The sequence below is a fragment of the Diplotaxodon limnothrissa genome, linkage group LG7, assembly GCF_057381915.1.
Source record: "Diplotaxodon limnothrissa isolate DT_005_m linkage group LG7, D_limnothrissa_male_GT1.1, whole genome shotgun sequence".
NCBI classification, from domain to species: Eukaryota; Metazoa; Chordata; class Actinopteri; order Cichliformes; family Cichlidae; genus Diplotaxodon; species Diplotaxodon limnothrissa.
In genome coordinates, this window is record NC_140602.1 from 27,280,774 (window position 1) to 27,341,721 (window position 60,948).

General features: G+C 39.7%; 2 protein-coding genes across 3 annotated transcripts in view; both read left to right on the plus strand.

Moving 5' to 3' along the window:
- The window catches only part of ctcf (CCCTC-binding factor (zinc finger protein)), a 24,525-nt gene extending 23,248 nt beyond the window's left edge, over positions 1–1,277 (plus strand). For both annotated transcript variants that reach the window (XM_085359512.1, XM_085359513.1), the window contains exon 16: positions 1–1,277. This exon is cut by the window's left edge and continues 1,532 nt beyond it. The gene's annotated coding sequence lies outside the window, so the exon portion shown is untranslated.
- Positions 1,278–3,512: 2,235 nt separating this feature from the next.
- On the plus strand, positions 3,513–60,474 carry carmil2 (capping protein regulator and myosin 1 linker 2). The gene is made up of 41 exons (XM_085357807.1): positions 3,513–3,540; positions 8,769–8,872; positions 10,011–10,061; positions 10,593–10,652; positions 10,810–10,931; positions 11,453–11,550; positions 11,791–11,861; positions 12,011–12,084; positions 12,164–12,239; positions 13,099–13,187; positions 13,732–13,826; positions 14,334–14,420; positions 14,972–15,081; positions 15,732–15,809; positions 16,315–16,391; positions 17,215–17,319; positions 18,108–18,177; positions 18,294–18,375; positions 19,105–19,201; positions 20,540–20,594; positions 20,709–20,881; positions 21,140–21,208; positions 21,956–22,049; positions 22,620–22,706; positions 22,976–23,104; positions 23,343–23,459; positions 24,735–24,910; positions 25,434–25,521; positions 27,584–27,673; positions 27,775–27,841; positions 31,807–32,342; positions 46,027–46,130; positions 52,766–53,633; positions 54,158–54,262; positions 55,500–55,536; positions 56,149–56,217; positions 57,548–57,798; positions 58,845–58,977; positions 59,113–59,202; positions 59,699–59,800; positions 59,909–60,474. Exons 1-41 carry the CDS (start codon positions 3,513–3,515, stop codon positions 60,472–60,474), a joined length of 5,580 nt encoding a protein of 1,859 aa, XP_085213933.1.
- Positions 60,475–60,948: the final 474 nt, after the last annotated feature.

Here is a 60,948-nt window from a genome sequence, read left to right on the forward strand (position 1 = left end):
AATGTTTTTATTATCTGAACATGTGTTGGGAAAGAGACAGCAAGGCTTGCATGTATTTTTCTAAACCTGAGTGTCCTGAGCGAAGGGCCCTCACCATCATGCTTTCATTCTACAGATTAGCATATATACCCAAATCAACTGAATTGATTTCTGCCACCCCCGACTGTCTCTTGGTTAGCTTGTGTCTGCTGTGATGCATTACAGTTTAATTTTTGATCTTTCTGTAGTTGTCACTGTTTCTCTGCAGTTGGTTGAGTTCAATGCGTAGTGGGGCCAGTTTGACTTCTAGTGGACTGTAAGTTGTTGCTTGAAGACGGGTTTGTATCTAAAAACAGAAGTGACTTGGAACTCGTTTGTAGGGACAGAATGACCCTTGTGCAAATGCACTGTTCAACATACTGGATCTTATCTGGCCAAGTTGGTCCCCTGCCTTCGTCATCTCTGAGAGAAAGCTGCATTTAAGCCTCTGCGTTCAGTTCTTCATACATTTCAGTTTCTTCGTGTCTGCACACTCACACATTAGCCTTATTTTTGCAGTACATCAGTGGCTTTCAGCTATATGAACACTGAAAAGTAACTGCTAATGTAAGCTGTTTTCTGCCATTGCTGCACCATCCTCCACCATCAAGTTTTCCAGCTGGTAGTGCAGTGTGCATATCATATTTTAGGTTTTAGCTAAACTGCTTTACACTAAGACTGAACCAACTTGAGGTAATGGAAAAGCCCCATTGATAGAGCTGTTTGGCAAATTGCTACTTTTGTATTTCCATGTTGTCGTTCTCACTTCCACTCAGTTTCCAGGATTCCTCAAGATCCAAGTGTCAACAGATAATATGATTTGATTTCTCTGAAGACAGTTGAATTATGGATTATTACAGCCATAAGGTGACTTTAGCTCTTCTGTAATGTAAATGCCCAGTTGTGTAAAAAAAATGAATCAGATTTGCACTGTACAGTTGTGGTCAGGCATCTTCCTGTGTAACAAGACAATGTTCAGTTACCTGATCTGTCATATTCATGTCCTGATGGAATGATTTGAGGTTATATGACTGTTCTGAAATCAGTGCGGGGTTTTGTTTTGTTTTTTTTCTTGTTGTTATTTGTTTGTTTTGGGGTTGTTTTGTTTTTTAAATTCCATATTGTTTGTTTTTGCAGAAAAATTGAGAAAATAGTTTTAAGATTAAGTGCCCCCATTTTAAGACCAAGAAAACAAATGTTTGTGATGTCATTTTTGAAAATGAGAAATTGTACAGATGATGAAAATTAAAATCATCTTAATGGGCTTATGACTGCTGCATAATTCTGTTCTTTAACTTAAACGTGTAGTTATTCAAAAAGGTGGGATTATAAAATACATTTGTGATCAGTTTACAAACACCAATGGGCATGATTGCCATAGTAATTTGGGGCTTTTATTGATTTCTTTGAACTTTTTGGTTTGCTTTTTGTTTTTTTACACGGTAGAATGATTACATATCATACATCGATAATGACTTCAGAAAATGAGAATTAGGTGCACAAGTGAATAATTATTTAGTATTTTATCTGTACATGGTCAAAATCTGCACATCATCTTCTTTCGGCTGCTTCCTTTAGCGGTCACCACAGCAGCTCTTGTGCCTCCATCTCACACTATCCCTAACATCTTTGCTCTGTCACACCAGCCCTGTGCGTGTCCTCCTTCACTACACCCATGAACCTTATCTGTGCTCTTGCTTTTTTTCCTTCCTACTCTACAGCCAGTGTCTTCACTGCTCATGTCAAAATTGTCTCAGCCTTGAAGCTCTTACTTTGTCTCCAAAGCACTCAACGTTAGCTTTCCATCCGATATACTTGTATATCCTGTCCATTGTGGTCACACACTCAGCACCTCAAGTCCAGCCTGTCGTTTGTTTTTTTTGTTTTCCAAACTATAGATCACAATGTCACCTGTGAACATCTTGGCAGACAGAAACTGCCAAATGTCATCTGTCAACCTGTCCATCATCACTCCATGAAGGAGCTCAAAGTAGATCCCTGATGTAACCTCAACCCATCTGTCCCTTCTACCTCAACACTGCCTTTCTGTCCTCACACTGTACCTGTTCTGCGCCACCCTCACATACTTCTCTGCCACACCTGACTTCCTCACAAAGCTTTCTCTAGATCCAGAAATACACAGTGCGTCTCTTTCCGGCCACCTTTTTATTTATCCATCAACACTGTCGTCCTCTCGCTTTTATTTATTCATCAGCTTCTCAAAGTACTTCCATCTTCTCAACACCTGGCCACCTGGCTTACACAGCTTGCAGTCATTCAGTTGACCTCCTCTATATGCCAAAGTATTCCAGAGTCAAGCATGACAACATCTGTCTGACTGCTATTAATTATTTAATATTGTCAGCCTGTCCCAGCTACTATAAGGCACGAGGCAGGGTACACCCTGCACACGTCACCAGTTAAAAGGGACCTGTCCAGGGTGACACATAGAGACAGACAACAATTCATACCTATGAAGGTAACTAACCCCACTAACTGCATGTCTTTGGACTGTGGGAGGAAGCCGGAGTACCCAGAGAGAACCTACACAAGCATGGGGAGAACATGTAAACTCCACACAGAAAGACCCTGGCCAGGTGCTGGAATTGACCTTCTTGCTGTGAGGCAAACGTGCTAATCCTCCTGGAGCACTTTCTACAACAGGATGGGAGAAAAATTCAGTTTAATTCTATTTATTTATACAGCGCCAAATCAAAGTAACAGTTGCCTTAAGGCGATGTACAAAACTGTAAACGGATCAAAGCAGTTCTGCCTTAACTAAATGTAGATAAAACAGTTTGAATGTGCACTTTGGTTCCCCCTGGTGGTTAGAGATAACTACTAATGAAAAATATTTATAATTGATTCCATCATAATAAAAGTAAAAGTCATTAAACCCTTATTATGCTTTCATAAATACTATTTCTTTTATTTATCCTCTGACGTTCAACATTTTGATTAGTTCCTAAACTTCTAAACACGATGCACAACTTTGTAAAACTGCAGGTTTCCTGCAGTGTGGGGGTTAGCTTCAGTTCCTTCCTGCTTAGTCTTCTCTGTGTTCACAGTGTTATTGACTCACAACATGGAACAGGATGTGAGTATCTACGTTCACAAGCAGAGGGTGCATGCAAGCAGAGCAAGAAAGGTGACGTGTGTGCATGCATGCAGGGTGGAAAGAGAAAGAGGGTTATATGCAGATGTGCTCTGAAAAAGAAATCTTATGGTGGTTTCATGTGTGTACCTTCACACCTTTAGTATCTCCACGCTACATTTTCTTGTTTTACTATCTCCTCTGCTCCCTGCTCCTGACTCAGTGCAGTTGGATTTGTACACACTGTTTTATTAGATTAAAATCTGTCTTCTTTTTGTAAATTTGGCGGTATGGACATGCATCTTTCCTTTCGTTATTTCTCTAAGGAGCAGTACAAGATCACAGATTAACTTTTTGTGCATCTTCATATTAATTTCATCGTTTTATTGAAGTCCACAGAATGGAGGCTGTTTCCCAGAACCTGCAAGGTAAGCTGAGCCATTTTCAGCAGCAAAGTTAATGCGCTTTGATATTTCTGATTCTTTGAACATAGGATGATAGCATTGAAACACCTTAAAGGTTTTTACATGTATTTCAACTCAGTCTGTTTAAGCTGACCTAGTTAAAGCAAATGCAATCTAATTCAGGGGCTCCAAATGTTGCCATACTGGGTAAAAACGGGTGCTTAGCAACAAAATGTGAGACTTTCTGTCACAGAGATCATCTTACATGTATTTATTTTTGTCTAAAACTTCAAACATACAGTTTTAATGATGTAAGATTATTTATAAAGATGTAAATAATCTGTGCTTCAGTGATACTAGCCATACAACTTTTTACTGGACTAAATCCTGACTTCATAAAAAACATCTGGTCTGCACAGTTAAGTTAGGCTTTTCTTTTTCATTGAAACAAACTGTTTATGCCTAAAGGTCAGCTTCTCCTACTTAGTTACCGTCTGTGTTTCCACTTTAACAGTCAGTGACACCAACTGACAAAAAGAAGGAAACGTGACTCAGTGTGTGGTTTGTTAGCAGTGTTATGAACTGAATAAAGACAGTCCGATACCAGGACTCTGAAATTATTACTCTGTTAGTGCTCCGATTAATTTCTAAAGAAGGGTGGGTGCACAGCTGACCTTCATCATGCAGCATTCTGCAGAAATTCAGTGTAATCTGAGCACATGATCGGTATTGTATGTAACATGTCCCTGAATTCAGCACAGCAGTCAGTTGCACTCTGACTGTCAGTATTTCCATGCCATAGACCTTGCCGGTGCCAAAAAAGCCTCTGAATAACAGTGAATCTGGCACTTGTTTGGTGAGGTGACTCCGAGAAATTTCTGTGCCATCTTAAAACTCTAAACTACCTGAACTTCATTAGAAATGATCACCTAGTCATGTATAATCAGGGTTAAGGTTGGAACTACTAGGGCTCACTTCTGTAAAACATCAAACCCTGATTATACAGCTATTGCATAATAACAGTTTGAATGTTCTCTCACAGATGTTTTACTGTCTTTGTGGGGGACGTACCTAATTTCTGTCCTTCAGCAACTTCTGAGCCTCAGGTTCATTTCATATCTGCTGCCCTTTAGATAGATTATTAAAAACTAATATCACATGCTATTTATTTGTAGATACCGTTCAGGTATGTTTTTTGCCCCAACCAAATAAGCTAATGTTATTTATAAATGAATGGACAACATTAATTTGATCAGTTCATTTAAGTTTTTTTGTACAGGTCATTCCCAATAAGACAGACGTTCTAATCCTCAGAAAGCGTGGCTTACATGATCAGTAACACTGTAGGCGTCCTGTCCTCTGCTAATTTTATCAAATACAAATAATTTCATCTTTGACCAGTCCCAGTGTTTTTGCACCCACATAAAGGAGTTTTCTTTGTGCTGATTTTCCCCCACAAAGCTTTTTTTATTCTCACGTTCATCCAGACCATCCTTTATCAGCTTTTGTTATTCATCATTGTCTTCGCTCTGTATCTGATTACTTGTGGGAAATTCAGGCTACTATTTGGCCACTTAACACCTGATCAATGTGTCCATCTCCTTTCAGTAGCTTACCGTTGCCCACATCACCTATTTTCAAACTTGTCAGCCTCACCTACAGAGCAGTGTACTGTTGGTCTCTGAGGTCTCCTGTGGATCAAGAATCAAGAGTTTTTGTGTCATACACACCATGTGTGAGTTTTATAATATAAATCTGTAATTTTGTATATGAAAAGAATGAGTGAGTGGACTCTTGTAAAAGTCTTTTCCTTCTTATACGGGTACATACACAAACCAGATGTTATTGTAACTGCTGATTTTAACTCTGATTTATAGGGGAATTTGTAAAAGTAAGGTATCTAAAGCGACAAAACCCCCTCAAATATATCTACTATATTGAGTTTAACTGAAAGTCATTCACATTGAAAGTCGTTACAAATACATTTCCTTTCTGTACTAAAGTTACAGGGCAAGTTTCCATTATTTCAGTTTGCCTCAAACCGCAGAAAAGAGGTTGCTGGGCAGTTTCAGATCTTGCACTACTTTTGTTTCTTTGAAAACTCAATTTCACAAGTTTACACACACAAGTTTTCACAAGTCTTAGCATTTCACAAATCACTATATTATCACTATGTAATTCCCTACACTAAACTCAGAACTCCTGCCTGTTCGTTCTTAAAATGGGCTGGAAATAAGAACCACGTGGGTAAATAAACAGAGTTTACAAAGGATGGATGTCTTCATGCCTCACAAAGTAGGTGGTGTTTATAGGTGGTGTTTAAAGCCTGGTAATACGACTGTTTAACACGATGACAACAATGTGCTGTAGCTCAGGTGGTAGAGCAGGTCAGCTACTAACCGGAAGGTTGGCAGTTCGATCCCAGGCTCCTTGTCAAATATCTTTGGGCAAGATACTAACCCCAGGTTGCTCTCTGATGCATCCATCAGCGTGTGACTGAGCACTTAACACCCATTCACGCAGTTTAGTGCTTGTGTGGTTAGGTGAACGAATTAGTTGTATAAAGCGCTTTGAGTGCTCAGAGTAGAAAAGCGCTATATAAGAACCAGTCCATTTACCATTCTTAAACCTTCCATTGCACGTGTTGTCACTTACCCTTCAGTCCAACACTGAGGATGCTTTGGAATTTGGCCCTTTGTCGGCCAGTTGTGCCAGTTGTAACTCCTACAAAATTTCTAGGTGCAGTGAAGATGCTGGTGGTGTACAGTGTGGAGGATCTGTGGATCTCAGTTCAGGTTTTTGCAGAAATGGTCCTGTTTGCCTAGTGTCATCCACACTATATTGCCAAAAGTATTCACTCACCCACCCAAATCACTGAATTCAGGTCTTCCCATCACTTTCGTGGCCACAGGTGTATAAAATCGAGCACCTAGGCATGCACCGCTCGCTCTCAGGAGCTCCGTGAATTCCAGCGTGGGACCGTGATAGGATGTTACCTGTGCAACAAGTCCAGTGATTAAATTTCCTTGCTACTGAATCAGAGGTGGCAAAAGTACAGACATTATGTACTTAAGTCGAAGTACAGATACGAGTGTTAAAAAAATACTCCAGTAAAAGTTGAAGTACTGATTCAACTTCTTTACTCAAGTAAAAGTGAAAAACGTACAGGCTCTTACATGTACACAAAGTAAGAAAGTAAAAAGTAGCTCTTTGGAAGATGTTTCTACACTGAGTAGTCCTTCCCTTTAAATCGAACCTCTCTTCTTCCTCTCCTGTCCTGATTTTCTTATCTTTCTCCATCTCTGAGTGAAGTTGGCTCTCTTTCTTTTCTCTGCCTGTCAAATATAGCAGCTGGACCTTTAGCTAGCAACACACTGTGCAAATAACTGCACACAAACAGTTTGTGTGTTTGCTGATGTTTGTTGAACTGATAAAATGTGCATTTGAAATTACCTGCACCTTTAAAATAAGACTCCTTTATGCTCCTCGCTCCTCTTTTGTAGCACTAACTAGATGCTGAAGTACTGCTACCACAATTTAAATATCAACAAAAACAAAAATACCCATCGTACTTTAACCGCTGACTTTTTGCCTCTTCCATCTCTTTCTATGTGACATGTCCTGGTGAATAATACATGAACAGGACTGGTTTTCTTGTGTTGCTGTTTAGGCTCAAATTGGTTTGATGTTTGGACGCTCACAGTGAAGTGAAATAATAACTCACCTTAAATATGTTAAAATTAATAATATATATATATTTTTAAATTAAGTAATAAACCTGCTTTGAAAATGTAAGAAGAAAGTACATATACTTGTTCAAAATGTAGTGAGTGAAAGTAAAAAGTAGTCAGAAAGAAAACTACTCAAGTACAGATACCGGAAAATTCTACTTAAGTACAGTAACAAAGTATTTGTACGTTGTTACGTCCGACCTCTGTACTAAATATTCCACAGTCAGCTGTTAGTGGTATTATAACAAAGTGGAAGCAACTGGAACGACAGCAACTTAGTCATGTAGTGGTCGGCCACGTAAGATCACAGAGCAGTCCCTTAGTTTCAGTGTTGGGAACTCTTAATGCTTCAGCATACCAAGACACTTTGGACAATTTCAGGCTTCCAAATTTGTGGGAACAGTTTGGGGATGATCCGTTCCTCTTCCAACATGACTGCACACCAGTGCACAATGCAAGGTCCATAAAGACATGGATGAGAGTTTGGTGTGGAGGAAACCTACTGGTCTGTCCTCACAAATGTGCTCCTTAAAGAATGGTTATAAATAAACACTCCTAAACTATGGAAAGCCTTCCCAGAAGAGTGGAAGCTGTTATAGCTGCAAAAGGTGGGCCGACATCATATTAAACCCTATGGATTAAAGAATGGGATGCGACTCAAGTTTATAGTTAGGTCCATATATATTTGGACACAATATATATTACCTGGTTATTGAAATGTAATTAAATAATGGTTATACAATGGATGTCATGTGTAGTCTCTCAGCTTTCATTTGAGGGTATCTGCATTAAAATTGGATGAAGGGTTTAGGAGGGACCAAGGTAATTGGACAATTGATTCAAAGGCTATTTCGTGGGCAGGTGTGGGCAATTCCATCATTATGTCATTATTAATTAAGCATATAAAAGCCTGGAGTTGATCTGAGGTGTGGTACTTGCATATGGAAGATTTTACTGTGAACAGACAACATGCAGTCACAGGAGCTCTCCATGCATGTGAAACAAGTCACCCTTAAGCTGTGAAAACAGAAAAGAAAACATCTGACAAAGAACAGCTCATGATCCAAAGCAAACCACATCATAAACACAGCGGAGGCAATGTGATGGTTTGGGGTGTATGGCTGCCAGTCCCACTAGGACACTAGTGTTTATTGATGATGTGACACAGGACAGAAGCAGCCGAATGAATTCTGAGGTGTTCTGAGACAAGCTGTCTGCTCAAATCCAGCTACATGGAGTCGAACTGATGGGCATCGTTTCATAATACAAATTGACAATGACCTAAAATATGCAGCCAAAGCAACCCAGGAATTTTTTAAAGCAAAGAAGTGGAATATCCTTGAATGTCACCAGGTATCCAGTCACCTGATCTTAACCCAACTGAGCATTTCACTTGTTGAAGGCTAAACCTTGGACCGAAAGGTCCAGAAACAAACAGTAACTGAAGCCTCTGCTGAAGATGTCCTTAAAAGTATGATAGCAATAGTGATGGTCTGTTTTTGTGTGTAATCCTGTGAGCAGATCAGATATCAGAGCTGCTGAAGCCTCACAGAGTCTGTCTGGTGACGCCTGTTATTTTGAACAACTCCAGTCTGACAACTGGAAGGTCAACCAACAGGTTTATGGTGAGTATCATTGGTAAAAGCCAATACCTTTGGTCTAATGGCTATTTCACTATGACTACTCTAACTAAATCTGAATCAGCTGGTGCTCTTACAGGATCAGCCTCATTCCTACTTGTCTGCTAACAGTTTGTTTGCACACAGAAAACACGTTTATGTGGGCACCAGGGCCGCTCTGGCATCGGCATGTACACAAATCTGCCAGGAGGGGGCACTAAAAGATCTGTTTTTACAGTGCGTGTGATTTAGGGTTAGACAAATATTTTTTATCAAGAGTCAGGATCACTTAAAGTTTACTTTCTTGTGGATTAAAGTAAAAATAAATAAATAAATAATGTTGTTAAACTACTTTTATATTTTGTTCATTTATTTAAGGTGGATCAATGTATTCAAATAAATTTTATTGTCCATTATTGATTGAATAAAAAAATGGTAAAAAAAATAATAATTACATATTATAAATTGATTATGTGTTTGTTAAAGTGCATTTTGACTTTTTTACTGTAACTTGTTTACTATATTTTGACTTGTTTACTATAACCCGCTGTTTAAAAAGCTAACAATGTATGTATAAACATGTATGAAGGTTCTTAAAGCAGGTCACTGAACAACTTCAAGTTTAATGTTAATTTTTACGAAGTAAAGAAATTTACACTACTCTGTCAAAGGTAGAAAGGAATAAAATACAGATTTTTAAGAACATATATTTATGGCATGATTAATTAATGATTAATGATTGACGCAAAATCAGAGTAAATAAACTGTTGTAAAAGTAATTTGGGCAACATTAATTTGTACCTATTGCACAAGAAGCTAAACTTTAGGTCATCCTGACATGTGACCAAATTTCATATGGTAACTTGTTTCCTGTGTAAGCAGAGTGGTAATAATGAGGATGACGCTCTACGAGCACTAACTGTCCATCTGAGAATTGCATTCGGCTGCTGCAACACTGACATATGGGACGGTTGCAGGAGCAGCATGCCACTTGTGGACCTCAGTGCTACTGTAGTTTGGAGGTCAATGTAAAGGACCAAAATTGCATAAAATGACACTGTTCCTCTGAAGCTGCAGGCATTGGTCTGTCAGTTTGATATCTAATAGCTTTTCTCTTTGTTTTTATGATGTCTGTTTCTCTTAGGTACTGAGTCTATGGAGAGGCTACGTGGTTATAAACAAGCAACCTATCAGGGTAAATTACAACGTCTCTTTTAAACCAAACCAGCTTAACTTAAACATTGTGTGATGAGGTTTGAAATAAGAGGGGTTATTTTTTTCCTTACTGGTTCTTACTTGATAAATGACCATTGTGAGTTATGAGCCTTATGGATTATCCTTTCTGACTAGGACACTGTTTCTGGAGAGAGATAGAGCTGAACGTGCCAAACATTTTCTTTTTATATGTATGTGCATAAATGCCCCGATGCATCGGTGTGCACAGATTCATTCTCACTGTGCATAGAATAAAGCAGTGTAGGACTGGGCGGATATGGCTTGCAGTGTAAAAGCACTGCATCAGTATCAGGCCATTTAACACTGCAGTGAAAGGATGGATTCGGCCGCACCACAGTTACCAAAAAACAATCACATTTTTAAATGGAATTTGTTTTCACTTTGTCTTTATGTGTGTGTGTGTGTGTGTGTGTGTGTGTGTGTGTGTGTGTGTGTGTGTGTGTGTGTGTGTGTGTGTGTATTCACACTCATGCCTTTCTCTCATGCACAGGTGGAGAGCACCTTTAGCTACCTGGAGATTTGCGCCATTAATATTCATAGTCACATGAAGGTACACCATTTATCAGTGTCAATATATAACCTGTTTTTACATTAAATTTTTATATGCACTTATGCATATATAAAACACACATTAAGACAATATTTGATTCTATAAAAAAGACTAGTTTTTATATGCGGAGAGTAACACACGTATGGATGTGTTGCAGATTGTGTTGGAGACAGACAGACAGACTCTGTATTTCAGTGTGTTACACACTGAAGATCTTGAAGCCATGATCAGTCACATGACCGCCTCATTGAAGAGGATCTTTCCTGATTCTTCACCAGGGTGGGTCCGTCTTGCAGTGGGCTCGTACCAGTCTCAAAGCCAATGGCTTCTCAAATCACAGAAAACATTATATGTTTATTATATACAGTGTGTGTTTTTAAAGATACTCCCCAAGTTTACATACAGTTTGATGAATATAGGAAACAATCATAGACTATATATAAAAGACGTAGCCACTACAATGTCATCAGCTGGTTTCCAAAGGCCTGTTGTTGCACAGTCAAAGTGAGCTTGTTCACCTTTGGGACCTTAGCTTTTTGAAATCAGATCTCACACATGGTAGATCTGTCCAACTTTACTAGGCTTTCAGGACAATAAACATGACTAGAAATTCTAAAAGCAACACAATTATATATATTTAGTAAGACCTTAAGGCCAAAATACTTTGAGGTGTTTAATGAGGGAATAGATCAAGTGAGTCAAGACCTGAATTTCCGAGCTCCCAGTCAATAGACTCTTGGTCTGTCTGCAGAGTATTGCAGTTTCATGGGGTACATTTCATATTTTCCTTTAATCCTCAGAAAGCTGTTGAAGACAATTCCACCCGATCTCAAGGACCGACTCCTCACACTGATTGGTGCGATAGAGGAGCAGATGAACAGTCAGCCTGGCTACTGTGGTGTGTTTCATTTCCCAGTTTCAGATAATGTAGTTGGGATATCACTTACTGTACTAACATGTAAACATTTATAAATGTGTTGTACATACTGTGATAAAGCTAAAGACCATTTCAGTTGATCATAAACACCGTATGATTCAAACATTAGCAACACTAACTACATGATCACCGACAGTTTTGCATTTCAGAAAAACAAATGAATTTAAAACTAGAACTAATGTATCTGAGTATCGTTCCCAGGAGGATTCTCTGATACCTATGCTGCTTTGTGTGATTTCAATGAGATGCCGTTTAGAGAAGAGATTCAGTGGGTATGTTAATGTGGCATCAACATAAAATCTAGTAATGCCATCTGCACCAAACTTTAGATGACTCACATTTGAAATAAATTCTAAAATTTTAAATCAATTTTAGCACTTTTTATACAAATATTATAATTAATGTCAAACTGTTTATGCAGGATGTTGACAACATCTACTACATCCACAACTGGAGACAATTCAACCTGCAGGACTTCAGCCACTTAGACAGCAGGTGAGATACAGCATTATGATGGCTAATCCAGTCATACTTTACCGCTGTTACATACCTTCTTTGTCTCCTTTCCTCACAGGGACCTGGCATTGGCAGTAGCGGCTTTGTCCTTTAACCAGTGGTTTACAAAGATTTACTGCAAAGATCTCAAACTGGTACACTATGATTTTTATTTATTTATGTTTGAGTGTTTGAAAGAGTTACCTAAAGGTTTGCACACTTGAATCCAGCTTTTTCTCAAAATGACGACTATTATTCTCATGAATAAACTAAGTGGTCATTTAATAATAGGAACAAAATATATGTTAGATCCAACACAACTGTCACAGAGCAAGACTGCGGTGCTGGAGATGTTATCAGACTGTGGAATCTATATGGAAATAATTATTTGCTTTATTGTTTTGACTGTTATTTGCTTGTGACCCCAACAGTTAATAAGCTGATCAGATGATAATCTTCTTCTCCTTAGCTCTCATTTCAGGTGACATTCTTAAGTGTAAATTCATTTATTATGAATAATATTTAAAAACTATTAGAAAAGCATATAAAAAAACATAAAAGATTGATTTCTCTTGAGGGTTTTGGATCACAATCATTCATAAGTTGTTATGTTCGGGTGTGTGGCGTGGATCTAAATGGAGACACTCGAAGACACGAGTGGGTTTAAACAAGAAGCGAGCTGATTTATTGAGGCTGGTAAAGAGTACAGAGCTGGGGTCTGTAACTTGAGGAAACTTGTCGTGATTTGGTGCAACATGAATGAAATTGAATTGAACTGAAATTTTGCTCTTTTCCATTCTTGATATCACTCCAGACCAAATTATTTCTAAGACCAAATACACAATGACAAAATAACTTGGGTTAAAAAAAAAATCCCCACCAGGACTTTATAAAAACCTCTCCCAGCTCCTGGATTCACGGCAGGCTTATTGTGCATGTGTTTATGGGCCACTGCTAATGCAAAAAAGAAAGTTGGAAACACCACTCTGCACGTTTCTTGTTTTGTTCTTTCAGTCAGTGGATATCCAGCAGCAGCTGACATACCTGCTGTCGAGGTCTCCCAGTCTGGAGGAGCTCTCGCTGGAGGCCAGTGGACTGAAGCTGTGAGTTTCTGTGTCCACATACAGACGGGTCAAAAATCAATGAAAAAACAGAAAGTGTCTCAGAAAGATGTGGGGTCATTATGGAGCCCAGGTGCTCTATTGATGAATGCATTATTATCATGCAGAAGAAACCACTAACAGCAGGAGAGAACACTGAGAGGACCATTAGTTTCAAACCAGCAGAATGCTCCCCACAGCTCAACAGAGCTCCTCACTGCACGTTTGAGCTTTTAACCATGACTTTAACAAAATCTGGGACTCTTGTCTCAGGACCCCTCCTTCTTGTGACAACATAGACCTTTGTTACTCTGGCTGAGTGTTTGCACTCGTCACAGGCCAAGCAGATGCCTCCTTTATGTTACTGCGGTGACTCAAGATCCAAACATCTTAATTGTATAAAACATTTGCACAATATCATGTATTTCAGGAAAATATATGTACTCAGGAAGAAATATTTTCACTTGTTAAACTAGGCAGACTTTAAATTACTTTGATTTACAGTGTAGCTTACAGGTATTGAGACTGACAATAATCTTCTTTACAGGGACTTTGCAGTCAAAATGGCTGCTGCCCTCAAAGAGCATGCCTCGTCTAACCTGCAATCTATCAACCTCTCTGGCAATCCAATTGAAGACAAAGGTGAGCTTTTTAGATTTGACACCTGATTCATGTATGTGGTTGTGACTAAGATGTGAATAGGGGGAAAGTGTCTACTGCTGCAAATCATAATAACTGGTTTGTAGTTGTATGCCTTCACCAAACAGCTGCAGTTTAGATTCATATCTGTGCAGACTCAGACAGTAATATGTATATAGTGAAAACTTTTATTAAAGGTATGAAGTGATTGGCAAACAAATTTGATTCTAGTAGAACATAAAAGCCTTCCTGAGAAAAGGCAAGCGTCACCAGCACAGACACATCATAAAATGCAGGTAGTAATCATAGATACCGAATAAAATGACTAAAAATAAGAATATTTTTGTTCTAAAAAGTGTCAAGTCAGTGAATGAGAATATACAAATCGCAGCAGAGTTGAATTATTATTAATGTCATTGCCTCTACCTGTGCTTTTCTGCAAAATATGTCCCTTTGAAAGACACTATTTTAACTCACAGTTGTGTTAATGTTTTGTGTTTTCACTGCAAGGTGTAATAGCGCTAAGTCAGAATTTGGAGAATCTGGAGAAAGGACTCAAGCGCCTCTCCCTGTCCAGGGTGTCGATGACTGCCAGAGGTACAAACACTATAAACTGTAGAAATAATGTGCTGTTTTCATTAGTTTAATAAGATAAGGAGCAGAATGAAGACAGAATCGAGTAAATATGAAGAGGAGGTGAACACTCAGGACTTTTACAGTCTGAAAGCATATATTGAATGCCAGAAAGAAACCATTCAGTAGAACATTTTAGTTGCTGAATGTGCTGCTTAAAAGTCACTCGACCAAAAGGTAATGTTGTTCCTGATGACCTTGCACTTCAAAATAAAAGCACTTCCTGTCAACACTTTGCATTGTACCACTAAATAATTATAATTAGTGTGTTAAAACACACCTCTTAGATACAAATTCGAACAAATGCTGAGTATAGTATGATCATATTTTTGTACAATACATCCAGGTATATCAGTTTTGCAGATTCCTCTTTTGCTCGTCTTTGAATGAATATGAAATGAATAAAAGTTGGATTCCTTCGGATATTTTGCCTGCCGCCATAAATGTGTTTCACACCATCTTTGCTGTCACATTCAAAATAATCATTATTTGTGGTTTGATTGTTTTTTTTCCAGGTCTCGGCTGTCTGAGTCAGGTGTTGTCCTCCAGTCAAAGGTTCTCAACATCTCTGACCCACCTCGATCTGTCTGGTAACACCAGTAGCCTGGTTACTGAGGAAGCCACGGTAACACTCTGCTTTATGTGTTTTCACATGATATGGATTGAAGACAAATGATGCAACGAATACTCTTACAGTACTTGCAGTACACGTACCTTTAACATCCAGAAGTGGTGCCGACTATTATCCTGACCTTGCTTGCAACCAGCTTCACTGGTTTGTTGAAACATTTCAGCTTGTGGTCTTCACAAGGGTAATCATCACCGAAGGCCACAAGGTCCAATACGTTGCTCATGCAACAAAGTATTTCTATGTACAACAAAGGTTGCTGGACTTGTAACGTGTTGTCCAAGCACCGTGAAAGTAAGTGAAGGTTTGCCAGAAACAGCAACTCTGTTTCAAGACATACGCTGATGGTTTTCCATCCTGGATAAGAATGTAGACATGTACAGAGCCTAAACGTTTTCTCCAGTAGAGTCCAAATAATGGATTCTGATTTCAGTCAAGCAAGTCTTATGTTTATCAAAATATCCTAGAAATATTCTGGAAATTATTTTCTTTATTATCTTATTATTATCTTCTTCTTCCTAAGTTAATGCTGGCCTGTTAGGATGGTGATTGTGTCTCTCCTTGTCATCATTTCAGCTGCCTAGTCTCTGAAAGAAACCATGTCTACATAACTCAGACTTTATGATGCATCTGTGTGTCTCTTGCAGTTTCTCTTCAAGTTCTTGTCCAGTACAAACTCTCTGTCTTATCTGGACCTCAGTGATACCAGCTGCCCTCTGGACACAGTCAGTGACATACTGTTTTTATAACTGTGGACTTCTTTCCATCATCTCATTGATTTCTCATTGATTGATATTTGGAAGAATCAGAGGCCATGGTTGGATCTCAACAAAATGGATAAAACAATAAAACAAACCAAAATCAGGGACCTCATAGCTTGTGCCCAAGACCAATCTGTACTACATTACATCTATGTTAATATTTATGTTTTATCCACTCATATATCCAGTTTGATAGCTTCCCCAGGTCACCAGTCTGATGCAGGGCCAACACATAGAGACAATTATTATTATTATTATTATTATTATTATTATTATTATTATTATTATTATTATTATTATTATTATTATTATTATTATTATTATTATCATTATTATTATTATTATTATTATTATTATTGTCATTGTTCTTGTATGCACAGTATCAAAACAGTGGTTTGAAACAATTGCTTGTATTTTACTTACTTTCTGTAGATAACTTTCGCTCACTTTAACCTTTCTTTTCATGCAGTTATTTGTGTCGCTGTCTGCTGGATGTTGTTACAAACTGGTGCACCTTAACCTGGCCAGGAATCCTTTCAGCCACAGGTCAGCTCCACTGTCCATATCTGTAAACTCATTGGACTTCAGTTTCTTAGTTGGTTTGAAATGCAGCAGCTTTTGAAAACCAGAAGAGGGCATTCCAAGCCTATGGAGTCATACTGCGACAATTTATAGGATCAACCAGTCCACAAGTTTACTAAACAACATTAATGAACAAATTAAATATGAATATTCACCACAGTACTGCAGTACCTCAGGTTACAGTCTGAGAACATAGTAGCATGAAATGTTCAGAAGGAGCTTTGACAGCATGTGCACAAACTGGCTTATACCATAAACAAGTGGCTTTTACAACATATCACCTGATGTTGTTGAGAGTTGTTAAAGTTGTTAAATGTGAAACGCCTTTCACCATAGAAAAAAAGAGCAGTTCCAGAATTAGTAGATAATTTAGGTGTCAACATAAATAAATAAATCAGTAAAAAAAAGATGTCCCATAATTTCTTTCATCCAACGTGTGTTTTTATAACAATATGCTCGGTGCTGTGTTTGACACAATCTTGTTACAAATTCTTAGGAACTTGAAAAATGATATTTAATATTTTCCATATACACAATATATTAAGCCATTAAAAAGATGTCATGTTAAACTGTCATCAGCTGATAAATTCATAGATTAATTCACTGATAGATTCAGAGATCGAGAGGTATCTACTAAGTTATCTATTAATTGAAAGGTTGAATATGTGAACCTGATCCAGACACCCTGCTGTCTTCATGAATGTTTATGTGACTACGACAAGAAATCTCTTTTCTTTCTCTCTCTCTCCCTCTGTGTGTGTGTGTGCACGTGTGTGCACGTGTATAGAAAGGTGCAGGAGGTCACGAGGAGCATTCAAGAGTTCTTTAGTCAGAGCTGTGAGCTGAAATATGTTGGGCTGTCTGCAACCAAACTACCTCCACAAGCTCTCAGGTGTGTCCACACACTGTCACATATGACACGAAAGCTCACTGTTGGCCGTGGGAACTGTGAAGTGGCTGAAAAAGTCTGGCTAAAAATGTAGTTAATTAATGAATGAAGCCCTGAAATGGGAATTAAAATGCATGTTTTTGTACTTTTATATTCTAAATCAGTCACACGCAGTTAGTTGAGACGTTTTTTTGCACAGCCATATTTCGCCACCGCTACACCGTAGGCACTTTTCACACTGCATCTCAGAGTAATGCTAATGACCACAAAATTTCTTTGTGGGTTTTATTTTCATCGGTGTATTTTATCAGTGCTTTGCCATTGACCTTTCATTTTTGTGAATCATTACGTAACTCAATAAAAACCTGTTTGTTAGCTGTGCTTAATGACGTCAGACAGCAGGGGAAAAAACGTGACGGTTGATGTTAGTCAGCGCTGGCAACCTTAGTTGTATTTAATATGACAGCATTTTTGACTTGGTTAGAATAAAGATGAATAAAAATATAGTTTTTCCACCTCTCTTATCACAATTACTATTGTACGTACTAACCGTGAAGCATCCCATGTATCAGTAAGAGATGTTTTGAAGCGCTTTAGGTTCATATGTGTGAAAGTTTTTGTCAAACTATATCTTGTTAGGAAATACTAGGTTAAAAAAGCAACCATTGCTTACCTTCAGAGTACTACTGTCCACACTGCCAGCACATATTGTACTTTCTAAAACACAATTACAAATACTGACGAACTAGTAGTCTGTGGTTAATGAATCTATTGATATGTTTTGCAACCAGGTTATTACTGCAGGGTCTGGCAACCAACAAACGACTGTTTGGGCTGGAGTTAGACCTAAGCAGCTGCGAGGTACACACTCACATACCCTCATGCAGAAAGAATAGCTTTTTTCATTTATGATGAATGGTAGCATCCACAGTAGGAACATGTTTTAGACCAATAAATATGTGTTTGTTTATGTGTAGCTACGTTCAGCAGGAGCCCAGGTGATACAGGAACACATCTCTGAAGCCACAGCCATCAGAAGTCTGGATATCTCTGACAACAGTATGCAAAACAACTTTCTTACACACAAATCCAATTATGCCATATAAAACCTGCAAAACTCATTTCAGTACATTGAAGTTCAGGCTCACAGTCCCCGCTCTAACTCATCCCAAAGGAGTTCTAACTCAGTCAAGTTCTTCCACACCAAACTGTCTCATCCATGTCTTTATGAACTTTGCTTTGTGCACTGCTGTGCAGTCGTAGTGCAACAGGAAGGGGCCATCCCCAAACTGTTCCCACAAAGTTGGGAGGATGAAATCCAAAATGTCTTGGTATGCTGAAGCATTAAGAATTCCTTTGACTCCAGAGAACACGTCCACTGCTGAGTCCACTAGCAGCACTTTGACAGGCTTGGATGCAGCTGCACGGCCATGGAAACCAACTCCATGAAGCTCTTGATGCACTTTATCAGCTAATCTGAATGCCACATAAAGTCTGTTGTGACTGACTCAACCCAAAGTTGGTGACTTCTGTGTGTGACAGTGTATCTCTGAGTTCTTTGCCTTATTTTGTCAAGTGCTTATTTTCAAAGTCAAATTATTTTTCCTCTCCAGAGTGAGAAGATTGATAGCACCCTCATAACTATAACCCTAATATGATCAACAACAATTTGACAGTTAGCTTTTTTTCACTAGATGAATAATAAGAGAATTATTAAAATACAGTAAACCCATTTACACCAGGAAGAATGAATGCTTCCACCACTTTTCCCTTGCTCTCTGACTGTAGGTTTTGAGAATGACATGGTGACCCTGGTTCTGTCAGTCGGTCGATGTCAGTCTCTTCGACATCTTGCTCTGGGGAGAAACTTTGCCATGAAATCCAGGTATGATGAAAAAGATTAAGAGGTCGCCTTACTCTACCACCACATTGTCTACTGACATCAGTTTATCACACTGACCCTTCACAATGTTTAAAATGCTTCCATATAGCAAATACAACTGATTATCTCATTTGAATGTTCATTAAAAGTAAGTGGTTATACATAATAGTAGAGTCCGCTGTGTGCAGCGGGTCATCAGAATAGAAACATAAAAATGGTGGCCATCACTTTTATAGAATAAGATTGTCAAAGACGCCAACTGAAATGCAGATGTTCACAGTTATATGTAGGGGTGCACATCAGTGGTCCACATTCACTGTCAAAATAAAAGACGCGCACAAGATAGGACGTTGCAACGCGCGTTTGCGTCCATATAAAAGGCACTGTTTTTGTCCACTAGAGTGGGATTTTCACGGCACATTCTGCACCACATCTCTGTGCGTTCATCATCTGTTTGAAGCCAGCTCACCTCCTGCAACTACTTTTCCGAGAATACGCGCTTCTTTTGTGGTTCGGACTCCTTCTGACATTTCTTTGGAGGTGGAGGAACATCACAGTAATTGCTTAAAGGAGCTTCTTCGACATCTTTAAGAGTTCTAAACAAATGTCTGTCCTCCTCCAGAAAATCTTATGTACGCAAACACGCGTTGCAACTTCTTATCTGGTGCGCGTCTTTTATTTTGACAGCGAATGCGCACCTGCGGACCATTTATGTGCACCTCTGGTTATATGTTTTTAAACTGAGTAACTGAATTCAATTAAACAACCTTTGCATGATATAAAATTTGTATTGCACACAAAGTATAGTAATAGTAATGTAAAAAAAAAAACAGAAACTGCAACATCAGTAACTGTAAAGCTGCACTTTCAGAATCTGTAACATCATCGCTCAGTATTAATGCAGCAAACTGATGCATGATTTGGACAATATGGTAACATCATTTCTGTGGTAGAACATAGACATAGGTCAGAATATTTCCAGGTCAAACACACATTTGACCTATTTATCATAATCCAAGCATTTATCGGCATTTATGTTCCTGCCTCTAGCTATATTGGTCCTAGATTCATAAGCTGAGTTTCTCTTTTCCATAGACACCAGGTGTTGTTACAAGGTACACAAAGAACTATCACTTTCTGCCACCCGTTTGGCTCAACAACGTGCCACTGCTAATTAAATCTTTCAGATCACAATATTTATTTCAAAGTCGGTGCTATTTGTAAACTAGTCAGCCTGTAGTTTAAAGAATGTAAATCAGTAAATGTATTTTCTCCTCGTTCTTAAGTTTTTTCTCTTCTTTCTCCCTTCATTTCATGTCTGCCTACTTTGCTATCGACCAGAGCGCTCACTGACGTTCTTCAACGTATAGCTCAGCTAATCCAGGATGAAGAGTGTGTGAGTGAAACCTTCAGTGTACTTTAATGTAATTCAGTATCCCTGCACTGGATGTCCAGCCTGTCAGATGTGTTACCCTGCCTGTGACCCTGAAATTGAAATCTGTGTTTGCAGCCCTTGCAGTCTTTATCAGTGTCTGACTCCAAGCTGAAGACTGGGATGCACATTCTGCTGAGTGCTTTGGGTGGTCATGCAGCTCTGGTTGAACTTGACATTAGTGGAAACTTTATCGGAGATACAGGAGCTAAAATGCTGTCCAAAGCCCTGATGAGTAATACCAGCCTGAGGTGCACATGTAAACACACACACACACACACACACACACACACACACACACACACACACACACACACACACACACACACACACTCTCTCTCTCTCTCTCTCTCTCTCTCTTTTAAGAATGTTTGTAATTAATAAATGTTCTAATCCAAAGAGCTAATTAGTGAATTAAAGATCATCCTTTCAGAGGCAGAGAAAGTATGAAATATCAGTGGAAGGCAGAGCTGTATTTCCTCAAACTGACTGATCTCTCTTTTTTTAAGGACTTTAACATGGGACAGAAACAGTGTGACTGCTAGAGGTTTCCAGGATGTAGCAGATGCCTTGGAGAGGTCATGGACACACACACACACACACACACACACACACACACACACACACACACACACTTGTTAAATGACAGCGTCCAGGTAAATGTCAAAAAACGCTTTGCTGGCTTTTACCAGAAAAAATGTTTTTTAAAATATACAATTCCTTTGAAACACCGGCTGCTTTTTCACTCGTGTTTAGTCCAGTCCTTATAGCTGACAAATTTCAAAGGAATGTTTTGTGTGTTCACTTGTTTATTTGATTCCTAAGCTGCTTAAGACTGATCTATGGATCTTTCAAACATAAAAATGGCACCTAACCCAAGGAATGAACCAGTGACATGTCTACATATAATAGACAACTTATCAAAGAACCATTTAAATCATATATTTATGCAACAGAACAAAAAGCAGCCGATATCCGCAAAAGAGCTTTGTAATGTCTTTCAAGATGCTTTGAGAACTATTCCTGAGGACTATTTAGAAAAATTATATGAGAGAATGTAGGCTGTGTTGAAGAATAAAGGTGGTCATATCATAGAAAGGCAAGTCCCAATAAATTGCTGCACCTAGTTCCCATTTTCCTATTAAATATTTTTAAAAGAAAGACAGACTCAATATGGGTGACGGTGCAGTAGTCAGCTCTGGTACTTCATAGCAAGAAGGACCTGGGTTTGAATCCAGTCTGATGCTCTGTGTGGAGTTTGCATGTTCTCCCTGTGCACCGTTAAACAGATCCATAATTTGATGTTAGGTTTCTTTGTTATGCAGGAACTTCACTCTGCAGCACATGTCTCTTCCCCTTGCCGATATCACACCGAGTTACCGTAGCAACCCTGACAGAACAAAAGAGGCCCTGCACAAGGTCAGTGTGTTTAGCAGGTTGTTATTTAAGATTGTATGCGTTTTATGCGTTTAGGGCAAGGGTCAATTAATTTTTACATCACAGTTGAAGTTCATGTTTTCTCTTGTTTTCTATTGCTGTGTTTTTTTGGACATCAGAGAACTGAGACAGCAAATGCAGCCAGCATACACATCTAACAGATTCATTGTAGTCTATGTAGCGATACAGTCCAAATTTATATTATACACTGAACAAAAATATAAACGCAACACTTTTGTTTTTGCTCCCATTCCCCATGGGATGGACGTAGAGACCTAAAATTCATTCCAGATACACAATATAACCATCCCTCCCAAACAGTGGTCACAAATCAGTCCAAATGTGTGGTAGTGGGCACATCTGCTATATTGAGATAATCCATCCCACCTCACAGGTGTGCCACATCAGGATGCTGATCTGACATCATGAGTAGTGCACAGGTGTACCTCAGACTGCCCGTGTATATAGTAATATATATTAATTGTTGTTTGGAAAGGCTTCTTCTTTTTCCGGACGTCAGCTGCGTGTCTTTGTTTGTGTGTGTGTGTTCAGATTCAGCAGCATTTAGACAGAAACAACCAGAGACAGTCTGACAGCATAGAACTTCGACAAGTCTTTAGAACTCAACAGTCTGAAAAGGTAAGCCAGTAAAAATACAAGATATTAATTTATGTAACTGCAACATCATTTATTCAACTAGTAAATTTATATAACTAGTAATAGTTGCTGCTCAACCACAAATGATTTTCCTTACAAATGTGGCTCATTTTAAGGGGAATTAAACAGGCTTCACAGCTTAATTACCAAGAAACATTGTTACAACAAAGAAATAATTGACCAAATGAAAATTACCTTACTCTTTGTACCAGGTCATATAAATCTTATGTGTATGTTGTCCACCGTTTTAGCTCGTCCATGGAATGTGTCGCCAGTTAGAGAGCAGCCTTCAACGTTTAAGCCACTGTAGCATTCAAGAGGACCAAGCTGATGTCCTCAAAGCGCACGAGGTGCTGCAACATGCCAGGGACTCTTTAAAGGTACATGCTTCAAATTTAATTTTGGATATTTAAGCATATTTATGTATGTTTTGATTGTTTTCCCCTTACCTTTGCAAATACAGGGGGACAGAAGATACAAAAAACCTCTTTTAAATGAAGTGAATGCTTTTTGAATGAAGTCAAGCATTAGCCTATAACAATATCCTCACTGAAGTGACCAGGGATTGTAAATGATGCTGTATGCCACCTAATATTTCTTTTGGTATTATTTGTGTAGCTGCTGCCGTCGCTATATGAGGTAGGCAGGAAGTGCGCCTCCGATGGAGACTTTGTGAACAGCATTCTTACTGACACGGCTACTGCACTGACCAATGAGTTCACTAGGAGCATACAGGTAAACGTTTAGAAAGCACTCACTGTGTGCACACGCGTACACACACACGTTCAAGAAATATGAGAATCCATGTCCAACTTCAACTTCAGCAACAACAACGAGCACACACAGGTAGCCCAAATCAAACATGAATAAATTCTTGAAAAAAGGCTTGGCTTGCAAATAACTTGGGGGTGTCTTCATCTACAGAACACAGTGTAGTTCAAAGTATCTGAGAATCCCCAGAAAGCTTAGTTAATATAGACTGAGGCAAAATAGAGTAGAGCCATAGTCTGAGCAATCAAAAAATGAATTTATTTTGGAATGGACGCTGTTTTTTCAGCTAGCTACATAATTTGTCTGCTAAAGTTTAAAAAAAAAAGCAAAAATAATAGCTGTTTTAACCCTTGTTGTCTATATTATTTCCAATTAAGTTAAGGGTGTTAATGACGTTTGAAAATTCTGTCTTTAATTTAAAAAAAAACCTCATACATGTATTTATGTGCATATATATTTTAAAAAGAAAATAAAAAAAAATAGACAAAAAAGTGTGCAAAAAGTGATCAGAAATGAAAATTATGTAACATAATACCATGTTCGAACTATTACTGTAAGTTCTTAAGGCTATTTGGGAGTTTAGTCTGAAGCCAAACGGTAGCATTTGAAGCAATTTCTCATCACACCTCACATTTCTCTCAGATGATGGTGGTTAATTGACTTTGCAAGATTTGCAATGACCCCACTTGTCACAACATGCAACCTTGTTAGTGTGAACGTCATCAACAACAGGAGCACTCTTGGGTGACGGTGGTGAAGATGTGATGCGCAGTGATGGGCGCCCCCCTTTGTGAATTCAAAGGATCAGGCTAACGTCTGTCTGGAAGCTCTTTTGTTTCAGTGGCTTTTGGACACCAAGTAGTTTACAGTCAGGGTGTTAAATGCATTGACAACACCAAGCGTTACAGTTTTGAGTTTAATTCCGGATGTGACATGTATGTGACAACGATATTTGACAAATGTCATCTATATCAAACTGTTTTAGAAACGTTGCCAGACTAGGTTATATGTGACATGTTATTTAACGATTAGAATTGTTGAATGAGTTTAAATTTACCTTTGGTAAGAGAGAGCTGGGGTTTTAAAATTAGTTAGCTGCCTAGGTGTGCTGCCATTTTGGAAATGATGTCATGGGTGCTTGCCAGGTCAAGCTTGGTCTTGAGGGAAGATTGTTTAATGCTGTTTCATCTTCAGATGCCCAGTCTTGTCCTTACTGAAGTCCTAGTCTCTGTGTTCCAGGAGCTGTCTCAAGGCCTGATGAGACACGCTGATGCTTTGTACCCACGGGTGGTCCAGCGGTCTAGTGTGTGTGAGTGTCTTTCAGAGTGTGTCTCCAAAAGAAGCACACAGACACACATATTCATAAGAAGCACTCTGGTGGAGAGCACAGGGCACATCATCAACAACAGACTGCAGTAAGGACATTTCCACAGAGCAGTGGTTAACATTTAGTAAATGTTTTTAATGAGATCCCTTGTGAGTTAGTACCTATCAGTACCTATGACATATCAGTAAAGTCAATGCACATCATATCAGGATCAGAGATATTGTAGGAGGGCCCTATTTGATGAGTTAAATAAAGATTATTTAGTGTGATGGTTCCATGCTCAGTGTATACATTCTAAACATTATAGACTGAAATGTACACGTCTTTGTCTTTTTTCAAAGTTAAATAAATAAATGCCTGATAGGTATGAACCCTTAGTTTTAGAACTTGTATTAACAATAGGAAACTAATCTACAATACACTGTGAAAGCATCTTTGTTTTAGTATCTCTGTTTAGACAGAACAAATAACATAAACTGTAAAAGACACAGTCTGGTTAGGTAGAGTTGCAGACATTTGTGACTGTAAATCTCTGGCACAGTCATTGCCTCTTTTATACCATGTCCTCATAAATGAAGTTGTTCCTTATTTCCTCTGTTGTGTTATTAAAGTGAACTGAAGAAAACACTGACTGTCACTCTGGCTGAAAGCATTGTGCAGCAGGTGCTACAGGATCTGAAAGTGGCACAGGACAAAATAGTAAGTGCATGTGTGTGTGTGTGTGTGTGTGTGTGTGTGTGTGTGTGTGTGTGTGTGTGTGTGTGTGTGTGTGTGTGTGTGAATACTACACACTCACAATCAGCCAAACCATTGAAACCAGGTATAATAATGAAGGTCATCTTGTTACAGTACATGTTCTGCTGGGAAACCTAGAGTACCTTTACTCATAAAGATGTTGCTTTAACACAGTGGTTCCCAAACTTTTTTTGCTAGGCCCCCCTTTGTTTTACAAGAAAATCTTTGCCGGGGATACCTACCTTGGCACCACCGTCGTGCAGGTGAAGCCAAAGGCAAGATATGCGTCATCATATTTTCTAGTCTTTGGCTTGGAAGGAAGTTGGTTTGGAAGCATATTTGGCGATGCTTCATCTCCTGCTATGCGTTTGTGTTGGAGCCCCATCAAAAACCTGTCCATCATGCTAGCAGTGTCCAAGCATTCTTTTTTTTATATCCATACTGCGCCCCCTCTGAGCTCTATAAGCCTCGACATCCACGGACCCCACTCTGTGATTTTACTTGTCCTACTACTTCATTTGCTCTGAGAGTTTAGAAGTCTGTTCTGGAAGTATGGTGACACTTCACACAATGCATCTAATTCAGTGCTTAATCCTAATAGCAGTCTATATCACATAAGAAATAGCAATATAATTAATTTTATCTTCAGGTTACCTTTATCTAAACTGGTTCAAAACATACTTAGAAAACAGGAAATACTTTGTATCAATAGGTAACTTCACATCTGAGCAGACAAGTATCACATGTGGAGTTCCCCAAGGTTCCATCTTGGGACCCTTTCTGTTTAACATTTACATGCTCCCACTGGCACAGATTATAAACAACAACAAAATAAACTACCACAGCTATGCAGATGACACACAAATATATATCACAATGTCACCAGGAGACCGAGGCCCTGTACAGGCTCTTGGTAAATGCATTGAGGAAATTAATGACTGGTTGTGCCACAATTTTCTCCAGCTAAACAAAAACAAAACTGAGGTAATAGTCTTTGGCGCCAAAGAAAAACGATTACAGGTCACCAGAGAACTTCAATCTATACACCTAAAAACCACAAACCAGGCGAGAAATTTGGGTGTAGTGATGGATGCAGACCTAAACTTAGAAAAACACATTAAGACAATAACAAAGTCAGCTTTCTATCACCTCAAGAATATTTCAAGGATAAAAGATCTGATGTCTCAACAGGACCTGGAAAAACTAGTCCATGCATTCATTTTTAGTAGGCTTGATTACTGTAACAGCATCTTTACAGGTCTACCTAAAAAATCAGTCAGACAACTACAGCTCATTCAGAACTCTGCTGCTCGAGTCCTCACTGAGACCAAAAAAGTGGACCACATCAGTCCAGCTCTGAGGTCCTTACACTGGCTGCCTGTCCGTCAGAGGATAGACTTTAAAGTTCTGATGCTGGCCTATAAAGCTCTGAATGGTTTAGGACCAAAATACATCAATGACCTCCTGACCCAGTATGAATCCAGATCCCTCAGGTCATCTGGATCTGGTCTTTTATCAGTTCCCAGAGTCAGAACCAGACACGGAGAAGCTGCATTCAGCTTTTATGCTCCTTATATCTGGAACAAACTCCCAGAAAGCCTCAGATCAGCTGAAACACTCAGTTTATTTAAATCCAGGTTGAAGACTCACCTGTTCTCAGCTGCATTTGAATAAAGCACCAAATCCACACTTTTAAGCTTAAATTTCAAAACTTACATTTAACTACTGATTTTATCTACTGTTCTGATTTTATCTGTTTTGATTTTATATAGTGTTTTGTTTGTTTGTTAATTAGTTTGTTTGTTTGCTTGTTTTAATCAATTTTAAATCATGCTTTTTATTTGTTTTTGTTTCTAATGTCTCTGTAAAGCACTTTGAATCACCTTGTTGTTGAATTGTGCTATACAAATAAACTTGCCTTGCCTTCAATAGAATGAGAAAACCTTCTTAAGCATTGTACTGCACTGTATGCAAATATCTTTGGTATACGCAATCATGGGGATAATTGTTTTCTTGTATTATTCAGGATTGTCTTATAAAAGAAAATACATGCAATACCCAGAGACTCAACATCCCAGAACTCAAAGTGGTTGAGAGTGACTTCCCAACTGATGACGTTAGTAACACACACCTATCTATCCATCCACTCTTTATTTTAATCTAATTGTTTAATTTTCTGATTTTTCCTAATATTTTATTCTATTCTCTCCATCACAGTACAGTCCAGCAATTTGGAGAAATAGTTTTTACTCTAAGAGCCTGAGACCCGCCTGTTCAATTAAAAGTAAGTGAAAATTATTGTGTAATCCAGTCTCTGAATCTGGATTCTGCTCACTTCAACTCATTCAGTGTACATGTGGAGGTAACTGCAAGAACCATCAAAAGAATCCAAATCTAATTTAGAGTAATTTGTACTTAACTTCTATATTTGTCCAGTCACTCACTGCTGTTTCCAAACAGGTAGAGCAAAAACAGTTATTCTAACCACAATCAAAATAAAATACATTTTTTACAGTGTAAAAAATCATATTAAATATAGATAAAAAAATAATTAGTGTCTTTACATGATCTGGTTTTGCTCAAATCATAGTCTACTTTCTGTAATCTCATGCAGTCTTCTTATATTCTGTTTCAGTATAATCAGAATGTCTACTATCAATTATTATCATATATAGAGAGCACTGTGCAAAAGTCTTGACTACCCACTCATTTTATAACATTTCATTAGAAAAAAGGGATATAGGTGCAGTGATTTATTGAAGCCTACATGGAAATACAATTTATGGGGGGGGGGAGACAACAAGCTTGAAAGTCAGTTACTGGTATGATAGTTACCAGTATGAATTACTGGTATCACCTATATTCTTCAACCCAGCCTGAACTCTGCAGCAGCTTTCTTGTAATTTCTTAAGTAGTCTTCAGGAATAGTTCTCTAAGCACCTTGAAGGACATTACAAAGCTCTTCACTGGATGGAGGCTTCCTTTTGTTCCATTCTCTATCAAGATGAACGCACATTGCTTCAATAACGCTGAGGGCGGGGCTCTGGGGAGGCCCATCTATGACTGATGCTGTTCCACTGTGGCCTTTTTCTATCTAAGTATGGGTTTATTGCAGTGACAGTCTGTTTGGAATCATTGTTTTGCAGAAGTCGCATCCCAATCTGATGCTTTACAGATAGTATTATCTACTTTTCAAGATTCCCAACACCAGAGTTTGAGGCTCAAACGTAGCCCTAAACCCTGACCTCCTCCAAACATGCTGATGACCATTTGAGATAAAACTTTCCATTTGGATTCATCACTCCATAAGACCTGTTGCCACTGATTTTCATTGCAGTTCTTCCTTCCTCTGAAAATGGTTAGGTACAAAGACTGGACTGAAATTGAGTGAAAAAAAACACACAGCCAATGTCCAAACTTTCAGAAAGCCTGGACGACCTGTGTTCAAACCACAAGCAAAATATAAAACCATTAGCATAGTACTATATATACAGTGCCTGTGGATAAGCTCCCCAATGTGTGTGGCTTTGCTTTCGGGTCCTCCCAGTTTTCTTTATTTATATTCAAACCCCCTGCAGCTTCCTGCTGAAAAACTACTCAAAGGGAGAAAATCCTTAAGGCCTAGGGCACTTCCTGAACTGCAAACAACAGAGGGTCTAAACAGCGATCCCAGTTGCATCCGTTCTTGTGAATGGACTTACAAATCAGAGACTTTATTCAGCGCTCCACCAACCTGCCAGTCTGAGGGTGGTAGACGCTGTTCCGAACAGATTTAATGGGCAGTACTTCAGACTGACCATTAATGGTAACGGGCACTTTCGGAATGACTGGCTGGTTCAGGATGCCCCGTGGTTTGCCCAGAGTCAGTGTCAGACCACCTTGCATCACCACTAAGCCCAGCACAGACATCGCAATTCTTTACTGGTTATGAATGCACCCCTGCACGCTTCCCCATTAATCTGTTTCCAAAATTAAGAGGTGCATCCACAGCCTGCAGTCTATATGTTTTGCCCCTGTATTAATTAATTTCCACAGGGACTATAGGATATTTATGAGTGTCCCCAATTAAACACCTAATCTCCACACACTCCGATTACTGCAATGCCCCCGGGTGAACCAGGGTTTGGTGGGCCAGAGTACACCATAGCTGGGCGTGCACTGACACACTGTAAGTCTCTCCTGGACTAAGGAAGGGCCTGGTAACGTGGAACACTTTTTGCACCACCATCAGTGGGCACTCTCAGTGTCCCGGCCACCGACACCTCCAGCACCCCCTCCATGGAGGTGCATCTAATTTATGTGAGGACTCCTTCCAAGCACTTTGCAACCTGTTCTCTATTGTGTGCCTTTTCACTTGTTTCTTATTTATTCCTGCTGTTTTACTATTTATATCTAATTCCTGCACAACTGGTCTGGAGCATCCACACTTTCATTGTACATGTACAATGACAATAAAGGGCTATTCTATTCTATTCTATTCTATTCTATTCTATTCTATTCTATTCTATGCTATTCTAATGGTATCACAGCCATATTCTGTATAAAGGTAATCTGGTGACAAACTGCCCAGTATTACATCTGAGCTCATGTACATGTATCATCCTGTATTCTTCATATATGCTGTGCCATGCTGAACTATTCTGTGGCAGACATGCAGCACTGTTTGGTTAATTGGAGCATAGCCTGTTTACTTTCACACCAGTGACTCTTACCACAGGAGAGATCAGATGGAGAGAAGATGGAGGAGAGGACGATTTGCATTCTTGAATTTATTTATCTATGCAGCAGGGACAACACATATTAAAATTGCTGCGTTTAAATAAAACACGACTGATACCATAGAATATTAATAACCACTAATTTGCAGACCTTGTCCCTGGTTAGATTTTTAAGACACAACCTAACAATACAAATACAGAAACCAGTAGAGTAACTAACACAAAAATTATAGAACAACATCAACCAATACAGATGCAAACTTCAAAGAACAACAGTTAAGAAGGACAGTAGACTCATTTCAGTGGTCACAGATTTCCCTTTGTTTAAGTCATAATTTTGCCTTTGGATTAAAAACTATAAAATCAGTCAATGTTTTCATTTCTGGTGGTAGAATGCTTCAAATCTGTGGACCTTTATCTGTAAAAGAGGCCCAACCAAATATTTTCTTTACATTTAGGTGTTTTATAATTACCATTATCAGTTACTCTTGTTGGAAACTAAATGATGAGGGAAGAAAGTAGAAAACAGTGGGGTGAGTTAGGATATTTCAGCTCACAATGACACAATCCATTGTCCTGTAGCTTGATAGTTTTGAAAGTAATAAAATCTGACACACACAAAGATAAGAGAACATCCAGACGTCCACTGTCTGTGTGATTTTGTGAATAAATTATTTGTTTTTGTTCTTAGCAAAAGCTATGAACTCCATATATATAATAGGGTTAAAGCTGTATTAAGGTGTGGGATTCTGATTTTACTGTAATATACAGAAATGAACGCGGAATTCTTAGATTTTTCTCTGGAGTTCATAACTCTTGCGGGTTAGTGACCTACCAGCCAATCAGATAACAGTATTCCTTGTTGCTGTATTAATTTTTCCCCCACCTTACTGTATGTCAGTATGTTAGAAGCATTCGCCTGTCAATATAGTCCATCATAGGATAATCATCAACCGTATTTCCTACCTGTTGGCTGGTGTCAGAATCATCCCGTGGAGGAGCGGTGACCATCTTCAACCAAAATGCTTGTTTTTAATTTTTAAGAAACACGTCCTGTCAATCATTAGTCTCCGCCCGCCCCTCCCCCTTGATACACGCACACAACACAAAATCAGGGTAAAAAGTCTAAAAGTGAAAAAAAAAAAAGAACTGCAAATGAAAAAAGGGTTGAAACTGAAACTGAAAAAATTAATTTGAAGCAGGTGAAAAATTAAAAAAATTTAAAAAAAAATGCATGAAAGCAACCCATTCAATTCAATTAATTCATTTTTTTAAACTTTTTTTTTTTCATTTTTTTAAGTAGCAAAAGTTAGAATTTCAGTTTCAAATCACTTTTTCGACTGAATAAAACTTTTGAGTGTTTTTTTGTTTGTTTTTCTCAATGCTGCCCAGATATTCCCATGCACACACAGTACATTCCAGCAAATGCTTGTTTATCCCGTGGTCTGGAGACTCAGTCTTTTTAGCCTTTTCTCTTTCATCATCTCATTTTGAATGTCGTTTTTCATCACTTGCTTTATTTCATTCTCAGGTCTCCTGGATGCGGACTGGGAGCAGCAGATCAGGGACAGAGGAGCAGAGAGAGAGTGGGGAGGAGCTGCTGGAGAGAAAGACGGAGGAGGAAGGTGTGGCCTGCCTTGGTTACCAACAGCAACATCCCTGTCACTCACAGCCTCAAGCCCCACCCTTTCCCCTTCTACTTCCCCGTCCCCCTCCCCCCCAGGACAGAGGGGGAGTAGGCGGAGGGAGGGGGAGGTGGTAGCAGCGGATGCTGCAGAAGCAGTATCAGGAGCGAGAGGAGCATCGTTCATTCCTCTTCCCAGTCTCCCCCTCTTTTACTCCTCCGCTCAAGCTCCAACGGAGGAGGCAGCTGGCTGCGGAGGCTTACACAGGCGAGAGGCTCCCTTCCCTGGCTGCTGCCCTAGCCCGGGCCCCTTCCCCAGATCTGGATACACTGTTTCTCCCATGGAGCCTCTACCCACCCAGGGACAGACTCTAAGGCACTACACTGCCTCCCGACCAAGGCCACGACGCACACATACGCAACCCCCTTCCTCCAGGCCTCAGGTAAGAACACACATGCCAAAGACAGCGCAGACAAGCACGCACGCACACACATACTGTGAGGATGCATACAGAGCCATACATATAGAAGAATTTCAATGCAGAACGGACCCTTTTTTATTTACACATAGGCTGCGTACAGTGCATGGGCTTTATGAGGGCCTGGAATGTATGGTCATAAATTACAGCCACAGTAGAAAATAACCGTAACAGGATGCAGGAGCAGAAAGGTGAGAATTAGCAGGAAAGAAGGAGGATAGGGAGAAGGAGGGGGAATCTGTCTATCTGTGTAGCTAGCTATCTGTCTGTCTGTCTATCTGTCTGTCTGTCTAGCGCTTATGCTTGTAATTTCTGTTTCTTGTAGTAATAATGGTAGCCATCTTTATCTTTGCATTCTCTCCCCCCACGTAGTTGTGCACAGTGTGTGTGGGAGAACAGGCCCATAGGTTTTGGGAGTGGTGTTCCCTGGGTTGTTCCCAATGCTCTCTCTCTCTCTCTCTCTCTCTCTCTCACTCTCTCTGTCACTCGGTGTGTGTGTGTGTGTGTGTGTGTGTGTGTGTGTGTGTGTGTGTGTCTGTCTTGGGAATGCTTTCACTAAGTCAATTATTCATGTTTTCACATTAGTGGGGGTCTTTCTCTGTTACTAAGTGCAAAGAAAAGGGGGATTCTCTTCATCTGATGTGACCTTATTTGTATGAATTGTGTCTTCTTTTGTTCCTTTTTTTTTTTTTAACTTTATACGAAGCTGCACATGGGCTGTTTTGTAGATATCATTGGAAAATGGTGGGTTTTTTTGTTTTGTTTTTTTTACAATATTATTGGTTTTGTAAAGCTATTTTCACTCATGCATTGCAGCTCTGAACAATGTTAGAGATTATTCCAAGGAAAAAAAAATGCAACTGGTCCAACACGTGTGGATTGGAAATCTCCAGCAATTTAGTGTGCCAGGTCCCAGAGTACAAGTCAGTGTGATAGCTAGTTAAAAGGCTGATTAATTGACAGCTTATTTCAGCAGATGCTGGCAGAACTACTAGTCATTACTGGTATCAGCTTACCAGCTTTAGTAATTCTAAAACTACTTAAGTGGCTTGAACACGATGCGATATTTTCTAATTGAAAAGCAAGAATAAAGAATTTCTGTAGTTATCGTCCATTATGTGGTTACTGGGCACTGTTTTCAATCATGTGGATGCCATGTTTGCCAGTTATTTTGGTAGCTTGGACTCTTGATGTCAATGGAAAATTGTATTTAGTAGTCAGTATAATCTTTTAGTGATATAAGTTTGCATATGGTAGAATACTGCATGTAGTTATTTGTATTAGGAAATATTCAACCATGTATACTTAGAGGCATATAATTAATTGTGTGTGATCTCTAACAGGCTGCAGGCTTGGGGTGCATCCCAGGAATGCACCCCCACGTCTGGGAGCATGAGAGCTCATACCTTGTTTTATTGTTTTACGGCAGGATTAACGTAGCTATGTCTGTTTTAGTTTAAGTGCTTCTTTACATATAGATGAACTGCTGGACTTCCTCACCATGTTATCTAGGGTGGGGGAGACTACCCCCTTTCCTGACCAAGGATGTACCTTTTGTGCTCTCATGACCCTTTGATCAGCAGGACACACACACACACACACACACACACACACACACACACACACACACACACACACACACACACACACACACCTACTGAAGTATAAATAAAGATTGGGGCAGTTTCTTAGTGCGAGTCTCAGTCTGGAGGCTGCCCTTGCTAGCAAGAAGTTCTGTGTGTTTCTCTTCTCTGAGTCTTTACTGAAGAAGTGTTTTAGAATATTTTCCCTAACACTTGATGAGTCAGTAATTTATAGTAGTTAGTCATTTGCAGGAAAATGATATAGCAAACATCACAAATTCACTGGATCTGTTTTTAATCACTCGAATGTCTTCTAGTTTTTCAAAATGGGATTGCTCTTGTATTATCTTAAGAATAAACAACAGAACTGCATTTTATGCATTTTCAATAATTAATCTGTTATTTATTTAGTACCAATTCACATCACAGAAAATTTAACATAGTACGGTCAAGACAACAGCATTAAACAGAGAAATCCAATGATGCTCTGTGAGGAAGCAGGTGGCAACTCGAGAGAGGGCAGCTACAGAGAGGATGAAGCACAAACTACAGTGTACACATGCATGAGGAGTGGATGATAAAAGAGTAGGGGAGAGATGCGCAGTGCATCTTGGGAGAGCTTTAGGTCTAACTGAGGGGTTACTGGAGGTATCCCTGTTTTTATATCAAAAATTTCCAAACCGAGGTTGTCTGTCTCCCAAACCAAACGGAGGCTTTGGGAAACAAACAGTGGAAAGGAAGGAAAGGAAAGGAAAGGAAAGGAAGGAGGAAATCTGAAGGCCCTATCTCCTTTTCTACTTTTGCAAAGCTAGAAACAACAAGCAAGGCTGCACTCTGAGAGCAAAGTGCTCTATTGGGATAATGTGGTACTATGAGCTCTTTAATGTATGATGGAGCTTGGTCATTAAGAGCTTAGTATGTGAGGAGAAGGATTTTGAATTCTTATTTTTACAGGAAGCTAATGTAGACTGTGACGTGTTCTGTTAGTACTCTCACTGCAGCATTTTGGATGGTCTCTGTTCAGAGACATATAGCGCATCCTAGTTATAAAAATGAAATAATTTAGCCTAAAAACACAAAGTATTTTTAGCATCATTCTGTGACAGAATACTTCTTATTTTGACAATATTGCTGTTGACAGATGGTAGTCCCGGAGGCCGTCCTTTCTGTCCGAGTAAGTGAAAACCCCCCAGAAACTGTATACTTCCCCAGAGCAGTGCTGGATGCCCAGGTGATGCCATATAAAATAAAATATATTCTTATTGTGGCCCCATTTGAGCCATTTTTTTTGTTTTTGTCTTAATTCACACATCAAAAATTAAAGGTCACCAAAATGTTGTGATCAGATAGCTCAAAATGATGTTAAAGCTGAAAGTTTTTAAACTTTTCCCTCCAACCAGGCTGAACCGATTTAATCTGGCACTGTGAAAACAAAACTACAGTAATGCTACAAAGTAAGCCTTGATTTTTCATTTCAATCCAGTCACAATGAGAACAGTTAGGGCAGCAAGTGTGTCAAAAACATTATGTCCAGATCTGAGAGTTTTTTGTTTTGTTGTTGTTCACTGTCCATATAACTCTCCCCATTTCTTTTGTTTATTAGTCAGGTTTTTAAAGTAATTTTTTAATAGTAACATAATTAATCACTAATTTGCCTTCACTCTCCAAAGTAACTTTTACTGACATTGTACTTAAACTGTTTTGTCAGTTGTTTGTTTTGTGTTAGTAGAAGATCTGGTTTTTCCCAGATATTTTACACCTGGATAATGAATCCTGTTGTCTGTATGTTTAGTAATTTATTTCTATTTTTTAAATTTGCACACATTAACACAATAATAAAAAATAAATCAGTTAGCTAGTATTTATTTTGAAAATGTAGCACATGCTATTTAATTAATTCATTCAGATGAATTTCAACTGATTCCAGTGAATTGCCTGAAATTTACAGTCTGAGATTAAATAGAAAAAGACTTTTTGGATAACAAAAAGAGTCTTCTTCCAGCTATATGAAGTGAAAAGCTCTCCTGCTATGTAGTGTACCATATGCCAGTTTGCTAAGAGGTGGCAAAAATGTAGGCTAGTATAAATAACATCTGAAAAGTTAGCAAAAATAAAAAACATAAAAATCTATCTTTCTATCTATATATATGCGTGTATGTGTGTGTGTGTGAAGCTGCATACCTGACGATGTTTAAGATTACCTGAAACATCCTGGTCCAGCCAAGCCTAAAGGTTATAGTTATATCCTATAACTATAACGTTTGGTAAAGGTTATAGTTATATCCTATAACTATAACCTTTACCAAACGTTTTAAGCCTAATCTTTAAAGTAGAGAGCGTGTCTGTGTCTTGATTCCCAACCAGGAGCTGGTTCAACAGAATAGGTTCTGATAGCTCTGCCTCCCATTCTTGTTCTGGAAAGTGTAGGAACCACAAGCCTGTATTCTCAGAGTGAAGTGTTAGGAGAAGACTTTTAACTTCCTTCTCCTCACATACCTGCAATATGTTTGTGGACCATAACAACTATAACAGGTGGACCTAACGTTTGAAAAGCAAAGACAAACAGTGGAAGTGCCCAAAACCTGTGGGAAAATGGTAATTGACTCCCTTATGTTGTAACCACAGTGAACACTTTCTTGATAAGCTTGATGCTCCATTCATTATGACCCAAAACTAGCAGTTAAGTGCATTTTGTAAGTTATTCTATTCTAAGTCAGTCAAAATATTTTGTCTTTCAAAATGGGCTCTTTACAATCTCTATCTCTTTGGAATTGATTTTACCCAGTGACTGTCAGCAAGCTTGAGAAGCCATTTGTTAATCAATTAGGGAACAAGCATTTTTCCCTAGTGACCACAGGTTGCCAGGGAGTCACCAACCAGTCTCTAGGCCTGTGGAACTGAGGCCTAAGGTTTTGTATTTGAGGCGCCTCTCTGCTGCTAACATCATTATCAACATCAGTATATTATGGTATTTTATAGAAAAGAGTAAATATTGCCCAGTACACACTGTTTACTGTAATATCAGTATAATTTTAATGGGAAACGATGTGCTGCTATTCGGTTTGACTGTTTTCTTACAGGAATTTGTTTTCTGTATTCTGTCAGACAGCTTTTCTAGCTCATCTTGAGCCTGTGGGGATAGGCTTAGCTATTTACAGATACAGGACATGCATTTGATATTATATTGTCTTTCTTGCCTTTGACAAATTTTATATTTGTGGCAGCACGTATAGTAAAGTATTTTTATTTTAGGATTATGATTTTGATACACCATCTGCCTCAGAATAATGGACTGATGCTGTTAGTAAAAGAAAAGGTATTTTTGTTGCATAACAAAATCTCTTTGTGCAGCTAGAAGCATCTGTCTTACACAGGTTCTCAATATCATCATGCTCAAGTGATTCAGCATAAAACACTTATTAAACCATGAAGAAGTGACACAGTTCCAAAGTCTATTCAGGAGCCAAAATGAGGTCCTGTGTACTATAACCATTATTGACAGCATTATTGCTGCTTACACCCTAGATCCCCATCATCCATGATGGTCCTAAGGTCAGTCCTTGAAGGCAAATATCTGGGGGTTAAAACCAGGTCCTACCAGTTTTTACTACCAATGTCCTACTAGTTTGTTTGTCTTGGAGACAAATTGCATCAATGCAAGTACTGTCTCCATAACAATGGGAGTTATTAAGTTATTTTTATGAAGATAATTGTTAAGTAAGTATGATAACAGATGGCTAGGACACAAGGCATAGAAGGATCTGGCACATGGAAGACCTCCCACTGTACTGTATATTGGTAGCAGAGAGGTAGAAGCATGTCAGTTGATCCAGAAATGTCACAACACGGCTGTAGGCCGATAGCAAAACTGGACTCAAATGCAGAGAACCACAGCAGAGATGGCAAGAATAGTTTACAGTGTTTATTGAAAAAGCAGAGACTAGTACGTGGCAAAGTGAGACATGGATTAGACAGGAGCGTGGCGTGGGTGGCGTAGTAGCGTGGCCGTGGGTCAATAAGGGAAAACTGGGAATTTACAGGATCAACTGAAGCAAAGCAGGCACATCTGAGAAAAGAGGGGAAGGGGGTTAGGATGATGGTGGAGTGAAGGATGCTTGGAGAAGGTGAGTATTAGTGGTATAGCTTACTTGTAGCCAGGGTGGAGTTTGGCTTTGAGGAAAAGGCGGCGAGAATCCAGGTGAGTAATGGTAAAGGCTGACCTGAGTTCCACTGCATTTGAGATGGTGAGAGATGGCTGGAGGGCAGGCATGTGAGGTTCAGAGAACGTTCCAGAATGGAGAGGTTTTCCAAGAAGAACTGGAGCTGAAGGAAACTGGCATGGAAGGTCCAGGTGAACTGTGGCACAGGAAAACAAGGTAAACAAAAAACAAGAGACAAGAGCATGGAACTTGGAGCAGATTACCAAAGTTGACGAAGTGGCAGTGAAGGAGAGTCTGTGTCTAAATCTAAATCCTCAACCTGAGTACCAGCTCCAGGTGTGTGGGACTACAGGAGAGATGATGGCTCCGTCCAGGGGTGGAGACCAAGGAAACTCAGAAGCCTCATGGAATTTTCCAGCCATTCCCCCAGATCATGACAAGGAAGGTGGCAAAGTGATTTAGGACAAGAGTGGTACCTTTGGAAAATCTGTATTATCATATTATTATTGTCAGGTGCATATTATCCACTGAAATGCACCTATCAAATAAAGCAAGGAGGGAATTTGGAGGTAAAAACGAGCCCACTCAAGAGGTTTGGAATAAACTGTGTATAAAAAAGAGAGAGAGAGAGCTTTTGTGGCAGACTGGCAGTGTACCATTATAGTACCGCGCTAGCAGGGAGTACAATGAGACAGGTGGCTTAAAAGAAGTGGCAACAAATGAAAGAAAGGATCATTATTTTTCTCTGGCTGATAAGAAAAAATGGATAGAGATAAATGATACTTTTGCCCAGGAAAACCTTCCTTTGTAATGGCTTTGGAACGCTTATATATTATTCCAGGCATAATTGTAGGCTCGCAATTTCGATTTAGTTTGCAGTTTGGGCATCGTTTGGTGAATACAGCTACCACGTTGACAGCTCAGTCTTTTTTCTACTTGATCTTAAGCATTTTTGAAATTCAGTCCATAAAAGATTTTCCTTTTAATAATGTGTCCATTGTTGAGTGCGGGTGAGAGTTGCTGTGTGAATGTATGTGAGAATAGGTTAATGGGATGTAGTTGGAAACGCACTTTGAGTGTTCAGTAAGATTAGAAGCATGAAATATAAGTACAAGTCTGTTTATTTATGCACAGACTTCTCCATAATCTACATTTCCACACATAATTATCACTAAGAGATTCCAAGGAACAGTTTTGCTCTAGAGAGTATGGCACGAAAATAGCTTTGCTGTTGTTTACGATGAATGTTGTTATTATGTAGGTGCAGTGTTGGGAAGCATAGGGGCTGTAAGGGCACTCACTTTAAAAGTGCCCTTACTTTAAAGGGCACTTTTAAAGTAAGGGCCCTTATAAACGACCTTGAATGCTGTGTTATCAAGGACATAGTTCTTGTCTGATATTGCTCTTAGTTAACACACAGGTGCTCTTTTTTTTGCTCCTGACTGATAGCTCCATATTCAGTATCCTTAGTCCAGTATAGCCACGATCCCTCTTCTACACAAGTCCAAACCATCTCAGCTGTGCCTTTGTCTCCAAAATGCTCAGCCTGAGCTGTCTTTCTGATGTACTCATTTGTAATCCTGTCTCCTGGTCACTCCCAATGAATACTTAAGCGTCTTCACCTCTGCCACCTCCAGATATGCCTGCTGTGTTTTTGTTAGTGCCACTGTCTTCAAGCAATATATCATAGCATGTGAACATTACCTTTCACTCTTGCTGCTATCTTTCTCTCACAAATCGCCCCTGACACTTGTCTCCGCTCATGCTACCCTGCCTGCACTCTCTTCTTCACTTCTCCTGTCCCCTGTCCATTGCTTGTCCACTTGTTTAAACTCATTCACCTTCACTACCTTCATCACTCCTACTACTTGCATCTTCACGTGGAAAGCTGACCTCCGGTGATAGGATTACAGCTAAAAACTAGCCCAAGGTGTTGCAAAAGTGAAAAAAAAACAATCACTTCTTAGGTCAGATGATCCTAGCTGTTCCTAGTTAACTGTTCCTCATTGCAATAGGAAAGTGGACATTATCTGTTTGAGCCTAACAGCTGTGTAGAGGAAGGGAAGTTAGCAAACTCAGCTTTAAAAACAACAACAGTTTTTATTTCCACTCTTTCTTTATTCTCCCTGTAAATAGGGTCAAGGTCACACCAAATGCCAAAATCAGTAAAAAACCACACATTTTTATAGATGGTCTTCAAACTTCACAACAATACACTTTGGGGGACACGAGGACCCAGGTTGGTTAATCATTTGACTTTCATCTTCATTGTTAATGCCCAAAGTCAAAGTTGTCCTTGAAAAACCATATTGAGTAATATATCATATGAAAGGGCATGGCGAGAGCTGTATTACACACTTTTTATTTTTTCAATGCGACTCCCTATGACATCACAATAATGCCATAAAGTCTGACAAAAATCACACATTCAACTTCACCTACAATTAGGGAGTACACGGCAACGAACAAAGCGAGATCCAGACTGTATATACACAGAAGTTTATTTAAGGATAATGGACACACCGGGGGAACACAGCTGAACAGAATTATAATTAGAAAAACTGAACATCACACACATGAGACAAGAGACTATCAAAAGAAAACAAGAAGTAACACACACTGAGACTCAGTTTAAGACATGAACTTGAGACTGAGACATGGAGACGTGACAGACTGGGCAGAACAGAGGGATGAACACAGGGACAGGACTACAGAGGTATTAATTAGACCAGACAGGGAACATAGACAGAGACAGAACACAGAGAGACATGACAGATATGGGGATATGACTGGAGACAGAAAGGATAATACAACATGAGGGCACTCACATAATAACATCAAGAAATCTAAATTAGAAATAGAAATAATGAAAACTCAGCGGCGCTGGGAAAAACAGAGCTCAAGATTAACTAATACAGAAAACTAATGAAAATCCCTTATTTTCAAAACAAAGAATGTTTATGTTTAACCTGAATAGCGAAAGACGGCGGTGGGTTTGAAAATGATTTGCCGGGAGTCCGGTGTTCTCACGGGCTCTAGTGTGCCTTGAACCCTAGCTAGCTATCGAGCTGGTGGGTAACAGACGTCTCCGAAAATGTCGGAGCGCTTTTAAAAATATGTGGTGTCTTGATAAGCTGAGCAGATATTTGAAGTTTACACAGCTACATTCTTGCCTGAAAATATGTTAAACGTTTATTTTGTGACCCATAAAGAATAATAAGAGTAATATTAAAGCTAACTAGCTGCTGCCATTGTTGGAAACGGAGCTGGGCCGTGCTATGAATTCTGGGATAGGTTGGGCCACGAAGTATACACCCGACCCATCCTTCAAATCTGGGGAAATGAAGGGCGCATTTGTCGGAATCTTCGAATTTGGACAGTCTTCGTCGTGTCGCTGTAACGTAATTGGCCTACAAATGCGATCACAGGACGATGCGGTTCCTGAATTTGGACACAGCTACGATACCGGACACAGCTTCTTCTTCTTCGGGGTTTAACGGCAGCTGGCATCCTTGTACATGCAGTGCTGCCATCTTCTGTTTCAGTCCGTTATTACACTCTTAAATCCTACTAATCCTGCATCTTTTGGGATCTTACAAAGCTTCAAACGACACGTCGACTATTAAATTAGTTTTCGACGATTTTGATAGTCGACGTAATCGTGACTAGTCGACTAATCGTGGCAGCCCTAGTAGGTACTAATGGAAAAGGGGCTTAAAGCGCCCTCTGCTTCCAGATTTCATTGGAACAGGACTGTTGGAGACCCTTACCAAAGTCCCTGATGAAACAACGATTAAAATTTGCAATTTCCAGGAATCTTTGCAACCATTTTTTTGGGGGATGAGAATGTCTTCCATTCATCTCTCTCTTTGAAGTGGACCACTATGTGCTATGGAGATCCAGCCTGTAAAGATGGTGGCTCTTGTTGCAGCTCAAAAGCAGAAGAAAAAAATGTCAAAGGGTAGCTGCTTTATGGTTATCTGATTCAAATCTCTGAAATCTGTATAGTGACGGAGGGTCTCGGCCTTGTTCTCCACAAAGAAGAGTCCAGCTTCAAGGGAAAGACAATAGATGGATTATTCCTGCTGCCAAGGAGTCATAAATGTAATTCTCCATTTCCTTTCATTCGGCCTTTGAGAGGCTGTAGACGCGACTAGTAGGTAAAGTTAAGTGCTAGGTCATTTTAGAAGACCTACCCAAGGTAAATGGATGGAACAGTGAATAGGTCAAGAGTCTGAAACTTGACCCTAGGAGACACTTCACCTGTGGGAGAAGGAGATTGTAGACACATGTCATGGGAGTGGAGACTTGATTACTTTTTGAGATGCCCAGTGAATTAGGAGATTGTGTTTTAGCCAAGAACCAACAGAGTCTCAAAAGCATCAAAAATATCCAAACATACATACTCCATGTGATTGCTGGAGAGGATTAGGCATACAGGAATCCACAGTCTAGGGGGAGATTGATCAGCTGTCACCTCAGCCACCAGGTTATTGTGTCTCATTCAGTCACTTCCAGGAAGCCACTTCTGGCAGGGAATTTGATAGTATTTATTAGGGCTGCACGATTTTGCATAAAATGAGAATCACGATTTTTTGGCTTAGAATTGAGATCACGATTCTCTCACGATTTTCTTTTCCAGTATAAATATTTATTGCACTTATTAACTGCACATCAACTTCGTAACAGTTGAGACTGAACATAAAAACAATAAATAAACATAAAAACAACAAATGTCTCAGTTTTGTTGTTGCCGCAAAATGTTGTACTGCTTGAAATTCCGTCTCCACCGTTGCTCGACACTGCGTGCATAGAGCAGGTAGTGCAACAATAGAAAAATAGTTGTGGGACGGCACTGTGTAGCGTGTGTCTAGGGTGTTGATCATTTTCCTAAATGAAGCGCTGTATAAGGTTCCCGTTATTGATGTTTGGGTGGTTGACAGGGACGGATTTTCTCCTGTCACTTTCTCGTCATCCCTGACGTGCTCTCCGTTGTTTTTTCCCTGCTAATTTTAGCATCACACGGCACAGCTTCTGTATCACGTGGTATAAGGCTCCGCCCTTGTCATTTGTTGAGCAGGAAGAGTGAGCGCTTGTTTTCATGCAGATTACGTCCCGGATCAAAATGCGGTACAATCGTCGTCGTCTTTTTTTTTTTTTTTTTTTTTTTTTTTTTTTTTAATCGTTGTCATTTGGAAATGAGATCGCACATAAGTATGAATCGAGATCGCGATTTTCTAACGATTAATCGTGCAGCCCTAGTATTTATCCAACTCACTGGATTTTAGCTGTTGGGATAGATTTCTCAAGCTGTTTTGTGGGAGGAGGTGGAGGCATGCAAAGCTGGAGGGGAGGGGGCAAAGACAAATGAGCAGAAACTGGTTTACCATTACATGTCCATGTTCTTTTTGGGTGAGGGTGTGCCACCCCACGTCCTCCCTCTGGACACACCCCAGCACTACATTAAGCTACTATTAGCCAAAATGCTACTTTTCAGCTTTGTTGTTAGGCAGTGAATTATGCTTCGATTGTAACAGTGTAGCTTATAGGTCTAAAAAATTTTCATTGAAATCCAGCTGCTTTTCTGTTGTACTCGTGCAGCACAACTAACGGGAGTGTATTTTTTATAAGGTAATCCTTTGTTATGTGCTGCCACATGTACAATGTACAGAAAGAACAATGTTAAATTAAATTTTCAACATGGAAGGGATTAGAAAAATACTTTGTTTTAACACTGCTGCAATCCTACTATTGTAAGTATTTTTTTGTGCAGAGTGGGCTTGACCTAGTTAGAATTTGAGCTGTCCTGAAGTGCAGCTTGTTATTGCACAGTTCACAGCAAATGTATGAACAGTCTATTTCAAAACTCAACAGAATAGCTGAAATGTGTGGAGTGAATAGTCATGTTAGATTACAATAGGAATGCACAGTGATTCCATAGTTGTATTTTAATCAAGACTACATGAACTGTAATAAAGTTAGAATATATGGGAAATTAAAAGAATGCATTTCAAGACTGTTGAATAGGATGAGGAACTTACAGCAGTGTGCTAATTAACTGAATGTTTCTTTAAGACACAGTACTTTCATTTCATACAACATGGTAAGATTTCCCTTTATAATCCTTATAATTACAGTAACAATATCAAAGTAGGAGGAACAGAAGCTCTTTGCAAAATTATACTCTTTTACTTTGAATGACCAGGTAAGAAATTAATGCAGAGTTAAAAGGTGAATAAAAGGAGAAAGAAGGGACTAGGACATGATACGAATTCAGGGACCTACACACAGGAAAAGAAAAGTAGCAATATGGGACCTATAATTGACATGGAATGGCAATGAAATTTAGTGACTAATAGCAATGACAAAGGAGTTCGGTTGATATGGAGTTTAATTTAACTCAATTTTGAGGCGATGTTTTGATACGACTTCTATCAGAGAGAAGAAAACCTTTGATTGAATATGACAGTGTGGTAAATACAGTACATGGTCACCTACATGACAATGCACAATGAACAAATCTCTTACATGTGGCTCACAATGAACAGCATTTCTCAGTCTGGCTTCATCATACTCCAGATAAATTCACTTCACCCTTTAGCTAGACTTTGAAACAAACAGGTGATGATCTGATTGGTTTATGGGAAAACTGAAGATTTTAAAAAATAATTTAAAGAGCAGAATAACCCTTGATTGTCAAACTGCATGTACAGTGAAATTGTGGAAATTGGGCAGTGTTTCCAGAAGCGCGACAATACCGGGTTGATGCGTGGAGCGAACGGAAGAAGTGTTTAATACGCTGCCCTCGAACTGGCGCCTATCAGATATTACAGTGATAAGAACACTTGATCTTAGCCAAAAGGCTGACAACTGATAAAAGCTGCAAAAGTATACAAAAAGAGATACATTCGATGTTCATTGTTTCCAGTGTTTGTTTTTTTGGGGTTCTTTTTGTCATTTAATTCAAAATGTAAGCTTTTATATAGTCTATAGTAATTCCACAGAAAGTCAGCACCGTTGACAGATGGCAAGCCCTGCTGGAAGTCAGTATGTCCATAAAGCTTGTCAGCAGATGGGAGCATGAAGTGGTCTAAATATCCTGGTAGATAGTTGTGTTGATTTTGGATATAAAAACAGTATTGACCAACCACCACCAACACCAGCAGACAACATTACACTGAACTTAAAACCTCTTGGATTCGGTGCCTCTCCACTCTTATTCCACACTCTAGCAGCATGATTTCTAAGTCAAGCCCAGGTAAAGATGCTTCTCATGTTGCCTGTGGTTCAGGAGCGGCCTGATACTTGGATTGTAACAGTTGTAACAACTTTCCTAAAGACATCTGTGCATAGATGCTCTTGATGCTCTGACAGCAGCCTTAGTCCACTACTTGTGAAGCTCTCCCACACACACTCACATCAATACTAATGTTCAATTTAGAATCACGACCCAGTGACCCACAGTCCAGTGATACGCAGGCCTGTCCTGCATGTCACTGGACTGTAAGAGAAACTTAGAACGTGAAGGTTTGAACGAAGAGGCAACTATGCTAAGCCCGCTCGCTGTCCGCTCCACCCCAGGCTCTGTGTGTCTGCATTTAGTGGTCAGATGGAGGCAGTGTACAGATTATGTGCAACAACCAGTCTGTGGAAAGTCCACATGAAAGATACGGCTTGACATTCCTAGTATTTGTTAGCTTACTTCATTTCTAACAGAAAATGTGTTTGTTTGTTTTTTAGCCAACACATTATCGGTGTGCCCCTAGGTGGCAACAAAAATGATCCTTTTTTTTACAAGGCTTCAAATCCCTGGTGTCTGTCTGACAGTGAGGAGAATGAAAATGCAAGCACAGCTACACACAATGCATGGTTTGCATACTGTACATTATATTGTATTGCTTACAGGAGGCGGTGTCAAAGGTGGAGAATGAAGCTAGTGAGGAGATGGGCAGAGTGGATGAAGGAGTGGAGGAGTTCTTCACCAAAAAAATCATCCCTGACTATGCACTGTGAGTTGACCTAACACACACACACACACACACACACACACACACACACACACACACACACACACACACACACACACACACACACATGCACAAGGAATGCATTACTCTTCACCAATTATTAACTTGAATTTAAAATTGAACTACTTAATTTTCAGCAGTATATCGCAGTATATCGTATACTGTCAAGTAGTTGAAATTTACTATTGCTGAAAAATTAATATAGTTAATTTGGCTATTACCAAAATGCAGTGCTCAACTGGAGTTATGATGATGATGATCAGGATAAATGAGTAGAGATCAAAGAAAGTCAACCAGATGAAATACACAATTATGCTACAAGATTTTTAAGAAAAAATGTAGTTATTCCTCGAGCCAAAACTAATTTTTTGAAACTCTCTGTTTCAAATTTAGATCATCTTTTAAGTGTAACAAACTGCTTTATGCAATTAGAGAACTAGCTACTATTCATAATAAAAAAAATTAAAAGTCCATTTACACAGTTTTGAATTATTGTAAATATTGTAAGAGGGCAATGCTGTGACCTGTTTTTGATTCGTCTGTATTGTGCCTCAATGTTATTGATATTTGCATGCTGATATTTTTACAATTGTAAAACCTTACTGTGGATGTAAGAGCCAAATCATGTGGACATCTTTACATCTGCTTTATTGTGTAATGTTTTATTAGATTATACTTGATGACTTGGACCCCAGGAAGACTAGCAACCACTACTGTGGAAGCCTATGGGCTTCCTTATATATAATTAAATACACAAATAAATACATTGACCTGAGTCAGATACAAACATACAACCATGCATATACACACACAACATTTCACACACACAATATTTGTACATGAATACCAGACACCACATGTGATGACTGAGGTGTACACACAGTTTTCTCGAGCTGAATGAAAGGATAAGGAGGAGATTAAATAAAGGTTATTATGACAACCTGAGGTTATTAGATTTATGACAGTTTTCCTTATTGTGTTGTTTTTTCAGTCAGCAAATTTCAACAAGAAAATTAGTATTAAACAGACTGTAAACTGAATTTCAAAAATGTAAATTCTCCAAATCTTTAAATTCTCTATATTGACATTCTAGGTAATATATTCCTAAGTCATATAGCTGGCTTACAGGTACAGATGATCAGTGACCCTATAAATGTTATAAGCTGCACCCTAACAGCTCTTTAGTCTGCATGAAGTGCTGCTCCTTGAGCTTGGACTAATGCTGCCAACGTTGTTTTTTTTCCCTATTACTCACACTAGGCACCCACTGCACACAGTATTGTCATAACATCACAAAGTTAAATGTTTTTAAAGCTGTTTTCAGGACTATACCTTCCATGATCCCCTCCACTTCACAATATCATCAAACGATGTCTTTTGCAATTGTTTTGATTAGATCATTGGTATTTAAATTCTAGAAACACTAAGTGTGAGGACAACCTGTCAGAAAAGAGAAAAGAGGAAAAAACTCCCTTTGAATCCCAAGACAGGGAACTATGGCTGTTTATTTTTCATCCGTTGATAATCTCAAACCTGACTCAGTAGAGATTTTGTTCTACTACAGAGATGACATATAATTACAATGTTGTAACACAGAAAATATTCATCTGACTCCCATACGAACACTATGGGCAGTAATGACGAAGTCATAGTGTAAGCACACGTGATTAGAATACAATGACAGGCATCTCTCCCTTGGACCATTTTGATCCCTAGTCGAGCACATTTCATCCAACATCCATACTTTTGATGACATTGTCTTAACCCAGTCATGAGGATTGTATCAGATCTTATTCAGATATATTTTTGTGAAATGAAACTCGTGTAACTGGCAGGTGCAAAGAGAAATATGTGACCTAACAAATAGAGCAGGGCGATATGGCCAAAAATATTTATCACGATATATATTTGAAAATTTGCGATAACGATATAACCGACGATATAATTGATGCGAGACAAAATACAACTCCACAACATTACTAGCGCAAAAAGACAACCTTCCATTTATTTTCACTTAAACAAGAAGCTGGTTTTTATGTACATTAAAGCTTTATAAAAATGTAACAGTGCAAATGCAAATTCCTTGCTGAAAGTTTAACCAAAAGGCATTTCCAGTAGAAATGGGCTGACATATCCTGAGCATAACCATGTATAATATCCACTGAAGTTAAAAAGAGGTGCTTTGCAACATTAAACTGCAGTGTGCAGTACGCATTTTTCGGACCATAAGGTGCACGGGATTATAAGGCACATTAAGCGAAACAAAGCAGTCAGATAAATCAAACTTTATTAAACTCATTCTTCTTGCTTCCTCCACTTCTGTACCATTGATTCATTAATGTTGAATTCTCTGGCAGCTGCTCTATTCCCATGTTGTTGCAGTATATTAATGACTAACCTCGTATTGTGGATGGATTATCTCAGTTGTTCTCCTGACTGAAGTTTGGTCCGTTTACAGCATCCTGCCATGCGATTGCATTTGTCTCTAACCATGAGGAACCTTCACGTTAACTTTTATAAGTGTAAAAGTGTTAGTGTTCGTCCTCCAGCTTCACTGTTTATGTTATGCTAACATAGCTGTGTCGCTAGCGATCACGTAGCACATCATTATATACCAGCTAGCCCAACTTCAGTAACCCTACAAACGTCACTGCTGTTTAGTTTCCTCTCTTCATTTATGTTGGAAGTGATAGCAGAGCTGTACGTTTGATTTTTTTCAGAAATCTCTCAGTCAGAACATGCAATATCATGCTTAGGTAACTAGCGAAACTAGCGAGCTAACTTCCGCTAGCTTCCTGCTAACTTCTAACTCCGTTAAATGTAATAACTTTTGTTTTCATGGATGCCTGGAAGTTAAACTTTATAGTTACACCTGGTAAAGCAGCAATGCTGATCGTTTTATTAAAGATGAAAGAATTTAGACAGTTTTTAACTCTAAGTGATGCTGCAGTGTTGTTTGACCTGAAGCATACGGAGTTTAGGACCCAGATTACTCCCAGATTTAAGAGCATCTTAGTCCGACAAATATGACAATAACGACGGCCGCTTGCATGTTCTGCAAAAAATGTGCTTTGTTGTGTATCTGACAGACAAACACCAAACCAGTTCCACATCACGGAAGTTGCACCGTTTTTACAAACCAATTCTGGTTCATCTGTTTCACTCAACAATCGGCCATGTGCGTATGAAAACAAAGGCACCGCGCATGCGCGTTTTACTCCCATTCTATCGCGATATTTCATTTTCCTATCGTTGCCTAACATTATACCGGTATTACCGTGAACGGTATAATATGGCCCAGCTCTACTAACAAAGTAAAACAGGAAGTAACTTTCTAAACATATTCTCAGAAACTTGACACAAAGGAACACTAAGAAGGCAAGGAAAACAAATCAGTTCAGTTCACTTTGATTCCTAAAGCACCAAATCCTAATAACAGTGGCCTCAAGGCGCTTTGTATTGTAAAGTAAAGACCCTAGAATAATAAAGAGAAACCCCAGCAATCGGACGACCCCCTAAGAGCAAGTACTTGCGGGAAGGAAAAACTCTCTCTCAACAGGAAGGAACCTCCAGCAGACCCAGGCTCAGGGAGGGCAACCATCCGGCATTACCAGATAAGGTTAGGTTTAAGGGTATGCTTGGCTCAAAAGCTCAAAAGATGGTTTTCAGGGAATATTGTTAAATGTTCTGTTTCAATACCATATGTCAGAACAAGATCTAGACTGTGATTAAAGTGGTGGGTGGGTTTATTTTACATTTTGAGAGAATCAAATTAAGTCTAATAATAGATTAAATGTTGTGTTGAGGCTGTCATTTTTACATCTACATGGTATTAAAATCCCCCACAATAATTATTTTATAGATGAGCACTAAATGAAATAAAAAGTCTAAGAGATCAGATAGACCCACTGACTCTGAGTAAGGACCAGGTGGACGATAGTTAACAGCAAATAAGTTTTCCAGTTTTAGGTTATCCAGCTAGGGTTGATAAGGCTAAGCGTCGGTCTTTTAAATGAAATAAAACTTTCTGGGTCTTTGGTTGGTTAATAAGATGGAGTGAAGGAAACTCTGTTATATTCAGAGAGTTTCTCACCGCCCCCTCGGCCTGTGCTTCGAGGTTTCTGATGGTTAGAATGACCCGGGGGTGTGGATTCATTTAAATTAACATAATCATCCTGCTTTAACCAGGTTTCTGTAAGGCAGAGTAAATCGGTGTGTTGATCCATTATTTATTCAAAACAGAGACATAATGTTTAATAATCCACATTTCACTGTTTTACTTTTTGGTGCAGTTGTTGATAATATTGTTCTTCCTTTGTGATATTTTAATGTTTTTTGCTAATTTTTGGTTTGTTTTTGGTGGTCTGGGAGCAGACACAGTCTCTAAGGAGATGGAGTTTTGGAAAGAAAACAACACAATCAACTCAGATCATGACATCCGGGGCTTTCAACTGTATTTCACTGTCTTTCTTTTTTAATATAACTGGTGTGGGGCAATGGCATGACAGGTTATGTAAAGGGCGAGTCCCCCATCCGTATACAGGGATGGTGGCGCTCTTTCTTCAGCCATCCACTGACTGCTGGTCAATAACCTTTAAATTCTTCATACCAGATTCTTTTTTTAGTGTTAGTGTTTTTAATTACTGTTCACAGACAGCTGACATTTCTTTCAGCGTCCATTTGCTGAAGTGGTTGTAATGAGGCTGTGTTCTTCACAGCTGTTAAATGTGATGTCATGACTACAGGTTTGTGCTTTGGTAATATACGGATTATTCAAGGTGCCCAGGTATATTTAATCATAGCCATATGGTGCTACACTTTATCTACCCACAGACAATTTAGATTTACTGGTTAGTGCCACACAGAAAAGCTCCAGAGATCAGGAGATTCAGACAAGGGACCTTCTTGCTGAAACAATGGTGCTTACCACTGCACCAGTGTGGATCAGTTGGGCCCCAGGTTAACACCGACTGCCTCTAATGCTGTTGGCCAACAGGGTGTCAGTGGAAACTTTGCTAATGTTGGCTATAACGAAGAGGAGAGGAGGCAGCGAGAAAGTGTGGAGATGAGAATATGGACTAAATGTTGGACAGCAACTCATCCACACTTAATTGAGTGAAATAAAACTGGCTAAACAAAGCCAATTAAAACAAAACATAATCATTTCTGTACTGTACTCTGCTGTGCAAGTCAGCCTTATCTTACTAATTTTGTACCGTGGGAATCCTTATGAAAGCGGGGACAATGATGATCTCACCCCCCACTCCAGTCTTCCCTTCAAATGGAGATATGTCTTTAGGGTATACCATCACAGACTGCCTACAAGTGTTTTGGACCTCAATGTATATGGGGTCTACCGATATGTTCCTGTAGTAACTAGAGCCCATTCTGGTCTTAAGTCAGGATGCAATTCTCTAAATATCCTCAAATCCAAACTTGCCTCTTAAACATGGTAACACCTGAGGCAGCTCTATTCACTGAAGGAGACTGTGACATGCTGTTAAAGCTCTGGCAGCTGAATCAACTTGTACACATGCAAGATTTTATTTTGTGTCACATTAGGATCAGAATACTTTATTAATCCCTAAGGAAATTATGTGGTTACAGAAACAGACTCAATTAAATGTAATAATACAATATATTATATCCATCCACATTCTTTTGCTTATCCTTATCAGGGTAACAGGGGGGCTGGAGCCTATCCCCGCTACCATAGGGCGAAAGGCAGGGCACACGCTGGACAGGTCGCCAGTCTGTCGCAGGCCTAACACATAGAGACAGACAACCATTCGCACTCACATTCACACCTATGCAAATCTCTGTCAGTACTCTCACTAGAGCATTTTGAACACCAGTAAATCAGATTGACCCAGCCTGATTCCTGACCACTCCGTGTGTGCGATTTACATGTTAATTATTACTCAGGCTTAATGTAAACATCCGTGATTGAAAAAAATCGACTCTTCCAGTAAATGTAAGAATCAGCTGGTTGAATTAAGACCATATAAGAGCCATTACACCAGAATTGCCATGTCAGAACAGCAGTTTGTAGCATTTTTAGCTTTTACACAGCAGACAGGAAAGTAGGAAGAGAGCAACGTGGAATAATGTGGAGGGCATGATCTGGGATGGACTCAAACCCAGGCTTCTGCAACCCTTTCGTTGAGCATTAGCAGCACCAGGTCAGAACAGCTCTGTTGCTGTGTTGACAACAACATGTTATGTTGGTGTAGCAGGTGTGAACTTCAAACAAATGTCTTTCCCTTTGGTGTTAGCATCCTTCATTTTCTCTATACTAAGCTAACTCTCCCGAAGTAAAGACAAAACTACATAGACCTGACCGGGCTCATATCCACTCAGGACCAGAGCCATGATTGGACTAATATATGTATTTATTTAACCAACGGGTGAAGCTAATTTTAAGCATATTACATGGAAGTCCAGGCGTAGCTTCCAGGTTTTTTGTCAATCTGTCGGAGCTGTTTTTGCCCTGTGTGATGTTTGCATGCATGTTAGCTGTGTGCCTGAGCTCAGCATGTCTTTGGTCCTGTACCAGTAGTTGTAGTACTGAATGTCTCTTCTTGTCTGTTGCTCTTTCTGCTGTTTTCCTGCTGCAGAAAAGGCCAGTGGGAGGAGTCAAACCCTGCCCAAGCCACTCCCCCAGAGTCAAGCTCCACCCCCTCAGTCTCAACCCCCTTGTCCTCTACGTCTGACATTATCACCTCCTCTACCACCACTCTCACTTCACCCTATGCATCCACTGACATGTCCTTCACATCCACTGATGTTCCACCCCTCTCTACCTCCATTCCATCCACCTTTTCTTCCGTCACCACCACCACCACCACACTTCCCACCAAAAATATCAAGAAAAAGTTTGGTGACTTCTTCGCCTTCAAGAGGGCTCGAGTTGCCCGAGCCACCAAGGCAAGTGGGGGAGAGGGAGGAGGAGGAGAAGGGGTGAAGGTCAAAAGGACCTCCATTGCAGACCTCATTCGACCCCTCCGTGAGGCCAAAGAAAGGGAGAGGGAGAGGGAGAGGGACAAGGAGAGAGAGAAGGAGAGAGGGGCAAGGTCAGTGGAGGATGCTAACATTTCTAATGATGCCACCACCACAGAAGGAATCTCCGCCACCAGCCAACATCTTGCAGGCGATGTGCGGGAAAAGAGATCGCCTGCCCAGACGTTAACCATGATGATGCCACCCAGTGAGACCACTCCCTTGTATCCCACCATCACAACAAGCCCTGATCTCACGACTACTGTACTTTCCAATCTGGAGGAAGAAGCAGCTCCTGTCTTGCCAGCTCGCATGCCCAGTCCTGTGGTCACTCGCACTCTGACTGAGCAGGACAAGCAGCTGGTAGGGACTCCATATGGAGAGAGGAGACTAAAAGTGACCAAGAGGGCACTGAGAGAGGGAAAGAGCCAAAGTCTCATACTGTTGACGGGATTAGAGACTGATGACAAGGATACACCCACTAAGGTCAGTCTTGTGATACCTGTAACATCATAATAACAGTAAATTATGAGATGAATCTCGATGGGAACCAAGGTTTCTAAAAAAGCTAATGTCAGAGACAAGCCTTTATTTTGAATTTCTCTTGTTTTAAGTCTAATCTTAGCATATTAAGGTAGAACCTTTCCCTGTTCTTTGACCTGCTCCCATTTTATATTGTAAATGATGCTATTTGTTGTTGATACAGAGTAAACGCTTCCTCAAAGGTCTACCTGTTGCTATGATAAATTTACCACGTTATCACTTTCGTCGCCTGGATATGACCAGTACAACAACACAGTCGCGTCTTTGCTGTGCTCGTGTGTTAACACAGTGATACTATTAGTAAAATTCTAGTAGGGCTTCATGCCCATTCTCATAAAACATCTACTCTACTCTCAATCTTTATATTGACAGTTTTCAAATAATACCAACGGAACCAAGCCAAGCCAGTGCCTGTGTGTGTGTGAGGGAACAGTTATTGTTCTAAGTGTTTCTGTACTGTCTTTCAGAAACATGCTTCGGAGAGCACATCTAGTTTTGAGCAGAAGCTTCAGGTGATGTTGCACAGAATGGGCGTGGCCAAAACTCCACCTGCTGAAACCAAGATGAGCCAGGTAAATGGGGGAGTGCGCATGTGTGTGTAAACATATTAATCTGAACATTGTTTGCCTTAAATATTTTATATGCAGGACTATCGCACCTCTTTTATTTTTTATCTTTTTAAATTGTGAGAAACACTCCTCACACATTCTCCCACATCCCATTTTGAAAGTTTGCCAGAAAACAAAAGTGATTCAGTCTCATTCAATTATTTTTCCCATTTAATGAGTGATTGATTAAGAAAATGGATGATAGGTTGGAATGTCTTAAGAAAAACCACATATCTCAATTTTTCCATATTCATTGAGTCTACTCTCATTAAACGTACATTACAGATGAGTGTGGAAACTTCACAGTTTTTACCCCTGAGCCATAACAGGCTGACTGAGTATTGTCATCATCCTACCAGGCAGCCAGGCAGTGTCCCAGTAGTTTTGTAATTAAATAGTATATCATCATAGTTTTATGATTCAAAGAAATATGTAGATCTAAAATTACCTTTAACTTAACAGACATTTCCACTCCTCTGTAGTAGGCTAGTGCTATTAATGGGAATAGAAAGCAGCAGTAATGGCAGTTTTCACACTGACACTGAGAAAATGCTTTCCTACTCTATCTGAACACCCAAAGTGCTTTACACAGTTTGTCTCATTTACACCACAAGCACTTTTTCCTGTGCACTTTCTAACATTCGCACACACTTACACTCTGATGGATGCATCAGAGAGCAACCGGGGTTAGTATCTTGCCCAAGGATATTTGGCATGTAGACTGGAGCAGATGGGGACCTTCTGATTAGTAGGTGACCTGTGTTCTTCTGCCCTAATATGTTTATGTGGATAATCTGGTTCAAAAATGCTGGAAAATATAGAGCAAAAAGCACCAAATTGCAGCCCATACCTGTGCACTTTGAAAACCAGTAACTTGGTCAGTTTTCATAGTATGACGTTAAATTATAACTTTGTTTTAAAGAGTACAAGAAAGTTACTACAATGAAAAACAGGTTTCAACTTTTTCAAGTTTTCACTGCTTTTATTGGAATGACCCAAACCAGCAAAATAGACAAAAATGGTTGGAAGAGAAAACAAAGGTGAATAGTAAAATCCCAACTACCTCATATTTATCTTTTTTATTTATTTATTTAACCTTCATTTAACCAGGAGGGCCTTGAAATTCAAATCTCCTTTTCAAGCAAGATCTGGCTACACGAAAATACATAAGACAAAAATAAGACTAATTCCTCTTTTACAGAATAAAGATGAAGAGCTGAGAAAGGCCAACTCTGATGGTAAGTGTTTTTGCATAAATATCTCTATCATAAAAAATATATGTTGTGTATAAGTGTGTTTGTGTGTGTGGTTGTCAGTGTGCAACTCAGTGTTGTGTGCAGTGTAATGCCCTTTAAGTTCACTACGTAAAGGCCAATCCATTTGTCATTTATAACTTACCATCCACTTTCCCTCCCACTGTCGCCAAAGTGCTTGCTCACAGGGGGTCATATAATTGTTGGGTTTTTCTCTGTATGTATTATTGTAAGGTCTACCTTACAATACAAAGCGCCTTGAAACAACTGTTGGTGTGATTTGGCGCTATATAAATAAAATTGAATTGAACTCAAATTGAACTATTCTGATTAAGTAACACACTGTCTTCCAACCTTTTTAGTGTACATGGTTATAAATCAAATTTAGTTTAATTCTTTAACAGAACATTTGAGTCTATGTGTTTCATATAGTTTTATAAATATTGTTTTTTTTCCATCACTCTTCTTATTTTGTTTGAGTCATCACTACTAATCCTTGTTTTAAGATCTGCCATCTAGAGCTGTGTGATAAGCTGTAGGATTCACATATTATTCGTAATATTCACTGTCTTCTACTGTCCTGTCACTGTCCCTCAGGTGCTATTCTTGACAAACCTGAACCACCTCCCACATACATGAAGCCCAGGACTATGTCCACTTCATCAGGTATCAATATTTCCTTGCTCATGTCTACATATAAATTATAATCTCAATCTATAGCTTGGAAGAGCCAGTTCAGCAAAAAAAAACAAAAACCCACGGTATTGCTGTGTGGGACAATGCACCAGCATGAAGAAGTCAGTGATGATCGACCAGTTTTCACGTATTTTGTAAAAAATTGAAATATGGATCTGTAACACTTGTCAGCTGTTACAGGACCCCAGCACAGTCAGACATGCACAACCAATGAGGTGAATTTGTGCCTGTGCCACACCCTTTGCAGAAAAGGTGTGCAGCAGCACTGCTTCAGGATGTTGAGCTGCATAATCCACTGGAAGCAATATCCGCTTGCACAGGGAATTCTGTCCCAGAATTAAGGGATGTGTTGGGTGGAAGATAACTGCAGCCGTAACTTTATGCATTTGCCACTGTTTCTCATTTCTAGCGGTCTATGTCCCCATGCACACATCTGACCTCTATGAATATTGCCTCCAACAACACTCCCGGCCGAGCCAGGTTTTGGTGGACTGAGGTCTGCGTGTAGCCCGAGTCCACCATAGCCTGCCGTGTACCCCCTTGGCATCTTACCAGAACTCTGTACATGAGTCAGCTGCTCACGCTGTGCGGCTGCCTGCTCCTGGTGCATTTGAGCCAGGACGTGCATCTGCTGCACGGGCTATGGGTCTAACATCATGTGTTGGGATGTTGGGTGCCACTGTAACACTCTTCAGCTGTTACAGGGACCCAGCACGTGCTAGGGTTAGGGTTAGGGATGTGCACAAACGATGTGGCTCAAGTGTCCTTATTTACAGAGTGAACTTGTTTACACAGTTTGTTTTTTCAGACTGTCATGTGGTTCCAGCTGTCCCGCTACCCATCCCAGCGTCAGCTCGTACCTCCCCTCCAAGGTGCCGGCGTGCTACTGAAATAATAGAGGCAGGATTAAACAATCATTGTCAGCTCTGTCTGCGGAGCCACAGACCACACCCAGCGTCAGCATCATATGTATTTAAAAGAACAACTTTATAATGCTTTATAATAAAGTTGAACATAGTCTGGATATCACGTTGTAATGTACTATATGTAAACAGCAAAGTTTAGTCTTTGGAGGTTTTAGTTTTGGTGGACATGGGACACTGGACAGTGAGTGACATCATAAACTTGTTTCTGTAGTGTAACCAGTCTGATGTATCTAGGCCTGTGATATGAGAACACAGGAAGTTCTGTACTAGTATGCCATGCTTTCTGTGTATAATCTACATCCTTTTAAACATCTGTCCAAACTATGGGCACTAACTGGGAACACTTGCAATGTCCCTTTCACCCTGCTTCCCAGCTGATCCCAGGCATCCGATCAGATCTCTGCACCCCGTTCAACCAGATCCTCTCCTTCCTCCAAAGCCCGCCCTCCCAGAGCGTCCTATTGGCCCCCTGCCACCCAAACCTGCCATCTCAGCCAGACCTCCTCTCTCCACCCTGGCTGCTGCAGGAGGAGCTCGTCCCTCTTCTGCTCCTCCTTCCAGCAGCCCAGTGGAGCGGCTGGAAGGAGGAAAACATGATGGCAGGCCAGAGGAGACTACAAGACAGGTAGTATATTTCATTTTATTGTTGGCAATAAGATCATTCAGAAGGTGAGACTGTATACAAAGCTATTATTGTTTGATTATATATTAGGTAACTAAGTAGGGCTGGGCGATATGAGAAAATATCACTATAGACATCACGATGTTTAAATAACCCCCCAAAACAAATGTTATTGTCAACCATATAGTGGTATATGGTTGAACTGGTATACTCATTCAAACTGCCAATTCAGTCAGGGGGTCATTAATGTGATGACCTCAAATTACAGAAACATAAGCCTAGACAGTGACTCTAAAAACGAGTGACCAAGAACAGTCGCAGGTGTCACAGCTGGTTCATTTAAGGTTTTCTTTGGTGTGTGGGGAGAGGCTGACATGCAGAGTTTAAAACACTCTTCTTTATGCAGTGGATGACTTTTCAGCTGGTGAAATAAAGTCGTGGTACTGCTTTTACCAAAGTTTTATGGCAGGTTTTGCAAATTACTGCGTTTTGTTCGACATCCTCCTTGTGAAATCCAAACTATAGCAAGTGTCATTCTCTCACTTATCTGAAACTCCCACAGTTGCCATATTTTCTGGTAGCCATTTTAATCATAGTGTGTGGAAAACTCACAATACATCGAGTATATTCAAAATATCGCTCACCCCTATAACTAAAAACACTTTAGTCAATAGAAAAAGAAAGGAAAACTGAAATTTGAAAAAGAACGTTTAAACAATATTTTGTGCTTTCAGAACTAACTGAACTATGCTTTCTTTCATTTTGTAAGGAACTAGCCCGTTTAGAACCAGTACAGGAGTTTTCACTTTGATAGCCGCGTCTAGGTGATGATTCACATTCATGTTGTTCTGTTAAGAGGAAAAACACCTTTTTGTCTGATCATATTTGACATTCTGAAAATGAAGGACTGCATTTAAAAATAGCTGTTGATGCAGTGCTTTTGTTAAACCCTTGAATTAAACCTTCTTGACTGATTCGCTGATTTCAAATCAATGGTGGCGTACAGAGACAAAATTGTGTCAATGAACATCTGGTGATTACGTTCCTAGAATGGAAGCGAGGACGGTTTCCAGGGTGGAACATCGAACGTGTCGTCTAGAAAGGAGCTTCCTTCAGTCCCACCTCTCTGGAGAAGTCCCGGTACACAGGATCGCGCTGAAAAAGCACAATCAGTGACAGAGGGTTTGTCTTACCTGTCTTATTAAAAGAAATTTAACCAAAATTGTGGTGGTTCTGATACAACTTTCAATGCGTTTTAAAGAGAAATCAGCTCTGGAATCCAAGTCAGTGTAAATAAATGATTGTGTGTATTTTCAGAGAGTCTTCCTAAGCCACGTCAACACATGAAGCCTCCTCCGCAGCGTAGAGCTGTGTCTGTCCATGAGGATGCCTTTGCCATGACACAAGGTGAGGCTTTGCACCAGTGTTTGATGAAACTGTGAAAAATAATGCTAGCAACAGCAAATCCCACAACTGGTTAAATGAAAAATATTCAGAAAAGTGTGATTAAAATAAAGATTATTAGAGAAAGTCAACAACTTTCAGTTTATCACCCCCAGTGAGTGTTCATGGCCAGAGACACAATTCATCGTAACCTCTCAGGCTGATGTTACTTTGTGCGTCTTGTTTGATGTGGGCCTGACATTTAGAGTTTCAGTGTCCGGCTCCTCCAGTCCGCATGTCAGAGATACTGAACCGTTAGTTGCCCCGATGTATCCAGAGTGTGTGTGTGATTGTCAGACAGGCTTAGAAAAGAGTCCGTGTATCAATGTGTGATGGTTTGCGTGAGGCTTTGAGTAAAATGTTTCATCCATTCGTCACCGTGAGGTTAAGTGTGGTATTCTCCCAGAAAGGGATAATTGATGATTGACTCTTTATTAAACCTCATACCCTTCTTTTTCAGAGCTGAAGGCAGTGTTACAGAGGTCACCCATCCGTTTCCGAGGCAACAGAAGTGATCTGCCATCCTGCACTGAAGATCCATCCAGTGGAGAAGGACAGAGAGGTCTTCATAAGTCATGCTCATAATTTAGCCTTTTTGGTCGATCCTTTTCCTTCTTTGTTTTATTATTTATTATTATTACTTATTAATCTATATCATTCATCTTCACAGCCAGTGACATGGGAAGGGAGACTGATAAAGATAAGAAGGGCATTCCCCAGAAGGACGAGCTGCAGGAAAGACGAGGAAGAATGGGATGTGGAAGCACAGCAGCCGAAACCAAGCACCCCCATCAAGGAAAGGGTGAAAGCCCAGGCTCAGGGTGTCCCTCCTTTACAGCTCAAGCTCTACATGAAGCAGATGCAACCCAGTTTTCCAGCCATGCATTTGACAAAGCTTTACCCACCCAAGAGAGGCTTCCACCACAAACCCGAACACTGGAAAAGTCTCCAGTGATGCCCCCACCCAAAAATACCACTAGCACAGCCCCAGCATTGCCCCAAACTCTAGATAAATTACTAGTCTCCCCAGCACCTCGAGGAAAGACCCTCAGCACAATCCCAGTCACGTCTGGATATTCAGACGTCCCCCAAGTAAGTCCTACATCCCACAAGAAGAAGGTCCCCAGCCCGGTGGATCTGAGAAACAGCACACCAGAGAAAGAGACCATCTCTAAACATCACACAGTGAAGGCAGAGGCAGCAGACCAAAGAACTGAGCCCCCTCTGTCTGAATAGCATCCACAGACTGACTTACCTAAGCAGAAAACACATTTAGGAGGGAGAGGTCTGAGACATCACTGCGATCTGGAACTGAGGGCGTATCTGAGAGTAGTGTGAGTGTTTTAGTGCAGCAGATAAGTAGAAAATCACAGTCACTAGACCTTTGTTTGTTTGTTCTTGTGGAGCCATTGATTTGAAAAATCCCATTAACCACTTGAATTTTAAAATTGGTCCCAACGTGGCTGCCCACTGGTAAATTTCAGAATTTTTATTTTGACATTTAAAACACTGAACAGCACTTTGTGGGAAATTTCAAGAGGGCAGTAAAGCTGCAATTTCTACACAATCGAAGTATTAAACAGATAATATTGATAATAAATGTCACCCTGGCCGGCGGACACATTAACATAAGCTGTTTAAGCTTGTTTATTGGCAATAACCTGCCATCTTTTATCATATCAGATCAAGTATAACCAGCCGTTTTGTTAA

Excerpts from the sequence above, each read along its gene's own strand:
- carmil2 (XM_085357807.1), top strand. The coding sequence starts at position 3,513 with ATGGAGGCTGTTTCCCAGAACCTGCAAG. Across the intron at positions 10,653-10,809 it reads ATATTCATAGTCACATGAAG|ATTGTGTTGGAGACAGACAG; the intron begins GTACACCATTTA and ends GATGTGTTGCAG. Across the intron at positions 17,320-18,107 it reads CTACCTCCACAAGCTCTCAG|GTTATTACTGCAGGGTCTGG; the intron begins GTGTGTCCACAC and ends TTTTGCAACCAG.